General features: G+C 40.1%; 2 protein-coding genes across 2 annotated transcripts; one reads left to right on the top strand and one right to left on the bottom strand.

The window, feature by feature from the left end:
* Positions 1-2,383: 2,383 nt before the first annotated feature.
* On the top strand, positions 2,384-34,421 carry USP53 (ubiquitin specific peptidase 53; the record flags this gene model as incomplete). Its single annotated transcript, XM_084252549.1, is given in 17 exon segments — positions 2,384-2,524; positions 4,786-4,878; positions 7,973-8,107; positions 11,766-11,879; positions 11,960-12,042; positions 17,327-17,432; positions 18,041-18,187; positions 18,850-18,999; positions 20,108-20,270; positions 20,742-20,894; positions 22,503-22,649; positions 23,192-23,936; positions 25,253-25,329; positions 31,078-31,174; positions 33,440-34,300; positions 34,302-34,354; positions 34,357-34,421. Coding segments are annotated over 17 exon segments (3,330 nt in total).
* Positions 34,422-66,219: 31,798 nt separating this feature from the next.
* Positions 66,220-69,145, bottom strand: FABP2 (fatty acid binding protein 2; the record flags this gene model as incomplete). Its single annotated transcript, XM_084252078.1, has 4 exons — positions 66,220-66,270; positions 66,688-66,795; positions 67,767-67,939; positions 69,079-69,145. The coding sequence occupies 4 exons, from the start codon at positions 69,143-69,145 to the stop codon at positions 66,220-66,222; spliced, it is 399 nt and encodes a 132-aa protein (XP_084108204.1).
* Positions 69,146-72,089: the final 2,944 nt, after the last annotated feature.

Genomic DNA, 72,089 nt, shown 5'->3' on the forward strand with positions numbered 1-72,089 from the left:
ACTTCTATTTCATATTATAGTCACTGAACAAAGTATGATACTGATCTTTTGGAATTTATTGCAGTTTCCTTTGCAACCTAGTATACAGTTGATTTTTGAATTTGTTCTAGGCTCATTCTAAAATAACAAATACTGTTTGGTGTACTATTATTTCTCAATTTTCTTATCCTTTTTTATTTTTTAACGATTTATTTATTTATGCATACAAGAACTAGTACAGACCAGAGGTGCAGGGGGGTGAGAGGATTCACCAGAGACAGAGTAGGGAACAGAATAGGCAGATTGACTGAAATACACTGCTGAGGGGAGCAGTGGGGGAGACAGGAGAGGTCTGCTGCACCATGTGGGCCAGGATCAAACTCTTATAAAACTATAAAAACTTTATATATATGTATATATACATACATAACTTATATAATGCATAAATGCAATTAATATACATGCTTTTTTTTAGTACAGACTTTTCCCCACATTTTATTTTTGAGCTGTCTTTGTACCCTCATACACAGTTACACACACACACACACACACACGCCTCATGCATCTCACACATTTCTTACACCAATGATCATATGAAACATATCTGTTTTTCACACATGTATTACTTTACCAAAATGGGTTTATAAGTTTATCTAAGATCAAACAGCTAATAAGTGATGAAGTATTATGTGGGCCTGGAAACAAGTCTCCTGACTTTCTTTAGAGAGTGACGCTTTTCTTCTTTAGTCCTCTTTGCTTTGCTATAGTGGATATTTTATCAGTGGTATTGAGCTGAGCTGTGCCGTTCTGTCTCATCTTTTTATGCTGTGAAAACAAAACTCCTTGACTTCTACTCAGACTTCAGTGCCCAAATCTTAACCAAGGACTACAAGATCTCTCCCTTTCTTATCCTCCCCTTCTATTTACCCTCCTTTTGTTCTCCCTTCTGCTAAATGAAGCATCTTAATATTCTTCCAACATGGTGGGTTCCCCTGTTCACTAGGGAAGCCTTCTCCCAAGTGACTTGTTCATCCCTTCAAATCTTTGTGCAGAGGTAGCCTTCTCTATTAGAGTTATCTAATTTAAAAATCCATGTTGTTGCACATTATATAAACATCCCAGGCCTTTTCCTTTCATTGTTTTTTACTGTCACCACTCAGCACAACATTTCTACAATTTATTATTCATAATATTATTGTCTGCCAATCCTTTCTATGTTGTTGTTCCAGTGCCTGGCACAGCATATGGCTCAATAAATGTTAGTTGAATGAGTGAATATAGGAAGGAAATGTAATTGATTAAACAAAACTTTGCTACTAACACTTGATTGTTTTTAATTAAGTTTAACATTTAAAGTACTTTTAGTCAGGAGTGCTTGTTCATGAATCATGTGGAAATTTACTTTAAATCCCTATATGTGGTTACTTTAAATCCCTAGATGTGTTTAAGATTTTTTCATAAGTAGTTGTACATATCAGTTTGTGTAATATTGACATTCTCAGAAAGAAAATATACTTCTGGTTAAGATAACAATGCAGATTCTTTGTGACACTGAGTTTGTTTTAATAAACAAAGCAACTTAAAGTTGATAGCAAATTTAGTCTTTCTCAAAATACTACCTGAGATCTAATTTAATTCTTTTTTCTATAGAATGTTTGTCTTATGTAACCACCAGATGAACATTGAAATATTGAGGGGGAATAGTTGGTATTTTAAGAAATGATTATGAACCATAATTTCATTTTCATATTTTGCAATGTTATCAGTTATAATTTTTATGATTAATTTTATCTTATCTTTGTCTTCAAAGTAAGCTAGGAATTTACTTGATTTGCTTTTAAAATATTTTTTAAATCTTTTCTTTTCTTGTAGATTTGCTTTGGGTCACATTGATAAGAAATATGGATTTGCTGTCAATAACTTCACCTGAGAAAGAGATTCTTTTTTCTTACTAGAAAAAAACAGATGACTGGCGGAATCATGCTGATGGCAGCTCTGCATTTTTTGTGTCATTAATTTTTTAAACCTACAAGACAAATGACTTGTGCTTTAAAGAAAATGAGTTGTTCATCGACATTATTTTTACCAGTTTTTATACAATCTTTTTCCTCTTAAATTGCACAACTCTCCTATGAAATTTAACACATACAGAACTCTTTAAGTCTTATTCAAAATAGCTTTCTTTTTAAGTTTTCAAACCTTGAATATTTATGCACCTTATTTTTACTTGACAAAGTCCTCAAAATTTCACAGCATCAGGAAAGATATGGACTTGGACTCTTATGCTATTATAATAGACTACAGTGAATTTAAGTGGATGATTCAAGACATCATCTGTTTCATCATAAGAAATCTCACTTAAATATATAATTCTTAGCTTTCATGCAAACAAAGTCGCTTGAAAATGGCATGGGTAAAATTCTTACGGAAACCTAGTGGCAATCTTGGAAAAGTTTACCATGGGAGCATGGTATCCCTGGCCCCTACCATAGGCTTGTTCAATGAACCAGGACAAAACAGCTGCTTCCTTAATAGTGCTGTACAGGTAAGATCATAGTTATTTGTTGAATTTTAAAAAGTTCTTTTCAGGAAACCCTTTGTTTTATTCTTCTTTAATTCGAATATTAAGAATAAAATTATTCTTGGCTGGAGTGACTTTTTAATATCACTTTAATGGTAACAAAAGTAATTTGACTGCATTTTGGCTGTATGTGGAAATGGGTTTAACAGAATTGATATATTACCATGATATTAAAATATCTTTTGATGTATGATGTTTACTTAGTAAATTAAGAACTTGTTTCTAAAATTTATAAAAAATATTTTCTGAATCAGGTAACCTATGCCCCCACCCTGCCCTCGCTTTCTTTTCCTTAAAAAATAAAAAACAAAATAAATAAATCAGTAAAAAACAAGCAAAACATAGATTGCATAAAAAGAAATAAGCTGGGCCTCCCCTGGTGGCGCAGCGGTTGAGCGAAGCCTCTGCAGCACAGCCTCTGCAGCGCCTGTTCGATCCCTGGCCACTGGCGAGGGTCCCACATGGCGCGCAGACCTCTCCTGCCGCCCGCTGCTCCCCTCAGCAGTGTATTTTGTCAGTCTGCCTGCTCTGTTCCCTGCTCTGGCTCTGGTGAATTCTCTCACCCTCCCGCGCTTCTGACTGTACCCAGTGCTTGTATAAATAAATAAATAAATCTTAAACAACAACAACAACAACAAAAAAGAAATAAGCTGCTTGGACTGAAATGAGAATACACAGTTTTTAATCTCAGTATTCAAACTCCTTTCACTTCCCCACTGTGGATCTTAAATCTTCTCTGTGTAGTAATTTGAGCATCACTGTTGTAGTTGAGTCAAAACTTAATCTACTTGGCTTCAGTCCTTACTGAAATTCTTTTAATTGGTGTATATATTAATATGTGTGTGTTCAGTCTCAGACATTGCAGTTTTCACATCGAGAATTATGATTTGCGTCTTTTAAAAAATTGTTCACATCAATACTTAATATATCTAGTCTTGTCTCTAACCTGTTGAATGTCTGAAATTCAATTATAATAATTGTGTTAATGTACTTATCTGCTAATTTTATCATTCATGCACATTCTGGGTATTTCTGTTGATTTTTTGCCTCTCCATGTTTTGGAATATATTTTCATATTTCTCTCAATGCCTGATAATTTTTCATTGACTGTTAGATTATTTGAATATTAGCTTATTGGGTAATAGATATTTTTATATTCCTTAAAATATTCCTGATTTTGGTTAAATCAAATATCTAATTTTATTGGGAAACAAGTTTGAGCATTTTATTTTTGTAGTGCCAGAACTATATTTATAAAGCAAATTCTGCAATGACCTTTAGCTATTGGGTAAGTGAAATTAGAGGAAACTTGTTAAAATCATTTTCTTAACTAACCTTTGTTTTTAGTTGGGAGAAATGAGAGAGATATTAGTTATAGCATTTGGGGAAATGACTGAGATGTAGAGAAAGTTGAAGGTCTTATTTTTGTTTTTGTAATAGTCACTACAACAAGTATAGCTGCCATTCTTTGCATGCCAATTATGTAGGGCACTGCTCTAAACAGTTTATATGTTATTTTGTATTATTTCATTCTCACAAGAACTCTCTGAGCCAGGCATATGCCTCATTGTATAGACTTTATTTATTATCAATATTGTATAGACTTCAGGTTTTCCAGAATGATTCATTTCAACGATTACCTTCTTCTTTTTTTTTTTTTTGGTTTATCTTGTTTTTGTCTTACAGCAAATATGTTCAAAATATGTAACTACTATTTTTACCAAATTTTATCCCCACTGTCACACAGTATCCAGTGACTGGCAAGCTTCTGCTCACCCTTTTTTCTTGCCACGTTGTACTGACCCCTATTTGGTACACCCTGGCCTTTAGTGCCAATTATATTTCCTTCCCAAATTCCAGTTGGTTCCAAGTATTTATAATCACTTCCTCTTTTATGTCTGCCAAGTTCTCCATTCAGTAACCCATATTTCCTTTTCATATAAAATTTTTAACTGAGGAGTTAGTTTTTTTTCTCTCGCTATGCCCAACATACTTTTAACATGTAAATCAATAGAAATATCTCCAAACCATCTTTTGTCTATGCATGACATATATAGCAGTTTTTTTCTTGCTATTATTTTTAGCAGTGATGTATGTATAATTATGTACAACAGATTAGAAGTAATTTACTAGCTTCTGCAATTTAAAAAATATTTAAATTTGTCTTTTATCAGTGAGAAAAATGTTAACTGTGTTTTTTTTCATCACGTATCACTGTTTTTTAGGTCTTATGGCAATTGGATATATTCCGACGAAGCTTGCGGGTTCTGACTGGACATTTTTGTCAGGGAGATGCTTGCATATTTTGTGCATTGAAGGTAACCTTTCAGTTATTGTGAAAAATTACTGTCAATTTCCCCCCACCAAATTTAATTTATTTGACACATGTTGGGTTAGTTTAGTAATTGTATTTCAAGTTCATTGACAAGTGACTTATTTTTGAAGATGAATTCTTAAAGTGTAGCTTATTCTGATTTGTGGTTTTATTTTCCACTTATATATAAGGAAGAGTTAAAATTAATATTGCAAATAGTATAAAACTGTTAGGAATATTACATTGTTCATTAATTTGCTATAAATCTTTATTATTTTAACAAGTGTTTTTTGAGCTACTGTTGAATTCTGGGCACTAAGGACACAGCAGTGAGCAAAATTGATGAAAGTGCTTTTCCTCATGGAGCGTATAAGTAAGCTGAGTGTAGAGTATGTTGAAAAGAAGGGGCAGATTAGGGAAAGGAAATAGAGTGTTCAGTGGCCAAGAAAGCCTGACATAGAAAGTGACACATTTGAAAGAAGACCTAGAAAAGGAAATGGAGTGGACTAGAGCATTCCAGACAGCAACTGATGCCACTGAGGTGGCAGAGTGGGTGACATGTTCAGGGAAACAGGCAGGAGGAGCTTTGTGGTGCAAAGGGGAGAGAAGATGAGAGTAGACGATGAGCTCAGAACTAAGGCGTGATGGCTTTAAAATTACCTGTCTGGGGCCTCCCGGGTGGCACAGCCGTTGAGTGCTGGGTTGCGAAGCTGCCTGCAGCCTCTGCAGCGCTGGTTCAATCCCTGGCTGCCAGGCAAGGGTCCCACCTGGCGTGCAGACCTCTTCTGCCACCCGCTGCTCCCCTCAGCAGTGTATTTCCTCAGTCTACCTGTTCTGTTCCCCACTCTGGCTCTGGTGAATCCTCTCACCCTCCCACACTTCTGACTGTACCCAGTGCTTGTATAAATAAATAAATAAATCTTTAAAAAAATTTAAAATAAAATAAAATTATCTATCTGCGGATTCTGTTGTGCTCTTCCTATCAGAAGGTGGAGTATAATTCCTTAAATGTCTGCTGACCTTAATGATCATTTCCATTAAAGTTCTGTGTTACTTCCACTGGGCTATCTCTCAGGATGCTGCCATGCTGGGCGGAGGCCAAACCCATTTGTTACCAAAATCAGTAGCAGTGTTACCTTTTTCATTAAGTTTTGGGTGGTGAATTGCAGAACAAGAAATAACTGAAACAGGAGTATAGATTGTGTAGGGTGCCTTCTCTTGAGTGACTTGGGGAGGGATAGAATCTGTTTTAAGTAGATAAAATGTTTGAATATGTCCATGTCTTTTGCTGTTTGAGAATAAATGGAGGGAAACAAAGGCAGAAAGAAGGAGGTCCAGTACATATTAGCAACACATTTATGTCACTGAAACTTTTGCCCAACCAGTTAAGATGAATGTTAGTGTCACTTGAATATTTATAACACATATACACCTACATATAGAAAAATAAAAGTACATTTTCATGCTTTATTTTCTTCATGTTCCTGAAAAGGTTGTTTAAATAATTTTTCAAAAGAGACAATTTTATATTCTTGTGATTAGAAGAGAGTAGCCATACACAGCCAAATAGGGTTATTGTTATGGGATGAAGAATGAACTTAGATTAGATTATAATATTACATTTTGTTCCCTCCCAATAAATTTTGAATATTTTGTCTAATCGTAAATTAAATCTTCTAGCCCAAATCTTTCATAACTCTCACAATTATCTGCCTCTTCCTCCTGCTTGCTTCATCCCACCCAAAACATGCATTCACCCACATGCACACACATGCCCATGTACCCACTGGCGCACGCTGTTCTTCAGACTGGCCCCCTGCAGCTTCTCAGAGCTGACATCCATCTCAGAGTGCTTTCATCATTAATCCCTTTGTCTAGAATGTTTTCTTTCAGTTGTTCTTGTGTCTAACACCCTTATTTCCTTTATGCTTCTCCTCAATGTTATTTTTCCATCAGTGAGATCTTCCTTGACTACTCTAGGTGAAAGGTAAGCTCCCTCCCACCATCCTATCCCCACAATCCTTATCCCCATTACACTACTTTATTTTCCTGTCTTTTATATCTTTACTTCTTTCTATTGTATAATTACCACTTGCTGACACATTCTGTATTACTTGCCTTCTCCCCATTAGAACCAGAATATATGGTCCACAAAGACAGTCTTTGTTTTCTAGCATAGAACAGTACCTTGTTTGTGTATATACTAGCAATCCAAAAGTGTTACAGGACAACCCCAATGTGAAATGGGTTGGCCTGACTCTGGGTCCTTACCCGCACACTTAAAGGGGACTTATAGTAAGACTCAACCACAGGTACACACAAAAAGGGTAGTAAAGGGTTTATTTAACAAAAGGGGAAAATGAAGAAATGAATAACTCAGGGAGAAAGAGAGAGATAAATTGGTGACTACATCCTACCCGTTCCGCTGATCTAGAAACCCAATAGCACACTGAAAGCCAGAGAAAAACCAAGGGCCCCCAAGACCCACATGTCCGGTGATATACCCAACCTGGCTGCTTAACTCCACCCTCAGTTCTCAGCAATCCTCCCTTCGGTGGTGATGACATTATGGGATTGGTGTCTTGGATCTCTTCGGTCTGGGGTGGGCTCCATAAAACCTATTTGTGTAGTTTGCTCAGGACATCCTTTCCCCCCAACAATTGAAGACAGCTAATGAATGACTGTCTTTTTATCTAGTGGGTTTGTACTGATGTTTATGCAGTTGTATGTTTGTGGTTAATGTGCATTTAGATTTAAAGCCACTCATCTCAGAATACTTCCTTAAACAGCCTGCATCAGAATCGAGGGGGAGTAGTTTAATGGGTCGCACCTCAGACATTACTCAGTTGAAATCTCTGAGGATGGAGCCCGAGAATTTTACACTTATTTCTTATGCACCTCATCATCTTATTTTAGAGGTTGTTGCACCATTTTTACACATTACTCATACAAAAACTTTTTAACAGAATTTTAGAACAAAAGACTGTTTATGTTACTCTGAGTTTAATGTTTTCAGTTCCACTATGTTGTAATGAACTTATCTAACTGGTTTTATAGTTGTTGGTGTTGAACTTATCATTGTGTTTCTTGGTTCCCAGACAATATTTGCACAGTTTCAGCACAGTCGAGAAAAAGCACTTCCCTCGGATAACATAAGGCACGCTCTGGCAGAAAGCTTCAAAGATGAGCAGCGATTTCAACTTGGCCTGATGGATGATGCTGCCGAGTGCTTTGTAAGTATTTCTGGGTACTGAACTGGGCAGTGGATGCATGTCTCCCTCATCAATGCTGTTTAACTCCATCTGTGCTTTGTGTAACTTTTGGTTTTGATGATTTGTGCTGCTCTAATTTTTATTGACTGTTAGATCAGCTACTGGAGTATTTTAAAATCTATTTATTGAAGCAAAAAAGGCTTATTAAACATAAAATGTATCACTTAATGACAGTGTTCTGCCTTCACAGGGTTTATGTGTATAGCACACTCCCAGCAGTAACATTTTCCTTTCACGCAATGATTCTATTTGAAATAGAAGCAGCAACATGGATGGAGATGAAAGGGATCGTGCTTAGCGAAATAAGTCAGAAAGAAAAAGAAAAATACCGGACGGTCTCACTCATAGCAGGAATTTAGAAAACCTAAATAAGAGACCAGGAAAAAGACTAATTACTACAAAGTAAAAATCAAAATCAACAAGCAGCTATAAACCAGAGACACACTACGGGGGGGAGGGGTAAGGAGAGGAAGGACTAGACTCAAAGTAAGGGGGGTGCAATTATATGGGGAATATAACCAAAATGAAAATGCATACATTGTGCAAAAATGAAAAATGATGTAAGAATTATATAAAATAAAATATTAAAAAAAAGAAATAGAAGAGGGTCTTGGTGGGCAGCTATTGAGGGCAGTAGTTGTGACATACACCTCACTCCAAGTTGAGAGTAGAAGTGAGGTTGATGTTCTGAGGCTGTGTTACCCCCACATTGATAAGTTGAATGTTCTCGTGATCAGGATCCTACCTACACACTTACTAAAATATGTATGTTGGGCCTCCCTGGTGGCGCAGCGGTTGAGCACTGGGTTGCGAAGCTGCCCGCAGCCTCTGCAGCGCCGGTTTGATCCCCGGCTGCTCCCCGGCCACCGGAGGAGGGTCCCACATGGCGCGCAGACCTCTCCTGCCGCCCGCTGCTCCCCTCAGCAGTGGACTTTGGTCCTTCTGCCTGCTCTGCTCCCCGCTCTGGCTCTGGTGAATTCTCTCACCCTCCCGTGCTTCTGACTGTACCCAGTGCTTATATGAATAAATAAATAAATCTTAAAAAAAAAACAAAACTCCCAGACATTTAAAAAAAATAAATAAAGTATGTATGTTAATTGTTAAGTGTTTCAATAATATAGATGTCGCCTGTGTTTAAGCTGTGGAACCGTTTCTTCTCCTAGTTCTCTGCAGCATCAGCAAATTTTGTGAATTCTAGCATTGGGAATCCCTTCTAAGGTTTCCATTGTTATTTTATGTCTCTTTCAACACTTCTTCCTACTTCAGTCATCTAAGCATTGTTTGAGCCTCCTTACTGGTATCCTTTCGGCCTGTCTGCTTATAGTCTAGTTTTCAGTGCCACAAGATTAATTTTCTTGAGAAGAGTGCTTATCTTCAAATATGTCTGTGATTCAAGTCAAAACTCTCATCTGACATTGAAGGCCCTTTACAATTAAACTCCAGCTGACTCTTGGCTTCTCTTCTGAATTTTCCCTCCAGTGAGATGATTCCATACTGTTTCTTAAACACGTATTTTAAATTCCTGCTTTCACAACCTTAGATCAAGTTCCTGTGAAACAGTCAAACAGTCAAAATGGTCAAAACTTTCCTAATTGATCATTTGGTTAAGTGTCCCTCTAAGTCACACTGTTTAGATAATGCGTGACCAAACCACCCCAATCATTCTCTGAATTTCTATAGACTTAACTTTGTGTAAAATTCATTTGACATCTGTATGTGATCATTTTTTTAATGCACTTTTTTTACTCTTTCTATAGACTATGATGAAAGCGATCCATCACTAATGCAGTGCTTAGCAGACTTGCCGGGTTGATTAAAATGTGTCAAAATGAGCAGTCATGAAATATGCTATTCATATTTCTTACAATTAATAGTTTAAAGCATAAATAAAAATATTTTGTACAATATTGAACTTTATAGTTTTACTTTCACGTAAATGTACTAATGTGTAATATAATTCATAGAATACCTAGAAATTCAGGCTTAAACAATAGGATGATTTTATTTTATTTTATTTTTTTAGGTTTTTTGTTGTTTTTTTTTTTAATTTTTTTTAAAGTTTTATTTGTTTATTTATTTATACAAGCACTTGGTACAGTCAGAAGCACGGGAGGGTGAGAGAATTCACCAGAGCCAGAGCAGGGAGCAGAGCAAGCAGAAGGACCAAAGTACACTGCTGAGGGGAGCAGCGGGTGGCAGGACAGGTCTGCGTGCCATGTGGGACCCTCCTCCAGGGGCCCGGGAGCAGCCGGGGATCAAACAGGCGCTGCAGAGGCTGCGGGCAGCAACCCAGCGCTCAACCGCTGCGCCACCAGGGAGGACCAACAATAGGATGATTTTAAATGTCCTTGGTCAGAGGAGTGTTAACTAATTTAAAGAATCTATTGCTTAAGCTTTGGTAAAAATGAGGATTATTTTCCTAAGGTAATATATACATACTCCTTGTTTATCTGCATCATAAATAGAAACTTTCATATGGAATTTGTTGCAGATTCCTTCCGTTGGGGGGGGTTAACAAATTTTATGAGCCTTTATCATTGATACTTTGATCTAAGTTGTATAGACTGTGTAAATGATTCAAGTAGAATTTTAAAAACATTAACTGCTTTTTCTCATATGTAAATGTGTTTTCTAAGATTAAATTCCAGATGTCTGTCATCATAAGTTGATTTTAAAATTATTTTTAAAATCTTTGTTAAAGTAATATGTCACATTGCAGTGTTCCTTTTATGAAAAGAATTTTTAAAGCTAATACTACAAAAGATGAATAAATAATGTTTAACATGTTGATTAAAAGAAAAATTGAGTGATAAATGGGCCACAGAGCTGAACAGACAATTCACCAAAGAGCATGTCCAGAAGGCCAGTAGGCACATGGAAAAGTGTTCCATCATTGCTTGTAATAAGGGAGACACAGGTCAAAACCACAGTGAGACACCCCCTCGCACCCAGGAGTCTGGCACATGTCAAAAAGACCCCCAACAGCAAGTGCTGGAGAGGATGTGGCGAGAGAGGAATCCTATTAAACTTTTGGTGGGAATGTAAAATGGTACAGCCATCTATGACCCAGCAATCCTACTTTTGGCTTTCTTTACAAGGAAGTGAAACATCTACTCAAAAGAATTATGTGTGTTATATTGTTTATTGTGGCATTATTTTTCAATAGCTAGGACTTGGAAAATAAACTAAGGGCCTACTGATAAAGGAAGAATCAATAAGATGTGGTTTGCCCACACAATGGACTATATTATTCAGCCATATGGAAAGACAAAGCATTGCCATTTACAGCAAAACAGAAGGAGTCTGAGGGAATTATGTACAGTTAAAGCAAGTCAGAATGACAAAGACAAACACTGGACATTTGCACTGTAGATGATTCTTGTAAAAATTGGTGGATGTTGATAAAACAAAGCGAGGCTTCTGAAGAGGGAGGGGGAAAGGGTTATGTATAATGGATGGTTGTAGGGGCAACAAAGAAAAGCTGACAATGTATGTATGTCACTCCTAAATTTCACTTTGGAAAAATCTTTTAAAAATTGTTAAACTTGTGAAATCAAAAGAGAGTTTTATTTTGAAATGTTCTTTGCAAGATCCTCATCTTTTCAATTTTTCAAATTAGGAAAACATACTGGAGAGGATTCATTTTCACATAGTGCCAAGCAGAGACGCCGACATGTGTACCTCTAAGTCTTGTATCACTCACCAGAAGTTTGCTATGACTCTGTATGAGCAGGTGAGAGGGCTTACCTATCCTCTTAGCAGTTCTGTTTATGTTTTATGACTGATGAGCTGAACATGTGTTTCTACCTGTAGCGTGTGTGTCGCAGCTGTGGCGCATCATCAGACCCTCTACCCTTTACTGAGTTCGTGCGGTACATTTCTACGACAGCCCTCTGGTAAGGCCCCACTAAAGTATAATTACCAAAGATACTAATAGCGCATTGGCCATTTATTTTATAAACCATAACATACGTGGATTTCTAATTTCTCTCTGAAACTATTAAATATACTACCATCAGAGATACTAAGCAATGTCTGTCTCAGTTGGGTGTTTGATTTAGCCAAATATCTACACGGGCATACCCTGCTGTGCTTCACAGATAGTACATTCTTCACAAATCAGTGCTATTTTTTCCAATAGTATGTGTTCCCTTCCTGTCTCTGTGTCACATTTTGGTAATTCTTATAATATTTCAAATTATTATCTTATCTCTTGTGATTTGTGGTCAGTGGTCTTTGACGCTACTATTGTAATTGTTTTGGGGTGCCACTAACTATACCCACATAGGACAGTGAACTTAATAAATGTTGTGTGTGTTCTAAACTGCTTCCCTGACCAGCTGTTCCCCTATTTCTCTCCCTCTCACTATTCCCTGATACACAGCAGTTTTGAAATTAGACCAATTAATAACCACATAGTTTGCTCTAAGCATTCAAGCGATGGACAGAGTTGGGTTTCACTCATTTGAAGTCAGAAGTTAGAAATGATTAGACTTAATGAGGGAGGCATCTTGAACACCAAGACAGGCCAAGAGCTAGTCATTTTGTACCAGATAATTTAACCAAGTTGTGAATGCAAAGGAAAAGTTATTAAAGGAAATTGAACGTATTTAATTTAGTGAACACATGAATTAATGAACACATGAATTTAGTGAACACATGAATCAGAAAGTGAAACTGCCTTATTATTGATATGGAGCAAGTACATTTGTGGTCTGGATAGAAGAAAAGATGAGTCACAATATTCCTTTCAGCTGACACCTATACACAGCGAGACCCTAACTCAATTTTGTGGTGGTTGAGAGGGCTAAGGGAGCTAAAGAAAAGTATGAAGCTAGCAGAGGTTGGTTCATGAGGCTTAAGGAAAGAAGCCATCTACATAACATCATAATGCAAGGTCAAAATGCAAGGTGAAGCAGCAAGTGCTGCTGTGCAAGTTGTTGGAAGTTATCCAGAAGATGTACCTATGGTCATTGATGGAGATGGCTGCACAAATCAACAGATGTTCAGTGTGGATGAAGCAGCCTTTATATTAGAAGAAGACGCCATCTGGGACTTTCATAGAGAGAAGTCAGTGACTCACTTCAAAACTTAAAAGGATGCACCAACTCTGTTGATGGGGTGAATGAAGCTGGTGGCTTTAATTTGAAGCCAATGCTCATTTATCATTCCAAAAAATCCCTAGGGTCCTTGAGAATGATGCTAAATTTACTCTGCTTCTGCTCCATAAATGGAACAGCAAAGCCTGAGTAATGGCACCTCTGGTTACAATGTGGCTTACTGTTTGAAGCCCACTGTTGAGACCTGTTGCTTAGACAAAAAGATTACTTTGAAAATGTCATTGACTGTCTACTCAGTCACCCAAAAGTTCTGATGGAGATGTACTAAGAGTTGAGAGTTGATTGTTTGTTTTCATGCCTGTTAACACAGCATCCATTTTGCAGCCAGATCAAGGAACAGTTTTGATTTTTGAGTCTTACTATTTAAGAAATAAGTTTTGTATGGCTTAAGCTGCCATAGATAGCGATTGCTCTGATGGATTTGGGCAAAGTCAGTCCTTCTGGAGAGGATTCTGGACCTTCTGGAAAGAATTTCCTTTTTGACCTCTCCCTATAAATCATTAGGAACATTTGTGATTTATGGGAGGAGGCCAAAATATCAACATTAGCGGTAGTTTGGAAGAAATTGATTCTAACCATCATGGGTCACTTTGAGGGGTTCAAGAATTCACTGGAAAAAGCGACTACAAATGTGGTGAAAATAACAAGAAAACTAGGATTGCAAGTAGAGCCTGAAGATGTGATTGAGTTGCTACAATCTCATGATAACACTTAAACAGACGAGCTGCTTCATGTGGAGGAGCAAAAAGTGGTTTCTCGAGACTGCAGTCTATTCTGTCTATGTATGGAGGTGAAGATGCTGTGAACACTACTGAAATGACTGCACAGGATTTAGAGTGTTACATACGTTTAGTTGATAAAGCAGTGACATGGTTTGAGAGGATAGACTCCCAGTTTCAAAAGAAGTTCTCTGGGTAAAATGTTATCAAATAGCATCAAATGCTACAGATATATCTTTTGTGAACAGACCAGTCAATCCATCATTGCTGTCTTGCTTTAAAAAACTGCTGCAGCCAGCTGACCTTCAGTTACCCTTATCAGTTAGCAACCATCAGCATCAAGACAAGACCCTCTACCAGCAAAGAGATTGACCTACTGAAGGCTGAGATGATGGCTTGCATTTTTTTGCAGTAAACAATTTTTAACTAAGTGTGTACACTGTTTTTTTTTTTTTTAGGCATAGTACTGTACACTAAATTAGCTATGTTTAAATTATAGTTTAAACTTTTATAGGCACTAGGGAAGCAAGAAATTCATGTGACTTCCTTTATTGTGACATTCACTTATTTGTGAACGGAACCGACATATCTCTGACTTCTTCCTGTACCGCATAGTGAACCTTAATCCAAATTTGATCTATTTATATTTACAGCAAGTTTCTGCTCAAGAGAGCCTGAAAGCTGAGCTCAGTAGTATGGGAGACTGTATGTGGTTTCTTCCTTTTTGCTAAGGAGTCTCCTGTTACCACCACCATGTTCTTTCGTGGTGATGGAAGGTAGGGTGAGCAGAAAAGAAAGAAATAGGTGAAAATAATCTTTTGTTAGGTTTATTGCATTTAAGGTCTCAACCTGAAGTAGACCTGTTCATCTGAAATACAGGTTGGCTGCACTTTCTTGTTCCCTCCCTCCATTCCTGTCTCTGCCAGTTTAGATTCCAGGACTTTACATAAGAATTGTTGAAACACTAACAGACATTAGAAGGTAGAATTATTCGAGAAAAAAATGTTGAAAAGATCAGAAATATTTGCTGATATTTTTGTGCAAAAAATGAAACTTTTTTTTTTCATTTTAAAACGTAATACATTTCAGAATGTATTAGTGCAACAGATAGTTGATAAACACTGCTAATATTTTTAGCATTGTGCAAAGTGAATTCCAAAAGTTCACTAATTTCACTGTATGAGTAAACTTCCATTCTTTTTTCTCTTATTTAAAAATTTCTAATATTTAAAATATTAACTAAAGAACTATCTGTTTCTTAAATATTCCTAGGAATTACCCATAAAAATCATCAAAATCGGATGCTTTCTGAGTGAAGTAACTCTTCAACAGTTTTTACAATTCCTTGTCTGATCTCTGGTGTATCCAGATATTTTTAAATTAATTTTAGAAACTTGATTCTTCTGTCCTGGGAAAATCATGTATTTGTGATTTTTGCATCGGTTAGCTTAAAGATGAGTATCATGTTCACTTGTAATGTCTTATGTCTCTCTTATGTGAGTATTCATCCCCAGGTCCAGGACTGCTCTGCTGGTTGTACATCATTTTTTTTTTATTATTTTATTTGTTTCTTTGTTTGTTTGTTTATACATGCACTGGGTACAGTCAGAAGCGCGGGAGGGTGAGAGAATTCAACAGAGCCAGAGCGGGGAGCAGAGCAGGCAGAAGGACCGAAGCACACTGCTGAGGGGAGCAGCGGGCGGCAGGAGAGGTCCGCGCGCCATGTGGGACCCTCCTCCAGTGGCCAGGGAGCAGCCGGGGATCGAACCGGTGTCGCAGAGGCCCTGGGGAGCTTCGCAACCCAGCGCTCAACCACTGCGCCACCGGGGAGGCCCTGTACATCATTTTTTAAAGACTGTTCAGTAGCAGTTTGTTTGTATCTGTTTAGTATCTTTCTTATTTTTACAGACTTTGGAAACATTGGCTTCGTGAAGTATTCCCTAAACTTGAGTTAATTATAGATGTGTTCTTTTCACATTGTATGGGAAGTAGGATGGTGTTTGAACTGAGGATAAGACCACAAATTAAAAACAGTAGAAATTTAAGTTTACTTTGAAACTTTTGTATGAAATGATAGTGCTCTGAGGCAGTGTCCTAGTTAATGAAAATTCAATCCTTGTTAATGTCTCCCTGGCTCATACCAATATTGCAAGACCCCAGATTGTGAGTTCTAATGTTAATCTCTTTTTATAAGTAATAAGGCCTGAATAGCAATTGTTGATATTTAATGTGTTCTAGGCGTCACTTTTGTTATTTATTTATTTATTTTTTCATTTTAAAAGGACAGGCTTATTAGGAAAAGGAGAATAAGAGAGGCACCTGCATAGTCACAGGTGGGCAGGAGAGCTGCCAGATTATCACTTTTAATCTGAAGAAAAATATTCTTGTCAATGAAGAACTAAAATTTAATGAGGTTAATATGGTAAATAGGTGAATGGCTTCGTTTCAAATTTCGAATTTGTCTGGTTAACCACTACTCCGATGCTGTCCATTTTGTAAAACCATTCTGTGCAATTTGCATGAGTCTCTCAGATTATTGTCTTCTGTATACTTGTAAAATGCTTTAGAAGAATAGGTACCTTTGTTGTTATTGAATATTATATGTTTAGTGAACCCCTGAACTATAGAATGCATTCTGCTCTAGGAAAGTTATATTACTATTAAGTAGAACCATTGCATCTAGAATCAGGTAATTGAACTTATATATTACTTTTCTTTTTGGGTAGTGTTTAAATAGTTATTTAAAGGCATTTAAATACCATTATATGTAATATGTGACTCTTGGAGGTGGTTGAGTGAAAACTGATACCAATACCTTACCAGAGCTGTATGAGTGACGATCATAATAGAAACAAAAGCGTAAAGCTTTGTTTGAGATTTTTGCATTGATTAGCAAGGGACCCCTTGCTCTTAGCCAAAAATGATAATTCAGTTTCTGGGAACTTTAGGCAGTGAGAGAGCCATTCCTTCAATTTTTTGTTTGTATTTGTCCAAAGTTTAAACTCCTTTGTCAAGTCATAATGTAAAAGAAACAGTTGCCTTAGGACTATTTTCAGATGCTGCACTGTATGTGGTCTGTGTAGTTCTAAGAAAGAACAGTGGTGTTATTTCATGTTATTTTACTGTTTTTGATTTAATTTTTTTCATTATACACATGCCATGTTTTATAATTTGTCACTTGGTGCAAGTTTCCTTTGTGGTTAATTTTTCAGATAAAACCATGTTTTAAGACAAAAAAATGATCACCCCTACATGACAATCTAGTATTTTCACGCTTAAGGCATTAGGTCCTTCATAGGCTCATATTACAGATTTGGGACTGCTTGCTTTTTCTTTTACAGCAATGAAATTGAAAGAATGGTGGAAAGGCATGAACGTTTTAAACCTGAAATGTTTGCAGAATTGCTGCAAGCAGCAAATACAGCTGATGATTATAGGAAATGTCCTGTAAGTATAATTTGGAGAATATTCTCCAAATGCTCCTATGTTTGTAAATTTGAAAATAGACATTTAGAAAATATCATGTAAATATTAATTATATGTGCAATTAATTTTACGAATTTTTTTCAGTATTATTTTACGTAACGATTTGTAGGTTACTATATAGGTACAAAATTCACTTTGTGAGCTATTTAGCTCAACATTTCTTTAAAAGTTGTTAACTTTGTGAAGGATTTAAGGTAGCATATGATGATAATTTTTTTTTAAGTTGTAAAAATAAGATTTGACTAATGGGAAGATTTTTTTAAATGAACAATACATGTGGTATCATTCTTTTCTCATGTATGTTAATGACTTTAAGGGTTTTTTTAGGTTGACTTTTTATCTTAACAGATGTACCAAAATGCTAAAGAAAAGTACTTTGTTTAAAAATAAATATCCTTTTAAATCACTAATTAAGACCGTTTGTAACAAGTCTATGTTAGTATACTGAAGAAATAAAGTTCTGGTACAGGTTAAGCCTATCATTGCATAATATGAATTGCCTAAGGAACATTATTAGTGGTTTATCTGTTTTGATAATTTCAAAACTTGCTTTCTGTGTTTTTCTTTAGAGTAACTGTGGCCAGTTTATAAAAATCCGCCGTGTTTTAATGAATTGCCCAGAGATTGTTACAATTGGTTTAGTCTGGGATTCTGAACAATCTGACTTGACCGAAGATGTTGTTCGGAATCTAGCAACACATCTTTACCTTCCTGGGGTATCTGTACTGTTTGCATTCTCTTCCCTTTTATTTTTAAATTCCTCTGAAACATGTTTGTGTATTATTATGTTTTTCAAAATTAAATTTTTTTTCTAAATAATATTTATATGAAACTTTGATAAACTTAATCAAGTCAGGCTAGTGCTTGTCTTTCTTGCATAGACTTTGAGTGACTTCTGTTGAAAGTTACAAATTATACTCTCTCATGTCTCTTCAGTGCTCTACTCTGGAGATGTGACAATATGATGGTGATAACACTAATTTCTTAAAGTGCTTATTACCGTCTTAATATAGTTAGAACTGGTTTTTGTTACAATTAAACTTTTTAAAATATATTTTTAATAATACATATAATGCATGTAAGAATTACCAGGAAATGTGTGATTTAGCTCTCATTTTGAGTTCATGTATATGAATTATCAATTCTGTATAATTGGAAATAATGTGTCCTGAGTTAAATTATAAGAACTTATTTAATTGAACTTAATATTTCTTATGTACTAATTAAAAGTAATAATTGTGTGCAATGTTAGTGGTGCCTTTGATACAAATATATTGGATTAGATTATAGAATGCATAAGAAATATTTTTCAGAGTGAAAAATTATTCCTCGTTTTTTTGAAGTATGGTATTTAATGTGTGTTCTTTTTTTAAAACAGCTTTTTTATAGGGTTACAGATGAAAATGCCAAAAATAGTGAACTTCACCTTGTTGGTATAATCTGTTATGCCAGTCGACATTATTGTGCCTTTGCTTTTCATACTAAGAGTTCCAAATGGGTATTTTTTGATGATGCAAATGTAAAAGAAGTAAGTAACATTTTTACTGAGTAATATAACCATTAAAATTTTTACTTTTTAGGAATAAATGATATAATATATACATAACAATGTAATGATAGAATGATGTAATTATATAAAATAATATATAATTATTGTGAAGCAATGATAAATGGGCTTAATAATTTTAGGTTCATTTATAAATAATATATTGAATATTTAATAATCATTAAGTTTGTGCTTTTATTATTGAAATCTGGTTTATTTTGAAGCCAGCTTTTAACTAGTCATTTCCAGAATAATAGAAAAGTGATTAAAAAACATTAGTATAAAATATGCAGTTGTCATTGATCCATAGGTTTGCCCTTTGTCTGATATACAGTTGCTACATGTATTTCTTTGTGGAGAAAAAAACTTTTTATTTATTTATTTTTAACAGTGACTTTCCAAATTTCCTGTTTGGCATTCAAAATTAAGTATCTATTTTATATTTGGGTAAATAAAAATAAAATGGGTTAGTTATAGTACTCAATAAGGAATATCTATCAGAATCACATTTGAGTCTTTTTAGAGAACATATATGCCTAAATTCTTGACTTCTTTATTCAGTGGTATAGGAGCCAATGCCTGAATTTTTAAAAAATTCTGGAGGAGATTGAGACTTTACCACAGTTGAAAGCTGTTGGTATACTCTAGTTTTTGCATGATTCATTCTAATTTTTGTGCCTTATGTGTAATGGGGTCTGAGTTCATTTTTCATATGACTGTCCTGTTGTTCCAGTACCATTTGTTATTTTTCTGTTTTATATGGACTTTTATATTTTTACATCCCCATTAAATTGCCTTAAAATCTTTGTCAAGTCAATTAACCACATATGTGAAAAGTTTTTTAAAATTTCATAACCTAAATCTTGGTATAGAGAGTGTGTAATTTTGTCCGTCAGTATTTTAAATGATAATATTGAAAATGATTTTTGTTTAATTTGACTAGTTACAAAATAAATCAAAAGAACTGTTGAACTGCTAGCATCTGAGTGACTTTAAAATGTTTTAATACCAAATTCCTTCAATCTCTGCCTTTTCGTGTAACATACTGATTATAAGGCTTTGCTTTGTGTTCATTGTGGATTTTTTAAAGGTTGGAACTAAATGGAAAGACGTGGTCTCCAAATGCATCCGATGCCACTTCCAGCCACTGCTGCTGTTCTACGCGAACCCAGATGGCTCAGCAGTCTCTACTGAGGACGCACTCAGTCAGGTCATGCCCTGGGCCCATTATAAATCTGCTGCAGAAAATACAGGTAATTTCTTTCTTAGGTTGTTTTCAGTGTTTTTCTATTATAATAGTCACACTCGGAACACTCATATACTTAGTATAAAATGAATGTTGAAGTCAATTTCAAAATTGAATTTCAGCAAAGTGGGTTTAGGAAAATTCTTCCTGTTTGACTTAATCTTTAGAAAGAAACCTTTCCTCACCAGTGGCCTCAGGAGCACCTGCAGGAGCCACCCACACAAGCACAGGAAGGGTTATTTGGCTGCTAGCTCTGCCTGGCAGTAAAATATCAAGATTTAAGTGAGTTGATTCCCTGGAAAAGGCCAACAGAGCCAGGCCATTTTACCATGCATGTAGAAACCCTGAAAAGATGTAAGTCCACTATGTTTTTAAGTAATTTTGTTTACAGTAATAAAAATGCTTGGGCAGATAATTCAGACATCTCTTCGAGTAGGAAGGCGGAAGGGGATGAAACATTTTTGTTTGTCTTTTTAAGGATGTGAAAAACCCTCAATTTGTAAATCAGATAATCCAAAAGAAAATGGAGTTGGTGATCAGGCAAAACAGAAAGAAAATCAGAAATTTCAAGCAGATAATAATTCATCATTTAATCAGAGCCACATTCAGTCAAATGGTAATAGGGGACCAGGTATGTGTTTAAATTGTCATTTTTATGTTGTCCCTGATTAGTAAGAATTCTCCTTTTCTTCTCTTACTGAGTCTGTCGTTCCTCATAAGGGCTGTACTCCAGGAGGGTACAAAACTCATATGGGCTGTACTCCAGGAGGGTACAAAACTCCATTTCCTTGGCAATGGAGATAAAATAACAAGTAAATAACAGAATTTTGTCTTCATGACTTATGCTTTTCTGTGAGATGGGTGGGGTTATCTGAACAATCTCACTGCAGCAGTATTTGAGATTCTCCACCCTCTCAGCTGTGGTAATAAGGCCTGAGGCGATCTGGATGGTTCCCAAAGGTGATAATGGGCCTGCCTTTCAAGGAGTTAATGATTAAATCGGAGAGAAAAAACCTGAATTAATAATTTGGATCACATCCCAAAATGAAATTTAACATTAGTGAATGCAACAGAAGTTCAAAGTTACTAGAGCTATAGTTTATTCTTAACCTATTTTCACCCAACTGTCTTACTACTGTCACCTTGTGATTTTAATTTTCACAAACTAGGGTACTATGATTTGGGTCCAAATCCAGGCATCACAGTAGGATGTTTGTTTATGGTTTAGAAATAGATGAAACTAATTTTGTGGATGCTCAGGTTGGTTTTTCAAATACCCTTTAAATATATGAATGAAATAATGTATGATCAGAAGAGTAACACATTCAATGAAAGTGGAAAGATTCAGAATTCACACCTCACCAACAAAGAACTACAATAAAAGCTTTTAAAAATTCATAACAAAGCTGTACCTGTTGTCTTATCAATTGTTGATACTCTTAGATTAAAGGTGTTTTCTGTTTTTCAAAAGCTCTTTACTTTTAAGGCCAGAAACTGTATGTTAAGAACATAATCACTGGTTGGGGTTAAGTCTCAGCGCTATCAAGCTATTGTCAGCCACTGCAGCCTGAGTTCCATCCCTGGCCAGGGAGCTGACCCACATGGCTCAGCAGACCTCTCCTGTCTCACCCTCTACTCCCCTCAGCAGTGTATTTCAAGTCAATCTGCCTGTTCTGCTCCCCACTCTGTCTCTGGTGAATCCTCTTACCCCCACACCTCTGGCCTACACCCCAGTTCTTGTGTTCATAAATAAATAAATAATTTTTTTTTTAAAAGAGCATAAACACTGGAGCCAGACAGCTTTAAGTCCTTAATTCTGGTCTTCCATTTACAAGCTGTGTGAACTGGGGCACACTTTAAACTACTCTATGTCTTAGTTTTCTGGTCTGAGATGATAGTAATTGTAGCCACCTTGGAGTACTAAATGAGCTAAGACTCTTAAACTAGTGCCTGTCACATAGGGACCCTTTACCTCTTGCTGTTTTCATGTCTTTTTCCTCCTTTACACTTGCTTTTGGTGCTAGCCAAGAAGTCTTAAAAGATAACATGCCTCTGCAGTGTCAGAATAAATAACAAAGAGTTAAAGTTAAGCATACAAATGGGTTCATTTTGTACTTTCATCTTTATTTTGTTTTTAATACATAACATTTTAAACAACTCTTACATAAATTCAGTTTGTAATTTTAATGAGCAGTTTGAAAAATGATTAATATTATTATAAAATTGGCTTCTTTTATAGTTAAATTACGTCACAGTGATCAAAGGGAAAAAATGAAAGACATTTCCAGAGAATGTGCTCTAAAAGCCATTGAACAGAAAAACTTACTTTCTTCACAAAGGAAAGACCTGGAGAAGGGACAGAGAAAGGATCTGGGCCGACATAGAGGTAAACTACGAGTTGATAGCGATAGCGTTCATTTGAAAGGAGCTTAAAATAGATTTCATGATTGTAATATAATTAGATTTTATATGTTTACAAATTGTGTTATCTATATTGACCTTTGTTTTAATATAATTTCTCTAATATACCTACACTAAATCTATGTATGTAAAAATTTCCTAGTTGCTCTTGAAAGACTGGACCAGCTTGTACTCCCACCAATAGGAATTGGGTGTCTGTTTCTTCAGACAACCAATTTAGCTGAGATTATTTAAAAAACTTTTGAATTTTACCAATATAAGAGGTGGAAAATATTTTTATGATTTTCATTAATTGTGAGTGACATAGAATGATTTAAAGAACTGTTTTAAGATCTGCTTTAGAGATAATTTTTAAAGTCAACATAGAAAGCACTTTTGGTCTCAAAAATGAGATAGAATTTAAATACTCACAGTTACTATTTATTTATCTATTACTATTTATTTAACTTGTGACTAAAAGGTGACTTTGAAGAGTACTTCATTTGTATCTTTATCTCTTTTTTAAAGATTTAGTTGATGAAGATCTTTCACATTTCAAGTCTGGATCACCCCCTGTACCAAACGGCTTTAGACACTATGGAAATACACAGCTGTATCACAGTCAAGGAAGAGGACCATATAAACATGACCGAGTTGCCCAGCAGAATCTAGCTTCTACCCAAATATTAAGTTCAAGTAAATCCCAGTGTCTTGCTCCAGGAGAGAAAACAACTAGCAAAATGAAAAGCGACAGTGGCACTGGCTATGACACAGACAGCAGCCAGGATTCTAGAGACAAAGGAAGCAGCTCTACCGGCGGCAATAAAAGCCGGAATCGCAGTTGGAAACCCATGAGAGAAACATTAAATGTTGACAGTATTTTTAATGAAAGTGATAAAAAGCAGCAGAGCCCAAGACATAAATCAACCACTGGCACTGGTAACAAATCTAAATGTAGTAAAGATCAGAATTTTAACAATTGGCCAAAAGAAAATCCAAAGCAAAAGAGTTTAATGACCATCTATGAAGATGAAATGAAGCAGGAGATAGGGAGCAGGAATTCTCTTGAATCTAGTGGAAAAGGAGAGGAGAAAAATAAAAGCCTCAAAGAAACTAAAGTTCATGGTGATAACTGGCAGCTGCAAAGGGCTGAGTCCGGCTATGAAAGCAGTGATCATATCAGTAATGGGTCTGCTAATTTGGACTCGCCTGTTATTGACGGGAATAGCGCGGTAATGGATGTCAGTGGCGTTAAAGAAGCAGTGCCCTTCAGGTAACGCCAAATTACATGAATTATTTCCCCCCATTTTCCTCTTCTCTAATTAATTGAAGTAATTTCGAATTTGGAGTCAATTAAATATAATGGAAATAGCATAAGCTCCGACTCAGCTACCTGAGTCCTATAGGTGATTTGATAATTCAGGTTTCTGTTTTTAATAATGTTAAAAATAGCAATTACCTATTCTTAGGAAATTAGGAAATACAGAAATAGATCATAATTGGTGCCACTGAAAACCATGAATATATATGCAACAGGTTTTTTTTTTTTTTTTTTTAAAGCTTTATTTATTTATTTATACAAGCACTGGGTATAGTCAGAAGCATGGGAGGGTGGGAGAATTCACCAGAGCCAGAGCAGGGAGCAGAGCAGGCAGAAGGACCAAAGTACACTGCTGAGGGGAGCAGCGGACTGCAGGAGAGGTCTGCGCGCCATGTGGGACCCTCCTCCGGTGGCGGGGGAGCAGCTGGGGATCGAACCAGCGCTGCAGAGGCTGCGGGCAGCTTTGCAACCCAGAGCTCAACCGCTGCGCCACCGGGGAGGCCCTATGCAACAGGTTTTAAAGCACAGATTTAAATTGATTTCCTCTTAGTCATTAAGTTAATGTAATTCTGTAATTCTTCAATTTATTTGATGTTAATTTTCCCACCTCTAACATCTGTAACTCAGAACTGGGTTTCTTATCTGGTATCACAACCCAGTTGCATGGAAGAGATATTTTTCCCTTTAGTGAATATAAAACAATTTAACAAGTAAATTTTTCGTCTTTTGATTCTTAATTAGCTCATTCTGAGTACATTTATAATTTTACTTAGGCCAGTGTAGCCACTATTTCTGACTAATGTTTCAGTCCATCTAAAACATTTTAATTTTGTATTAGCTGGTATTTTACCACATTTGCTATTAAAAAGATATATTTGTAAAAGGTACTTTTTATTTTTTATTGAAATAATCATTGTAATAAGGACTTAGGGAAACTTTTTATTTGGCAGGTGATTTTGTAACTTTTTGGAAAGGGGCAGACTAGGGTAGTAGAAAGATCAGGATTTTGTAACCAGATAGACTTGGATTTTAATTCTTAGACAAATTAAATTACCTTTCTTAGCTTTAATCTCCTATTGTAAAATGAGGATAAAACCTACTCTAAGTGTCATGTAAGATGAAAATTGAATAATATAAATTAATACTGTAGAATAGCACATGGGAAATAATACTTGTTTAACAAATATTCCTTTCTTTTTCTTAGACTGAATTACAGTAGTCATCCATGATAGCTGATGTGTTTGTGTGCATTTTATTCTATTTTCTAGTGACCAGGTTAATACAAACAATCTAAATGTAGAACATGGAAACTGTACCTCCCACCAGAGCAAAAACCACTTGGAAGGTAAAGATTTAAATATATTGTAATGGTAGCAGTAAAGATTAAGTTGTGGTAATATGAATAAGATGCTAAGAATTGATAATTGTATGAGCAATGAGGCTAGAAGTTGGGAAATGCCATGCTTGGGGGCTTTGTAAAGGAATTGATACTTCAAGGAATGTGAAAGCAGACAGTATATCAGTCAGGATAGGCTGGGTTCTAGGCCTTGTATTGATTGATACCACTTCAAACAGTGGACGTTAGCATGGAGTCTCTTTCTAGTAATCACTCAGTGCCCTGGGCTACTGAGGCTCCAGCTCCATAAAACCTTCTCTGATTGTTGCAGTGTTGGGGAGTTAGGAGATTGAAGGAGAAAAATGTGCAGTCACATGTTAGCTCTTAACACTCGAACCCAGAAGTGATAATGCACTTCCATTCACATAGGTGTAAAAAGTCCTAACGTCTACCACAGGCATGAAGGACAAATAGAAAAACTGATGAACAATTGGAAAAGTTCAGTTTGGAAACAATAATATGTACTATTATTATAGGTGATTTCTTGGCAACACCTGACAGCAGCAGAACTAAAGAAATTTAGATGTTTGAATTATATAGACGTCAGGGTTGCTATTGGTAGAATATAACTGGAGGCTTTAGGAGAGAGGAATCAAGGAAAATTATGAGCAAGGAGATTATTGAAGTTACAATCAAAGACAGTGCTTTCAAATCTTAGAATTCAGAGGATTAAAAAGGATATGATTTTTATAATAAATATTAATATCAAAAATATCATTATGCATATCAAAAATTTAAAGTTTCTTTTTAGCCTTTATTCTTAAGGCATTGGTGCAGGTTTTTTTTTCAGGTTGCAGACCCTGAAAATGATTAAATGTTAAATGATTTTGTTTTCATCAAATACTATAATATCAGAAGGAAACACTTATATTAAGGAAATAACTTTCCTTTCTCATATGAATGTCTCGCTAGTTTAAAAATCTGATAAAAGTCTGGTAACCAAGTATTACAGGAAACTGTAAAGGGCTGGCCAGAAATCAACAGCAGGAGTTGGTGAAATTGAACAATAACCTTAAATTCAATCCGCCTTACAAAATGATACTTGCTTCCTGGTGGTAAGAAAAACACAAGGTCATAGAGATTTTGATGGTTAAGAGTACACTGCGATAGAGAACTTTGTAAAGCATTTCCTCATTTAATCAGAAATAGTATGTATGGAGGCCCTGACATTTTTTTTATTGTGGTAAAAGACACATAACCAAATGTGCCTTTCTAGACATTTTTAAGTGAATACTCAGTGACGCTAAGCGCATTCACACTGTTGTTCAACCACCACCACCACCATCCGTCTCCAGCACTCTGTCATCTCCCTCAACTTGCATTTTTAATTCAGTGTCACTAGACATGTCCCCCACCCCTCAGCCCCTGGGATCCTCCTGTCCACTTTCTGTTTACATGAATTTGGCGAGGTATCAATATCTGTCTTTTTTTGTGACTCTTCTTTCACTTAGCATAGTGTTTCCAGAGTTCATGCATGTTGCAGCAGGACTCATACATTCATTCCCTTTTAAGGTTGAACAACATTATACTTGTCATATATCACGTCTTGATCATCCATTTGTCTCTTGATAGACATCAAGGAACCACCATATTGTTTTTCACAGCAGCTGTGTTATTTATTTGCATTCCCACCAGCAGCATTCAAGGGTTCCAACTTACCCATAGCCTAACAATACTAACACTTGCTGTTTACTTTTATGGTCATTGCCATCCTAATGGGTATGAAGTGTGGTGTTGTGTTGTGGGTTTGTGTAACCCACTTTTATCTAACAACACAGATGGTGTTATATTAAAATTATTTCATATTTAATAAACCTCAAAACTTACCATCGTTCTTTAAGCCAGTCTTTGCCTGGAGAACCTTTGTTCATATTCTTGCTGTATGGTTCCTGTGTAAGTAGCCCCTCCCTTAGTCTGCGACTGAGCATGTGGGTAGGCCTTGTATCCTGAAGCTAAAAACTTGCCCTGCGTGGTAGAATTTAATTCTTTGTGACTGGGTATGATTTTCTTGTTTTCTTTTTTCCTGCTTATAAAATGGGGTTACACTTAGATTATTGACAGAAAAATCACTTTCTATTAGGCTAAAAAACTTTAGAAAGTTAAGGAGCCTTCACATTCTTTTTTAAGTCAACTTAATTCAGTCAATTTAATTTAAGTCACACAAAATGTATTAATGTATTCTGTAAGTTTATTTGATGGTAGAGAACTTAAATGCTATTGTAATTATTTCACTAATTTTTTTCTTCATTGCTAGAAATAATTATATAGACTGACTGACTTCTATGTCGTATTGGGTTCTGCTGCAAAAATCCTTACCTATACTGCCTAAAGCTGTTTGGTTACTTTGTGGAAATTCTGCATTTCCATTTGGATTGTTTTGGCCATTGTTTTAAAGTGGATCACTAATGAGGAGGCATTCAGATGCCTTAAATTACATTTAAGACAGAAGAACTGAAATGTTCAAAAGCATATGGTCAAGAGAAAGTATCACATATTTAAAGAACTGGTATAAGCAGGCCTGGAATACATTGTGGACATTGTGAGATGATGGATAGCGGGATAGGTAGAAGCCAAGTCATGATGAAACTTTCATGTTATATTTAGATCTAACAGTAAGTGGAAATGCACCAAAGGAGAAGGAGAGTAGCACATTCCAGTTTGCATTTTAGAGAAGATTCTTTGGTCACAATGTAGAGTGTGAGTATATAACAGTGGGAGAAAAGTTAGTTAAATGACTAATAGTGTAAGAGAAAAAAGATAAGGGCATAAACCAAGTAGTACCAATGTCAGGAAAGAAGATGTAAGAGATTTTAAGACTCTGTGGATAGTAAAGGCAATTTTTTGTGAAAGCTGTACAGAATGGGGCATAGGGAAGAAACTGTGTATGACTCTATTTGGGACATAATGTAAGTAGATACACCATTTACCAAGTCAAGGAATACAGAAGCAACAAGTTTGGGGTGGATCAGAGAGGATTCCAAATGAATGATTGGATTTGTTTATCATCTAAGTAAATAGGTTTATGAGATTATTAGTGATGTAAGTCTAGAACTTAGGAAAGAGTCTGTAATGGGTAATCATCAGTATATATGGGAATTGAATGCCATAGACATAAGTTTCACTTGGGATAAATAGACATTTCAGGGCAAAAATAGACAAAGCAAGGAACATGGGACTCACTGTATAAGATGAGAGCTGAGGATAATGTCAAGTAGCAATATCATAAAAGAATGAGGAATAGACTGAAAGGTATGAGAAAATACTGAAGAAGGGTTTATCACAGGAAGCTCAGAAAATGAGGGACTTCAAGAAGAAAATTACACAGTTTAGACCAGCAGTTTTTATTGTTTTATTGTTATGTAAGCTTGTTTTAAACCTGAGTCATCTTTTCAGATGAACTATATATTTTGATTTCTTGGATATTGGATCTTGGATTTTCTTAGATACATACAGTATCAAAATGAGCATTATTAGTTAAAGCTTCTTGCCCTGACTTTGAGGTATTTTAGGTGCCAAGTGTTAAAGCAGACTCTTTTAGATTTGCAAAGAATCTGGAACCAAAATTCCCAGTAAAGACACATAGATGTCTATGTCAGCAGAAGAGAAAAATAACACATCTATTTTTAAACTAGTTGGAATTCTGAAGTCAGACCACTTGGTGGCCTGCCATCGTGATCTTCAAGTTTCCTTACTTACTTAAAAGCCTCTGCTGCCTCCTGCTGCCCATTGTGTGGATGCTTTAATGAAAGCAGAAATTCTTTAGAATTGTTTGTTTTCCTTGTGTTTGTGAATATTTAACTTGAAATTATGGTTAAGTAAAATAAACATTTTGAATATAACAATGATGGAAAATTATAATGTAACTTCAACATACACATTTTTCAGGATTTAAAGATTGAAAAACTATCAAGTATTTTTGAACTTTTTTTGTTTTTAATCATAAAGTAGCTGTTGAAGGGAGGCTGAGTTTTTTGAGCCTCAGGCAATGAGGGTTTTTTTTTTTTTAAAGATTTATTTATTTATTTATACAAGCACTGGGTACAGTCAGAAGCACGGGAGGGTGAGAGAATTCACCAGAGCCAAAGTGGAGAGCAGAACAGGTAGAAGGACTGAAGAACGCTGCTGAGGGGAGCAGCGGGCAGCAGAGAGGTCTGCACGCCATGTGGGACCCTCACCCAGCAGCCGGGGACCGAACTGGCGCTGCAGAGGCTGCGGCAGCTTCGCAGCCCAGCGCTCAACCGCTGCGCCAGCAGGGGAGGTCCAGGCAATGAGTTTTGAGTCTCAAGTTTACAAGGATCTAAGACTTTTTGGAATCAATTATACTACCTTTTGTTTTTAAAATTTCATTAACTTGATAAATTTGAAGTAGGTTGGGGGTGGGATAAGAATTTGTTTCAGTTTATATTTATCTAGTCCTGGATCAGTGAGTTGGGAACATGGTAGACAGGATTTAAAAGAAGATAAGCAGTATATTTTTAGGCAATTGTTTAATCATTCTTCAGACTTTTCACTGAATGTCTTTTATGTATTAGCCACTAGGGATGTGCTAACAAAAATGAAGCATAACCTATAATCGGGACATATTTCATTGTTAAGCCGATGAATGCCAGACCTGGAGTTTTCCAAATTCTATCATGTTAAGTTTTTATTGGGAGATTTCATTTACTACATGGCATAGAGGATATTGAATTGTTGAGTGTGTCATACAACTGTTTTCTTGGAAATTACTTTTGCTATTTCACCCAAAGACCATAGTTGTAATCAAATATGTATTGTTTCCCATGGGATAATATTTAATCTTGATCTATTATAGATGACATTTGAATTTGAGTGACAGAGAGCAACAGATATGAACAGAAAGTCTTTATTTTTATTGGGATGTGGCAAAACTGATGGTAATGAGAACATGTTTTCGAAAATTCTTACCTTCATGTAAAAGCTTCAATTTATAAATCCTGCCAGTTGTTTTCCTTAAGGAAGACACAGGTTCACTTCTTTCATTTTTAGAAAAATTTCTGCCAGGTAACTAAGTCTGAATGCACAGAGTTTGTCATCTTTTCAAGTAAAAATGGTATTCAGTCATAAAGGTTAAGTTAAAAATAATTACTGTTTACCTTTTACAGCTTGAGTAAGTAGTCAATAAATGATAGATACTTAGTGGTGGTAAAACATTTCGTATATATCATCATAATACCCTCCTGCCCATTTAATTTCATCTGATATCCTTAATATTCCTGTGAGGTGGGGAGAATAGATACCATTATCTCATTGCATAAATGAGGAAACTGATTTGTAAAGGGTAAAGAGGCTCAGGAAGCTCACTTCATAATAAATAGTTCATCTAAACTTCTACCTAAACCTCTCTCTTCAAAGGCAGCATTTTCCCATCACTTTCCCAGTAAGAAGTTTGTCTTATATGCCAGGGGAAACATGTAGGCTGTCACAACCCCGTGAGAATAGCTCTATTCTGGCCTTGCTGACATTGTCAGGTTTTAGTAAATTGAGGAATCAGCCAATGATTTTGTATAAAGGGTCCAGAATTCAAGGTCTTGAATTCAAGGTCTTGAAGAATTCATGGTTCCTTGTTGGTTGGAAGAGAATTACCTGTGTATACAAAACCTTATGTAAATTTTGGACAAGTAAAATAGTAAATTCTAGAAGATCATTAAAGTAAATTTTTTTCCCTTCTCTCCTCAGGCCTGAGGAAGGAACTCAAGAACTCGGAAGTAGGCTACAAATTACACGAGTCACAGCCACAGTCACATCTACAAGTAAAAAATGCTTTGACTAAAAGGTAATTGTAGATATTTAGAAATATAAAATCTTTATCAGAAGGGCGTAAATACACATTACTACTCTGAAAGCACTGAACCTGCAGTGTTGTTATGCTTGTGTTATTGGGGATCATTAAAATGATGGAGGCCTAAGGGTGGTCAGTTTTAATCCTGCTTACAGCATTCTTGTAAGGCAGACGGTATTTTACAAAAGAGAAAATTTGGTACTGAAATTAAGTCATTTGCCCAAAGCAATGGAGCTGAAGCTTGAGTATAGCTCTTACGTATCTAAAAAAACCTCAACTATTTTCATTGTTCTGCTCTATTTGAATTCCATGCAGTTCACATGAGAGAAATAATCATTCAAGAAAAATTAATATGCAGTGCGATGCGATAACTTTTATTCCCACCCTAAAGGTTAATTATGACCTAAATAAGGTTCATCTTTTGTTTTATGATTTTTTAAATTTCTAATCATTTTTATTTATTTATTTATTTATTTATTTATTTATTTATTTATTTATTTATTATTTTTATATTCCCCATACAATTAAAACCCCCTGATTTTGACCCCAATCCCTCCTTTCCCCACCCCCCAAATGTGTCTCTGGTTCATAGTTGTTTGTTGATTTTGATTTTTTTTTCTTTCTTATAGTTATTCTTTTTCCTGGTCCCTTATTTAGGTTTTCTAGATTCCTGTAATGAGTGAAACCATCCGGTATTTTTCTTTTTCTTTTTGGCTTATTTCGCTGAGCATGATCCCTTCCAGCGCCATCCATGTTGCTGCAAATTGCATGTGTTTATCTTTTTTGAATGCTGAGTAATATTCCATGGTGTATATGGACCACATCTTCTTGATCCAGTCATCTATTTTTGGGCATTTGGGTTGTTTCCAAAGCTTAGCTGTTGTAAATTGTGCTGCTATAAACATAGGGGTGCTGGAGCTCTTTGGAATTAATGTTTCTGTGTCCTTTGGGCAAATACCTAGGAGTGGAATTGCTGGATCATATGGAAGCTCTATGTTTAGTAGGTTGAGGAATCTCCACACAGCTCTGCATAGTGGTTGGACCAGTTTGCACTCCCACCAGCAGTGCAGGAGAGTTCCTTTTTCTCCACACCCTCGCCAACATTTGTTGTTGCTGTTTTTTTTAATAGGTGCCATTCTCACTGGTGTGAGATGGTATCTCATTGTAGTTTTGATTTGCATTTCCCTGATTGCAAGTGACGTTGAACATTTTTTCATATGTCTGGTGGCCATTTGTATTTCCTCTTTGGAGAAGTTTCTTTTTAGCTCTTCTGCCCATTTTTTGACTGGGTTATTTTCTTTCTTTTTTTTTTTAAAAGATTTATTTATTTATTTATTTATTTATTTATTTATTTATGCATGCAAGCACGCATGCAAGCACGCATGCATGCAAGCAAGCACGCATTCATGCAAGCAAGCACTGGGTACAGTCAGAAGCGCAGGAGGGTGAGAGAATTCACCAGAGCCAGAGTGGGGAGCAGAGCATGCAGAAGGAATGAAGTACACTGCTGAGGGGAGCAGCGGGCTGCAGGAGAGGTCTGTGCGCCATGCGGGACCCTCCTCCAGTGGCCGGGGATCAGCTGGGGATCGAACTGGCGTCGCAGAAGCTGCGGGCAGCTTCGCAACCCAGCGCTCAATCGCTGCGCCACTGGGGAGGCCCCATTGACTGGATTATTTTCTTTGTTTTTGTTGAGTCTCATCAGCTCTTTGTAGATTTTTGTGATCAGTCCTTTATCGTTAGTGTTGGGTGCAAAAATTTTCTCCCATTCGGTGGGGTTTCTCTTTGTTTGGTTATTGTCTCTTTTGCTGTGCAGAAGCTCTTTAATTTGATGTAGTCCCAGCTGTTTATCTTTGCCTTCACTATCACTGCTTTGGGTGATGCATCTGTAAAGATGTCTTTGAGGTGCATGTCATGTAGTTTTTCACCTATATTTCCTTCTATATATTTTATGGTTTCAGGTCTAAATAAGGGTCATCTTAAACAAATTGTTTAATTAGTACATTATCCTTATAGCATTTTATCTCAAAATTAAAGTACCTCTGTGTTTGGTAAACTTTGCTTTGTGTTTTGAGGCATTGAATTGTTTGCTTGTAATACTTTCCTGAAGTTCATGCTACATTTTATCACAAATAAATATAACTTCAGTGTAATAGCAAGTGATGCGTTGGGAAGGTAAATTACAGGACAAATGTTGGTTTTCCTCCAGATTTGCATATTTGCATGTGGTATTTTATTTTGGGTTTTGTTTTCACATTTCAGGTCACATATAGGTGAAACCAATGAAAAATCATTCCCTTCATCCAGTTCACAAGTACTCAAGGACCATACAGCAAGAAGGCAGAACCACCAAGCAGATGAATGGAAACTTGAAAAATCAAGTCAATCCAAATTTTCTGAAAGGCTTAACGCAGAAAATTCTGAGAGAAAAGGTTTACCTTTTCACATTAATGATACTTCTGAAAAGCGAGTGAACAGTCCTGAAATAGTCTTGCAATCTTCATTATGGTCTTCACACGTGAGAACCAATGAGTTAAAGCAAGAAACTGCTCCTCTCATCCAGCAGCAAAATATGATGGAACCATGTTATTCTGTGAACTCTGTACCCAGAGAGCATTTAATTCAGTCAACCTGTAAGGCTGATGCTTGTCAGATGCCAAAGCTTGTTTGCCAGAATCCACCACCTCCTTTGCCACCAAAGAAATATACCATAACCAGTGTGCCACAATCAGAAAAAAAGGACCCTTTGCCTGATGCCAAGCTTACAGAGATGTTGAAAGCTAATTCTTCAAGTCTTCCAAAGCACAGTTTAAGTACAGCTTCAGAACCAGGTTTAGAAGTAAATAATTATGTCAATGATGAGAAACTTAAGGAAACATTTCACGTAAAAGAGCATGTTGGCAAAATACCATACTACACATCCAGCTCTTCAGCTAATGATTTTCAAGCTAACTTGGGTACAGCTGTTGATGTCCTTTGCCAATCAAAAACAGACTCGAGTTCTCCTGTTCCAAATGAGACAATTGCATTAACTACCTATTTTTCAGTTGACAGCTGCATGACTGATACTTACAGATTGAAATACCATCAGAGGCCCAAGCTCTGTTTTCCAGAGAGCAATGGCTTGTCCTGATCATTCACTAGCTGAGAATGAAAAAGGAGTAGGGCCTGTGGTATATATACTCTTGGTTCTAACTGCCCTTCTGAGCAAAGTCACAAACCTAGTATACACTGTAATAGGTGAGTGTGAAACCAGCAAGCTCGACCTTCTTGGAGGCCATTAAAATATTGTAAGAACCCACTGACCAAACCTAGTGACGTATAAAATTAAAATCATGGCAATTTTAAAGTCATCACTTCACCTTTCTATATACATATATGTACATGTATTTTCATGTGTTCAACTTACTGGATATTTTAGGAATTTCCTTTGATTAGTGTGGACATGCTTGAAAAATAGAAAATCTGGGGGTATGCAAAAAGTCACGTACACTCTGCTGTAGTTGAATAAAAAGCCCGTTATTGTTTGGCTAGTAGACCCATGAAATATTGAAAGTAACGAGTACTCAGATATGTGGATTGGCAGATCATGCTAGTTGAAGAATATCAGGCGACATGTAGTTTGGGTAGTCAAGGCAGTATTTGCTCGACGAAGAAGCACTTTCTAATGGGTAACCAAGAGGGCTTCACCCGTTTTTTTCTTGACTTCTGTGATAGTCTACTACATATGCTTCCTTCAAGTGTCTTATAAAAATATTGACCTATGAAATTGTTAACATTCTGGAACAAGAAAGCCTTAATGATTAAGCAGCTGAAGACAGGAGAAAATTAATCTGCTCCTAGATCTTTAATCTTCAGAATGCCTACTTAAGATAAATTAGGCCTTTGACTGTTATTTGTAAATTCAAATTATTGTTATTTGAAACATTACTTCAGCCATGTAAGCTAAAAATGAGTGGAGGACTTTAGTATATTTATTTATCTTGTTACATTTTTTTCTAATTTTATATGAAATGCGAAAGATTTTCATTTTGCTTGGTTTGCGTTGGGCTGCTAATAACCAGCGTTAGGAATTTACCTGGGGCTCTGTTATTGGGAATGTCACTGTGATTATCTAAATTGCCCCTGCTATAATCTTACCTACTTAAGAGTCTTGTTATGAACCCATTTTACTGATTTTCAGGTTCTCAAATTTCTGCCTTTAGTATAATGATATCTATTAATTTGAGCATCTCCCTTTTGCTAAGCAAATAGTAACTTTAACCCACGTTTAAGTTAAACCCAAGTTTAACATTCGTGGAGAGGTCTTTATTTAAATAAGAAAGGAATTTTCCATTATGATGATTACAAGTGAAAATGAGTTACTTTAATTGCCTTATTAGGTTTCATTTTATTTTTTTATTAAGGTGGTAAACTAATTGTGGTTTTATTAGTTCTATGTTGTTGACTCCAGAGAATTGAGATTATAGATTTTCCTTTATAGTTATTAGTGGATAGATGTTTTAACTTAATCATGCTATAAATTAGTAAATTTATTATCTTGACAAAATCCATAAGTTCAAATGTTTCAAAATGTGATTCAACACTTCTAAATTGAAAATAATTGATTCTAAGTCTAATAACCTCACTTTAGTTACCAAATCTTGGTCAAATTTCATTTTCCACTTACTGAATTTTTATCTTTGCTAACTTTCACAATAGGTGGTTAGATTGTTTTAGCATAGAAATACTTGAATATCAATTTTAAGAAAGCCTATTTTTAACATTTTTAGTATAGAGGGTTTGTATATATTGTAAAGCTTATAAATTGTATTTGAAGTGTAAATTATTTAATTACTGCTTTTGTAACATTGTTAATTAGAAAAATGGTGTACTATGTTTTTAATAACTTGACAAATTTTTTTTTTTTAATTTTTTGGCCAAGATGTCCAGATGAAAATGTATTGAGGCATTTAAACTAATTTGTGGTATTTTACAGCAATATGGCAGATTTGTATTTTCAGCTCACAACTGAGTTGAAAACATCAAGAAGATATGTACAATTTGGGCTTTTTAAAGTACTGTGCATTTGAAATCTTCTGAATCATGTACTACTCTAAAAATTAGAAAGTGACCATTAGTTTCTATGTTGATGTTAACACTCCAAATACAGATTGAATATATTTACTAATCATTCACATATAAAATTTTTGTTTCTAGGGTGCCTATTTATTTTTACAGATGCTTTCATTACAAACTTATGACTTTTAAAATAATGCAGTCAACAATGTTCAAAGTAAGTTCAGAATGCTCTATTTTTCATGTGAAATCAGTTTATTCTGATTCAAAAAAATTTTTAAGATAAACTGATGTTTAAGTTATCATGGTTGGATCTTTCTTTGTATTCATGAACTATGGATTAAGTATTTTATGAGAACTGTAAGCAAATTGAAAGTTAGGGCATTTATGTGTACTATTTATAGTCTATCATAAAACTAATCTCTCCATTTCCCCTATACTAGAAAATTTGAGATTATTCATTAGGTTGGTACTTGGCTGATTTTAGGCTCAGAAAGATAGTGTGGCTAAGCAGTCTTTGTGACCTAATGCTAAGCTATTTGAGAACTGTTAATCCTCTTACAACCTCAGTAGCAAGTAGTTTGTTACACCAAAAGTAAATCAGACCAAGTAAAGCTATACAATTAACATTTATTTGACAAAATTATTAGCAGCAACACAAACACAGTTCATATAATCTGTTAAGTACACTTGTTGAAATCTCAGTTCTGTGCTTCTCTAAGAAGCTTCAATCTTTGCATTAAAGGTTGTCTTTCTGGTAGATGCAACAATATCCTAAAGGCATAACTGTTAACCTTAGAATTGACAGTAGGTAATCAAAACCCTCCAAAAATCAACTAATAGGATTTCATTGTAACCTTACACACTATTATAAAAGGTAAATGATGTAGAGTTTATCGGATCTATGCCCCGTTTCTAAGGGAAAAGAAATAGCTCCAAAATATTTAGGCAATGCACATGTCAAATGTCACCTATTTCAAAGATAAGAACCCATTTCTAATATCAGCATATAAAGGAATGTTACAAAATAGGGCTAGTTTCTCAAAGGCTTATAGTAGCTACTTTAGGGATGTGATCTTTCTCATTAAATATTAGCTAATCACTCCTAGAATGTAAATATCATTAACATATAACAAATCTATGTTTTGTAAGTTTCAGGGGAGGTAAACATTTTTTTTCTTGTTCACTGCTGTACCATGGCAGAGAGTTAAGTGTTCAAAATATATGTCGAATGAGTAAATATGTCGACTTTGGAAAAATAAGTTACAGATATTATTTTAGAGAGTTCAAGAATTTAAAAGTTATGAATAAAGGAAAAGCTCTCAAGTTATGAGAACATGCACACTAGATTTCCAATATCGGATATTACATACTTTCTAAGACTGTATCAATTTCAGAATAACACGGCCCCCCTTACATCTAAAACTTAAACTGGTACTTAACAGACAATACATTTAAGGCCTGCATTTTCTGCCTAGCTTTTAACTTCCATGAAAATCCTTGCTTTGGAGTAGTTTACCTCGAAGTATTTTGCCTTATTATTTCAACATATTAGCTGCATTATGTTAAATCCTGCCAACCTTAAAAATGTTAAAGGAAACACATTAAGATGCTAGTTTTAGCAATGATGGGTGAAATCATTAGCCATTTAAAATAGTCCCAAAATGAATAACAGAATATATGAAATGAAAGTCCCTTAGAGGTCTGATATTCTTCTGTTGTACGATCCTGTTCTGTCTTGTTTGTTGAAGTTTGTAGTCATTTTCTGAATCCATTCCAAAAGCCAACTTGTTACTTTGGATATCAGGCAAATCATCTGTAAAAAAAACAAGTAATCTGTCAGTAGTGTTTCCTTTTCTACCCATTTTAAATCTTCATGCCAACTTCTGAAAATCTTGATGGTTTTAGTCATTTGCCTAAATGATTTACATGTTGTTTGTAAATCTACTTCTTCTAAGGCTCCTGTTTTCAACCAATAGCTAAAAATGAAGTCATCAGAAAAAGAATCACAATACGAGATAAGTTTCTATCAAAGAAAGGAGGGAGGTGGGAAGAGTGAAAACAGTTCACAAATGGCTTGCAGAATTTTACAGAAATAGTCCTCATTTCTATTATGCCCTCTACCTCACCACAACCTAATTTGACACTATCCAAGAAATCTGAGACAAGGGGGCCTGAGATACAAAGAGTTTTTGCCAAGATCTGCAAAAATGTGGGTGTGGGTAAATTTAGTAACTGTCTTATGACAGAATGCAAACTTACAAGCATGAGGATTGAGAGAAGTTAACTCAAACTGAGAAATTCCAAATCCAGGTTAATGTCTAAATGAAGAGCACAGTTTTTCATGCAGAGGCCCCTCCCTAAGTTACTTCTTTTGGCACTGTCCCTCGTTAGCCTCTCAGTTCTGTTTCTCTTCTTATCCTGTCCCCCACCCTCTTAAGTTCCCCTGCAATAAATGTCTTTATAGTCAGCACTGAAAATAGAGAATACAGGTCTTGCCAGTGCAATCTACAGAATTCTGTGACTTAACAGTGTGGTATGTGTGGGTGTGTATAAAACAATACAAAAAAAAAAAAGGCGCTAGGTTTATAGGAGTAATAAGTGGATAAAAGAGACCTTTATTGAAATGGGTACAGTGAGAAATAAGTACATATAAGTAACGAATTGTTCAGAGTTCAGTTTTAGAACTAAGTTTGATATTACATGACCTGCTCATGGTCAAACTTACACAGCAACAATAGCTGTCGCTGAGCACTGACGACTGCCAGACACTCTGTAAATAGATCTATTTTGGATGAATTAAATACGCATTTAATCGTCAGCAAACCCCGATGACCTGGTAACTAAAAAAGTGATAAAATAAAGCTCCAAGAAGCTAAATAAGTTCTCGAGTCTTCGTGAGTCTCGAGCAGGAACTCAAACCCAGCTGATTTCGTTCCAAATTATGAAAAAACCCTTTTTTAAAATTTATTCAAAAAAAAGTCCTTTGTTGGCAAACCTCTTTTAAGATTCCCTCATCCCAATCCATCCTTCCCTCCTCCCGACTCGGTCACTCCCCGGCAGTCTGAACCTGCACAGGTCGTCTGCTCCATGGAATTCAGTCTCCTCGCCTCCCCCACCTCCCACCAGCCCAAACAAAAACCCCAAACGGAGGAGCAGATGGTCTCTAAGTTTCCTCCGGCTGCCACCGTGTATTCAAATACTCACCAGGGCAAAAGGTACACGAAGAAAAACAATACGAGGTCGAAGAGGATGAAGAGCCAGATATCTAACCAGTAGGAGTGCTTCGGCAACTGCGGGCCCCCGGCCCGAGGGCGCTCTGCGTGGTTCGGCCGCTGCATCCCGGCCTCATCCACGCCTCGCCGCTGCCGGACCCCGTCCGGGCCGCCTTCAGCCGCCGCGAGCCCCTCCATGTCCAGCCCGCGGCCGCACCGCCTCTCCCGCGCTCAATGGGCAGCGCCGGCACTTCCGCGTTCAGGCCGCCGGAAGCGCGGGCGGGTCCCACGGCCTACTCAGTCCGCCGGTCCGCCCCGGAAGCGCTCCGCTCTCGCCGCCTCAGGCTCCGTTCCGCGCCGCGGCCCCCGGCCTGCGTGACCGCCGGCTCGTCGCGCGCGTCCGCGCCAGGTGGAGCGAGCGCCCCGCCCACCGCCCACCTGCCGCGCGGGCTTCGAAGCAGGTTGTTCAGGTTTCGCTGAGAGATGCAGCGGCCGGAACGGAAGTCGCCGGCACGCCCCATGAGTAACAGGTGACACGAGCCCCGACCGGGCAGCGCCTGTGTGAGGGCCCCTGGCTTGCCCCTGTCATCATGAGCAGCCTTGGGCTGAGGTTTTAGGGGGGCCCCTCTGGGGACCCCACTCACTGACTCCTTGCAACAGCTGTAGGAGGTGGACGACATAGTCATGAGCGTGGACTCTGAGGGGGATAGAGAGCAAAACGTGAGAATTTTTTTAATAGGATTTTCTTTTTTATATTTTTTAAATTAATATTTTATTTTTATTATTATTATTATTTTTTTTTTTTTTTGTGGGACCCTCGCCGGTGGCCGGGATCGAACTGGCCTTGCAGAGGCTGCGGGCAGCCTCGCAACCCAGCGCTCAACCGCTGCGCCACCAGGGAAGGCCCAAATTAATATTTTATTTTGATACCGGAATTGTCAGGCCTAGTCTCCCAGCCAGGAACGGATCCCAGGCTGCAGGGGCAGCGCTGAGCCCCAGCCACTAGACCCCCAGGGGTTGGTGTCTCACGAAGCTGCAGCAGGAAATTCGCAGACACTCAGGCAAGCAAGCGAGAAGAGGCAGATTTGTTTATAGAAAGAAAAAGTTTATTGAGGAGAAAAAGAGCAGAAATAAAGTGGGACTCCCAGGCCAGGGAACCAGGCCTGGGAGGGGCAAGGAAGCCAAAGTGGAGTCGTGTCTCAGGGAATATAGACCTTCTTTCCCTCATTATTCTAAAGCTCCACCAGTCTCTTTGTGATTGGTTCGTTCTCGTCTGTCTCACTTAATTTGCTACTGAGTGGGGGATCTTCACATTCTTTATCTAAGAACTTTCTCTTTCCCCATTTGTTGCATCTTTATCTTTATGGCCCAGTCCTCTGGATGGACATCCCTGCATTGAAGTTAAACAGCTGCCCTTCTAAGTTGTCCATAAATTAAACCACTCTCCATTTCCCCAATCTCCGCCTCCCTTTACCACCTGAAGGAAACCAGGACCAGCTTTAACAATGTTGTCCTTGGTTCTGGGATGTTTGTTTTTCCTAGTGGAATGGATTACTTTCCCTTGCTTGTCCTTATCGCTGAAGCCTCCCTAAATTCTTCAGAGGTCCCCTCCTGCACTGTCCCTAAAACTGCCTAATTTCTAGCTTGCCCTGTGTCTCAATTTTATATAATTCTTACATCTTTTTTCATTTTTGCAGTGTATGCATTATCACTCCCATGAGGTTCGGGCCAAAACGTGAGGATTTGGCCCAAATCTCGTGGGAGTGAATTTAAGAATAAGCCAAAGGGTTGGGCGTGGGAGCCAGCAAGAGTAGAATGCGGGCAGAAAGGGGATGCTTGATTGTTGGGAGGACTGACCCACTTGGGGTATCCAGCTCTGCTTAACTGGGCTGCACATAGTAACAGGAGCCTGTGCACATGTTCCTTATTTCTGGTGATGAGGCTCTGTAGGGTAAGGAAAAATGTCAGGCTTTTCTGCCCTCCTGCCATCAGAATAGATGATGGATCCTTGTGGTCCTGAATGCAGGCCTGATGGCGGGCACCTGGAGTAGGGTGTGGGCATAGGTAGATGGGATTCACCTAGGCTGAGACTGGGCTTTTAGGGGCGGCGTCACGGGGACACCAGCAGAAGCCCAGAGAAACAGAGAAGCCAAGAACAAACGGAAGCCGAGAGGAGAAAAAAAGAAGCAGAACGCCAGAGAGGGCCCAGATAGCGTGAGGATTTGCTGGGGGCTAGGCAGCCTGCCAGCCTCCCCGACCCCCAGCCCCCCTGCCTGCCATATGCCTGGTAAATCTAAATAAAAGACCCGCAAAAGCCACCGAGGACTGACTCCTTTACCCGGTCTGCTGGATCAGAAAACCTGCACTGTGGCCTGTTCTGCCCCTACTGGCTCTTTTCCTGCAGGGGGAAAAGCTCTTACAGGACATTGTTTTTTGTCTTGCTTTTAGGAAGAAAAAGAAAGGTAAGAGGTGCTTTTCTTGTTCTCAAGGACCTTTACTTCAAAATACTGTGTCAGGGTGGATTATCGTGGGGTCATAAGCTCTTTTTCTATTTTTTATATATTTTTCACATTTGTCATTTTCGTACAATGTATGTGTAAGGGACAGGAATGGACACGGGGCAGGTTTTCTATGATTCCAGCAAATGGGATAAAGGAGGAGAGAGTCCTGCGGCCCTCAGTGGCTATTCAGGCTTTTATTGGGATTTTCCAGGCACATGGCAGGCAGGGGTGCTGGGGGGTCGGCAGGCCTCCCAGCCCCCATCAAGTCTTCACTCTTTTTGGGCTCTTCCCCATTCTCTCTGCTTCTCTTCCACTCTTGTGATTCTGCTTTTCTGCTTCTGCTGGCGTCCTCATGATGCCGCCGTTAAAAGCCCAGTCTTAGCAACAGGTGAATCCCATCTACCTGTGCCCACACCCTACTCCAGGTGCCCGCCATCAGGCATGCATTCAGGACCGCAGGGTTCTGTCATCTATCTTGATGGTGGGAGGGCAGAAAAGCCTGATACTTTTACCTCACCCTACAGTATGCATCTTCATCTTGGTTATAGTCCCTATACAATTCCCACCCCCCTTGTTTTGACCCCAATCCCTCTTCCCCTCCCAGCATGTCTCTGGTTTATAGTTGCTTATTGATTTTGATTTTTACTTTATTATAATTAGTCTTTTTCCTGGTCCCTTATTTAAGTTTTCTAGATTCCTGCTGTGAGTGAGACCATCTGGTATTTTTCTTTTTCTTTCTTGCTTATTTCGCTGAGCATGATCCCTTCCAGCTCCATCCATGTTGCTGCAAATTGCATGTGTTTATCTTTTTTGATCGCTGAGTAATAGTCCATGGTGTATATGTACCACATCTTCTTTTTTTTTTAAATATTTATTTATTTATTTATACAAGCACTGGGTACAGTCAGAAGCACGGGAGGGTGAGAGAATTCACCAGAGCCAGAGTGGGGAGCAGAGCAGGCAGAAGGACCGAAGTACACTGCTGAGGGGAGCAGCGGGCGGCAGGAGAGGTCTGCGCGCCATGTGGGACCCTCCTCCGGTGGCCGGGGAGCAGCCGGGGACCGAACTGGCGCTGCAGAGGCTGCGGGCAGCTTCGCAACCCAGCGCTCAACCGCTGCGCCACCGGGGAGGCCTCTATACCACATCTTCTTGATCCAGTCATCTATTTTCGGGCATTTGGGTTGTTTCCAAAGCTTAGCTATTGTAAACAGTGCTGCTGTACACATAGGGGTGCAGGGGCCCTTTTGAATTAATGTTTCTGTGTCCTTTGGGTAAATACCTAGAAGTGGAATTGCTGGATCATAAGCTTTTAACTCCCTCTTTTCTCCTGTCTTGAAACTTCCCCAGAAATTTCACTTAAGAGCTGAGCTGGTGTCTGGGGAGAACTGAGTTAGCAGCTGGGTGGGAAGGAATCTGCCAAGAGAGAACTAGAGTAAGTGGAAAACAACTAATCTAAGCACATTTCACCTGTAGGATAAATGAGACGGTCAGGCTTTTACTCCGTGGCCTCTCTGGCCCTTGCCTGCGGCCTCGAGTGTGGGAGACGCAGGGGCGCGGGGCACACGCTCCTGATGGTGGCACCTGGAGCGCGGAGTGGGCATGTGCCAGTGGGCGCGTCTGGGCCTGGAGGCTGCGGCTATAAGGGCGGCGTCACCATGGAGGGCGGAAGGGCCGGGGAAAGGACTTGCTATGGCTGGGGGAGGAAGAGCCCTCGAGACACCAGAGAGAGCCTAAAGAAAGTAAAGATTTCCGGGCCTCCCTGGCCCCCCTCTTTCCTCGTGCCTTGCTTCCACTACATTTGGCGAGATTCGGCAGGATTCAGCGCACTTGGGTATGGAGCTCTCCAAAGACCTTGGGAGGGTTTAGGGGGTGGCAGGCCACGGGCATGGAGAGCTGCTCTCTGGGCACCCCCTCCTCCCCGCCCCAGAAGTGGCCTGGGTGGATGAGTCCCTATGGTGCGGGTGGCGAGGACTCTGCACACAGTGGGGAGGCCTTTGGGCAGACATGATGCCTGCTTGCAGACAGGCCTGGGGGATGAGTGTGCCCTCACAGCTCTGCAAATGAAGGCAAGGAGGCGCCGTGGCAACACACCCCACATCTTGTTAAGTCAGTTTCGCATCCCCGAGACCTGTTCCCTTTGAAACGCTGAACCTAGTTTCTGTTGGAGAGCGTTTATCTTGTCTTTCAAAAGGTGCCGATTAGCTCCTGTCTGTCCCAAGTCAACTACTTGGAAGTAGCATTATTCAACCAGGACGGCCCCTCGCTTCTCCTGGTTGGGTTTTCCAGAGCCAGGAGGGTTTGGAGTACAACAGAGGCTACACCGGGAACTTGTCAGAGAAGTGCTTGCTTCCTGTGTTTTCACGGTGATGTGGAACTCCTGTTCTGTTACTCTGGAAAGGTTCAGCCTTTTGCAATTAAGTCCGAAAGTCTGTGGAAAGGAATCTTAACTCAGAAAAGAATTTACCATCGTTAAACAGTGGGGTTTGTGTCATATCCCGTCTAGTATGCTCTGTGTGGTTCTGGTATGTTCTATGTGCCACTACCTAATGAACAAAGGAGCCCAGATTTGTAACTTGGCTGGTATGTAAGGCGGAGTGCCTGGTGATTGGCAGCAGGAATTCAAGTCGCACACCTTTATCTTATCACCACATAAGATTAAAATCAAGGAGTTTTTCATTGGGACAAGATTAGAATGGGGCTTGTCACCCACCAGGTGGGAGTTTGGTGTGTGTCGTCTTTCGTGCACCCCTGTCAGTCTGACGCCCACACTTTGGCCTTGGCAGCTGTAAGGCTTAGGTTTGTTGGCTTCACAGGTGTTTTGTATCAGTCCCAGCCTATTGCTAGTGCTCATGCGTGCAAATGCCCTGGGGCACGCACCTGGGCCCAGGTAAGTTTCTCATGGATCTTTCCCTGCTTTAGCCAATGTTAGACTGGACTAGCCCTCAGGGTTTTCATGGTTGCAAGATACCCATCTAGGAGCAATAACCATCAGAACACTTTGGAAAAAGTAAAGAGTTTTATTACTTAGGAGACCAGGAAATTACACAGTATATCTGGGCTGCAGTGTGCGGGGTTGGGGTGGCGGCTGCGTTTGTGGGAGACGCAGAGAGAAAGAGAGCTAGCATGAAAGCATGCTCGGGGGGGGGGGGTTCAGCTTTTTTCAGGCTGAGGGTGGGGGTGACTAGGGTTTCAAGCACTTACTCCTTACTGGCAACTTCAAGTCACAAGAGCCGGCATTTAAAGCCAGCAAAGAAAGACCCCTAGAAAATGAGAGAAACATGTTATTTCCAATTGACCAGTTACCTACTGTAAGGGCCGGACTGGACACAGTGCAGGTTTTCTGATCCCATGCAGACCGGGTAAAGGAGGAGTCAGAGTCCTCAGTGGTTTTTTGCAGGTCTTTTATTGGGGTTCACCAGGCATATGGCAGGCTGGGGGGCTGGGAGGCTGGCAGGCCTATCTGGGCAAGTCTTTACTCTATCTGGGCTCTCTGGCATTCGTTCTGCTGCTTCTCGGCTTCTCTTTCAGCTTCTGCTTCAGCTTCAGCTTCTGCTGCTGCTGCTGCTACTGCTGGCGTCCCCGTGACGCCACCCTTAAAAGCACAGTCTTAACTCAGCTGAATCCCATCTACCTATGCCCACACCCTATTCCAGGTGCCCACCATCAGGCATGCATTCAGGACAAGGATCCATCATCTATCCTGATGGCGGAAGGGCAGAAAAGCCTGATATTTTCTTTACCCTACAGTCCACCCCCTCAGGGTTTTCTGCCATACAGTCTATACATATATATACAATTTTCTAAGCAAACAATGCAGCCATGGCCCACAAAAACAAATACATCAAATATAACAAAATACAACAGAATACAAATAAGTCCAGGCAGGGCACCAACCTAGTGCAAAAGACAATTATTGGTACCAGCATATGAGCCACCAAATCTGCTGCCGAAGGCACTGCTCATACGAGGGAGGGGGAATCACTCACAGCATCTACTATAACACACCAGGAGCTGTCAGACTTCCTGGCCTTCTCTGGCTGTAGTCTCGGCTACAAGCCACACACAGCATCCACCCCCAGGATGCACTAGCTCTGGGACTGGCGATTCTATTCTGTTGGGGGTAATCGCCAACCCTCAGGGTTTCTGTCTGCAGTTGCTCCAACACTTGGCCTTCATAGCCACCCATGCGACTCGCAGACCCCTGCACTCAAGCCAACCAGCTGCACAAGCACATGGGTCGGGGATCCAAACGCTACATGCAGCTTGGGCTCCACCCCAAGCCACATTCCCTACCCGTCCCTCAAGGATGGGTTCCTCAGCTCCTCACCCTCACTCAAGAATGAGCAGGGCATCACCCACAGGTGATTTTACGAGACTCACAGTTCTTCAGCATACTCAGGCTGCTTAACAGCCTCTCAGGGCTTCTCAACTTAGCATCAGCACCAGCTTTTGCCTTTTCAGTTGGCTTTTCTCCTCTGCCTAGCTGCTGGGCATACACAGACTGCTTTTGGCCATCAAGGCCCACTGGCCGCCCCCAGATTCCCATCTCCTGGGTTTACAAACGAAACTGTTCTACCCGCAGGGTCCCAAAAACATATCAACCTACAAGTTCCTCCGTCTTCTGGTGGGATTGTCAGTCCAACTCCATTAGTCCAAGTCCATCAGGCATCTCCCTGCATCAGCACTGGCAAGCTCCAAGTCATGGTCCTCTTTTTGCCGATGATTCTACTGCCTCAGGGGTCATTGGCTGGTCCTCTCGGGCATCATCTCTTCCAGCTGAGGTCTCGACCCGCAGGTCTCGGATGGTGTCCACCTTCTCTGCCGCCATGGCGCCTCCAGCGTCGTCACAGTCAAACACATTCTGTTACTCCTTAGTCCCTCCAGGTCTTTGGAGGGTTCTAATACCCGTCTGCATGTATCATCCTGCCGACTACGCCAATTGTAAGGGCCAGACTGGACACAGTGCAGGTTTTCTGATCCCATGCAGACCGGGTAAAGTAGGAGTCAGAGTCCTCAGTGGTTTTTTGCAGGTCTTTTATTGGGGTTCACCAGGCATATGGCAGGCAGGGGTGCTGGCTGGGGGGCTGGGAGGCTGGCAGACCTATCTGGGCAAGTCTTTATCTGGGCTCTCTGGCGTTCATTCTGCTGCTTCTCGGCTTCTCTTTCGGCTTCTGCTTCGGCTTCTGCTGCTGCTGCTGCTGCTGCTACTGCTGGCGTCCCCATGATGCCGCCCTTAAAAGCACAGTCTTAACTCTGCTGAATCCCATCTACCTATGCCCACACCCTATTCCAGGTGCCCGCCATCAGGCATGCATTCAGGACAAGGATCCATCATCTATCCTGATGGCTGAAGGGCAGAAAAGCCTGATATTTTCTTTACCCTACACCTACATTAGCCAGAGTCTGAAATAAAGCCTCAGAGTGTGTGGGTGGTGTGTGTGTGTGTGTGTGTGTGTGTGTGTGTGTGTCTGTCTGGCTTTTTGGTTACCCATGTGTAACCTTTGGTATTTGGCAACTAATTAAGTGAGCAAGAGTTACGCTATGCCAGGCTGCACAAGGGTGGCTTTGGGAGCCAGCCGTGGTATCTGCTGATCAGACAAGTATGACCGAAGAGTCAGTGCCAAGGTTTATCACTTCACAAGAGGCTTGAGAACGCTCCCTGTTGACTCAAACCTTGTGTTGCCTCAGTATGTCAGCTGGGAAAGGCCCAGCATCATGCCTGTTTACAAGACTAAGGGGAAAATTGCCTCTGTAGGGCCTAACCTGAGCAAAGGGTGGCTCTTGAGTTTCCCTAGAGGTTTGTGTCCAGTTGACTCACCCAGACGAGAGGTAGACCCGCGTTGCCTTCTTGGGCATGTTTTCAGGCCCTGCTGTGTCCTGTCATCCACTTGTTTATGGCAGATGCTGCACCAGGCGCCCATGTATGTATGTATGTGTATGGGAGGTATTGCATCTGTGCTGGACCTGTTGAGTAAGAAATGGTAAGAGGGAAACAGTTTTAAAGAACTGATCGTGGAATGTCAAAGGTAAAATTGGAGACAGTCTTCGGTCAGCATCTTGACAGATGGCTGGGAAAAGGGCAGACTTGATTCAGAGAAGTATTTTTCTTTTTCCTGCTGGAGCTGGTGGAAGCGACCTAACTGGGTGTTTGGCATCACTGTCCAGAAAACCAAACTGAACCACCACAGTGTCTTTTCACAAAAGCATTTATTTTCTAGGTGACCACAAAGGGGGTCAGCGGGACTAACACCCTAAAAGCTGGTTCCTGAATGGCAGGAGTGCTGTGATTTTATGGGGCGGAAGCAGAATGTGAAGTGAGGGGCTTCACATTCCCAGGTCCAAGCCAGTCCAGATGTCCTGAGTCACGGTGTTTCTTTCTTGGCAGATGTTTGTCCTTGACGTGATTATCAGCTTCATCGGAGCACAGAGAATTCTCATTAGAGATGTAACACACCAGTGTTCAAGTTCCCCGAAATACAGTTGACGAGAAATGCATTAGAGGTGAGTTAAACTTTAGCCACAATGAGAGGAGAGAGAACAAAGGGTGGCTAGGGTTCAATTCTCTTTCGTCTTAACTTTTTTAGTCTAGGGGAGTTTTTGTAAGTTTGGCTGGGATTCCACTTAAGTGGGTAGTGGGATTTTGGGAAAACCTATGGACTTCATGATTTCGCTCTGTTTCTGTGGCTGGGAATTTCCTGGGGAAATTTTATTTTAAGGTCACCGTAGTAATGGCTTCCAGTTGTCTGGGAGTGCGGATCTGAATCTGATGTGGCAATCTGGAGGTTTTTCTTTTTTTGGCGACGATGCTTGGCTGTACATTGTACCTTCTCAGGAATATGCTAATGCGCTTTTCTAAAAACCCTGCTGTGCATGTGATCCACTGGTCAGAAGGGCTGGCTTGGTAGTCCGCAGAGACCTTGTGCTTTTTATCTGTGCTGATATCCCTCAAGGATACTAGTTTAGCGCCTGTCTGTAACTTAGGCATAGCCTCCAGCTGAGCACCATGGCCGCATGTTCTCGCAGTTCAGGGAGTGCAGGTTTCGAGATCCCAGTACGCTCAGCACCCCCAAAAAATATTTCAAAAGGGGACAGTTCTGTTTTCCACTTGGAATATTCCAGACTTTTATAAAGACGAGAGATGCTGCTTATCACCCTTTAAATTCAGTTTCTTGATACCCTTTGCCAAAAGTTCTTGATGTCTAGGTTTTTATATTATGTTTGCCCTAAAGATTATGAAAGTCAGTACATGATTTGAAATTTTCATTTCAAGTTTTGCCAGCACATGGCTTCTTTTTACTATGAAATGAATTCCGTGGTCTGACTCAATCCATTGAGGAATGCCAAAATAAGGCATCATCTCCGTTGCTGGTTTCTCCCCTGCTCTTGTGGAATTGGTGTGTCTGGCCTGACAGCATTCAGACCATGCACTAGGCGTCCAGGCAATAGTCAGACAGTGGGAATAGCCTAAAGCTGGAAGCACGTCTATGAAGTTTGTCTGCAGTGCCTTAAGGGGCCTTTGGGGCTTGGAGGATTTCCTAAGGTGTGTTGGTCTCCTCTAGAAATTTGGTGACACGTATAAGCGGTGCAGTGGAAAATAATTGGGTCAGAACTCTTGTGGCTGTGAGTGCAGTCACACTCTCGTGGTCCTGTGACTACCCCGCATCTGCACATGTGTCCCCTCTGATGGGAGATAAGCGGAAGCACAAAGGGGGAGAGTAAGGGGACCAGAGGAGATCTCTTTGATCAATGCATATTAGGGCTGGTTATTGTTGGGCGTGCTTTGGTATCATTTGCTTTTTTCAGACTGTGGGGCTTTTGCTTGGCTGGTTAATGCTAGTCGTGGATAAAGACAGGTGTAGTAAGTAGGTGTAAAAAGGATGGGGTTCCATTTGGGGCTGTGTCTTTAGCAGTCTTGAGAGCCGTGTCCTTCCCTGGAGATAGTGTTGGTCTCCTCAGTGTGGGCTGCATAGTGACCTTCGCAGTTTCAACAGGGGGTGGGTAGCCTGTGTAGGGTGACAACAAGATGCCTGTAGGCAGGAGGAGTACCAGAGAGTTTAAGATTCCACAAGATTTCCAGACTTTGGCAGAACAGCATGGTGGACTCCTCAAGTACATCTTTAGTCTGTAAGTACAGTTGTACATTCAGCAGCTTAGGCTGACTCTGTAGGGGGCAAAGAGTGTATTCAAGTATATAAAGTGGATAAACTGGGGCATAGGCTATAATTATGTTTCCACCACATTTGCTCTGTAGGAGCCCTCACATAATAGAAGTGAGCCTGGCTTGTCTAAAGAGGGATTTAAAAGATCCTCCTTGGCTTTGAGACCATGTCTATGGTTACAAAGCAGTTCCGTGGAGTGATGCTCTCCATCTCCCAGGAGGGTAGTAGAGTCCTTGGGTTTAGGGTTAGACTGATGTAAGGTGATAGACTAGATGGTTTGCTAAGTTTATTCGTAGGTGATTGACACTGTGGAGAGGTGTCAGTGTCTTAAAGACCTGTCAGAGAGCAAGGTGGGCAGCGTAATGGTGACTGGGGAGCCTACTGGTTAGGTGAGTAGGGAGGCGCTGTGAGTGCATGCCTGCTGTCACAGATGCCAGTGGACATGAGCCCCCACCACCTCCCCAGGATTTTATGGCAATGTAACATGGAAGAGTTTCTCAGAATTAGGTAGGCCTAGAGTGATGGGTATAGTCAATGCTAGTATTTTTTTTTTAAAGATTTATTTATTTATGCATACAAGAGCTGGGCACAGGCCAGGGGGCGAGGGGGGGGTGGGCAGCAGTGGTGGTAGTGAGGGGATTCACCAGAGACAGAGTGGGGAGCAGAACAGGCAGACGGACTGAAAGCACTGCTGAGGGGAGCAGCGGGCGGGTCAGGAGAGGTCTGCCGCGCCATGTGGGTTGCTCCCTAGCCGGCTGGGAATCGAATTTGTGCTGCAGAGGCTGCGGATTGCTTCATAGTGCGGTGCTTAACCCCTTGTGCCACCGGGGAGGCCTTAGTCAATGCTAATATTATGTATTCATGAGGTTAATGCTCCTGAGGGCCAGAAGGTTGTGCTAAGGAAGTACCTGGGAGGAGGCGGGGGGAGGGTCAGCAAAGGTGAGACTGTTGGTGGAATAGCCATATGTCCCTAGAAATGTGTGTTCCTGGGTATCCCCCCTTCACTTTCCTCCCCCCAACTTTGGGGTGAGGAATACGAAATGCACTCAAATTGTTTTGGGATAAGTGTGTTCTGATAGGTAACAGTTGTTTGCGCCCACTGGGCTTTCAGGTCCGGAGATGTTGTGACATCATTCAGCTAGTGCCTTTAGGGCGCGATCAACATACTGCACAAGGACACGGCTTGGTTAAAGACTGTAGAATTTAAGTTGGCTTTAGTATTTGGACAATACTGAGACAAGCAGTATCACTGAAGTTTGCAAGTCCACGTAATTGTCTCCTTCTAAATGTAAGTGCAAAGAGGAATTGCAGGTCAAGGTGCAGTGGGCTCTAAAAGAAGCTGAGCAGAGGTCAGTTACTATCAAACGGTTGCTCTTGTGTTAGCAGCGATTAAGATAAGAATGGTGGCCAGCTGAGGGGCATGGGTGGTGAGGCACTACAAAGCAGATATGACTCCAAGGTCTTGTGCAAATCAATAGATTTGATTCCGCTCTGAATTAAATTTCCTGGCTTGCTTTCCTGGTGAGATTGGGGTGAGGAATTAATGATGAGAATAGCCTGCTGTACAGGCGTGGAGGGAAGAGCACAAGGGTGCTGTGATGGTGGGAGATTTCTGGGGACTACCCCGGAGGCAAGAAATCAAATATTGTACAAAAATGAACAACAATGTAAGGTAATTAAAGGCAATCAATTAGGGGCCTCCCCTGATGGCACAGCTGTTGAGCGCTGGGCTGCAAGGCTGCCCGCAGCCTCTGCAACGACAGTTTGATCCCCAGCTGCTGGCAAGGGTCCCGCATGGCACAACAGACCTCTTCTGCCACCCACTGCTCCCCTCAGCAGTGTACTTCGTCAGTCTGCCTGCTCTGCTCTCCGCTCTGGCTCTGGTGAATTCTCTCACCTTTCCACGCTTCTGACTGTACTCAGTGCTTTGATAAATAAATAAATAAATCTTAAAAAAAAAAAAGTCAATCAATTTAAAAAAAATACCCTGCTGGAAGGCAGGTAAGTTCAGTTCCTAGCTCTGGTGGGCTCCTAATGGAGAGTGTATTCCTTGCCCAGGCAATGTGCACAGCTCTGCAGTACTACCCAACTCTGTTTGCATGTGAGGCCAGCAGCTCCCTGGCTATCACGCTTGCTTCCTCTTCAGTGGCTTTTAGGTTGCAATGCCTTCCCATGGGAGTTAGCAGGAAGTTTCCTGGTCTGAGGGCAGGAAAATGGGCAACACCTTTCTCACTGCACTGTATGGTGGCATTGAACTTACATAACTAATTTTTACCTAAACGTTGCTGCTGAGGAGTCTGAAACTAGGAAGGCACGATAGGTATTTGGAGGACATAAGGATATTGGGCATTTGGAGATAGGGGCAGGCAATTAGGTGGTCCAGAGATTGGGATGAGTTGAACACAACCCAGGTGACAGGAAGAGGTAGACCACACGTGCATGGGTGTGGAGTGGCACCTCTGGCAGGTAAGAAGTCCTGTTTACCACCCCCCACTGTCAGTCCGCTGGTGGGAGCTAGGGCTCAGGGGAGGACCATTGATGGGATAGTGTCCCACACAAGGGTAAAAATGAACCCTGGAAGGTGCTGGGGTCAAGGGAGACAGTTTTTGAAGCTTTCCTTTCTTCATAGCCATTGAAATAGAAAACAAAGTCCTCGTAATAGCAGCCCCCAGATTCTCTACACCTGACGCAGGTCACAATAGTGTTTCCCCCAGCTACTCTAAATCTAGAAAGGGGAGAAGATCAGAGATTTTGACCATTTAAACTTTGAACCCAGCAGGCAAGATTCTGGGGGGTGTGACATGTTGAGAATTCTTATCTCTGCCACCTTGCGTCAGAGGACTCAGTACCTATCAGCTGCAGAGGCTGTGGCCTGAGTAGGGCCCGCACATCTGGCCCTTGTCACTGCAGTCGCTATGCCTGTAGGGGAGGAAACTTCTACCAGCTTTGTGTCTCCCGCTGAGCCTCAGAATGAAACTGGCATAAGACAGGTTAACAGGAGAGGAGCATACATGTTTTATTTTTTTTACAGTGTATTTGGTTACCTTGACAAGAGTGAAGATATGATGTGAGCAAGGCAAAAAGCCTTGATACCTCTTAGACAAAGAATAAATAAGACAAAGGGGTTTGGGCTAGTCGCAGTGAATTGTGGAAAGATGACTTGGAAGATAAGGTTTACTTTAATGCATTTCTGCAGATTTCTAGGTCTTATTTCCTACCTCTGGTGATTGGAATGTTTCTCTCCTCCTGGAACAGGAAGGGCACCTTTCATGTAGGATTTCTAGCTCTGCTTTTCAGCAGAAAATGGAAGGTCAGAGTGCCCTTCTTATACCTACTGTTTTTCAGGTGCTTTAATTCAGAATTACTATGCAAAGGCAGCGTGTTTTGGGGTAAACATACTATGAATCCCTTCACCATACTACTTGGATTTTTCCCTGGTGGCTGGTAAACACTTTCTTAGCACATTATGAATCTTGGATTGTTCAGGAAAATATATGAAGATATATTTATGATATGAAGATATGACTTCATATCATATCATATATGACTTCAAGATATAAAAATATATGATAGGAAGATATGACTGTGTAATTGAGTTTTTAATAAATTGCCATTAAATCTTTAAAAAAGCTGTTTACATTTGATCCAATTTATTGAATTAGAAAACCAGATATAAAATGAATTGTTTAAGATTGCTGCAAAAACGTTCAACCTTGCTTCAGTTTGTTTCTAACTCTGTGGCCTGGCAATACAGACAAAATAGTGTACTGTGTTAAAGAAAAATACTGCTGTCCTTTGCTTTGTAGATTTTGGGAGTGAGGAGATGATTACTTGAGAATTAACTAAACTCTGATGTGTCCCAGATTATCTGTTGGTGGTAGGTTGATGTTAAGTGACGCTGAGGCTTTATGAAAATTAAGGGAGGCAAGTAAATTGTTGGCCCTACCAGAAATGGAAGTGTTCTTCTCACTGGCAGGATTGAGTCAATTATTTCTAATTATTGAAACAGGTTTGATGAAAGTTTTACAAATTATTGGTGTAGAAATAGCATGATTTAAGGGGCCTCCCCTGGTGGCGCAGTGGTTGAGCGCTGGGTTGCGAGGCTGCCCGCAGCCTCTGCAGCGCCAGTTCGATCCCTGGCCACCAGCGAGAGTCCCACAAAAAGAAAAGAAAAGAAAAGAAAAGAAAAGAAAAGAAAAGAAAAGAAATAGCATGATTTACATTGAGAAAGCTCTGAAATGGTTTTACACTTGGCCTTGGCAGAGAGTCACATGCTGATCTTTGAGAGGACATTTGGTACTATAGAGGGGTCATTTTTTACCAACTCAACTGAAAACCTGTAACCTTTTCAGACTTCACGCCTATAAAAAATGCCATTGGTTTCTGATAATGCATATGATAAACAAGTGAATATTGTATATGTGGTGGAATTTGTTATGTTCCTAAATTAAAATCAGCTTAATTTCAAGGAAAATGCTTTACTGAATTCCAGGTTCCTTGTTAGTAATGCAAGAAGAGCTCAGCAATTTTGCTGCCCTCTTAAACTTTTCTCTCCTCCATACTCGAGTGAAAAATACCCACCCACAACTCCAGGTCCGTTTATAATGCTGCTCATGATCCAGCACATTCATAATATTGTTGGTACAGTTTATCTGGTTGGGGCATGGGATGTAGGAGACCCTTCCATAGGCTAAAGACAGGTAACTCTCCAGAGGGAGGTGATTAATTTGGCTTTAACCTAAGGTGATAATGTGGATTCTTGTAGGCATTTATCAAGCTACTGCATCCATATATGAAAGCATCCTCATGATCATCCTAGGAATCAAACTAATTTAACAGAGTTGCCTCTTCAATAGTAAGAAAATTTTGTTAGCTTATTTTTCAACCCAAACCATACATGTTTGTTTTCCCTCGTCTCTAGCTCATCTTTGGGCCATCTTCTCCTCTCCAGCCAGAGAGTGTCCAGCTATAGCCCCGTTGATTATCATAGCAAATGATTTCCTCATCTTCTAGGGCATTTTATCTACTTGTTTGTCTTTGATCATTACTGCTTTCTTTGACAGGTCATTACTGTATATTGCCTCCTTTATCTTCATCTTGGACTTCAGCAGTCCCCACCCCTGTACCCCACTGTTAATCTGCCCTGCCCTACTCAGTCAGCCTAGTGCCAGCAGACACTCTCAGCTCCAGTCAGATTGCTGCGTCCACCTTCCTCACAGAAATTCTTCTCTCGGCCTGCGGGCTTGGTGGTGTTGTGCTCCTTGCTGCAATGCCTCCAGTCCTAAACCGGCTGTTTTCCGATTCAAAGGCCAACATAATAGTTTCCTCACTCCAGTTCACCTTGGTCTCTGCATTCGGTATTTCTAGTAGACCAATTATCTTCTCCAGATCAGGGAATTAAAGTTTTTTCCATAGTTATTGGCCCTCCATCCCCATCCATTATCCTCTACATTCACTCACAGCCACCTATTGAAGGGGTTTCATTTTAAAAGCTCCCTACCTTCAACTTAGCAAACACGGAGGTTTTCTTGACATCATGTCTGGCACATAGGCTTGCTTTCTAGCACAATTTTTGAAATTGTCTTACCTATTAGAATTTTAAGTATTCTTTACAAAAGAGACTCCATCATTTTCTCAGTCTTCACACCCCTTGAAACAGTATCTTGTCTGTGGAAGAAGTTAAATATTTATTCAGTTAAATTTTGCTGTATCCTGCAACCACTAATAGATTCCTGGTCGAAGGAGAGTGATAGAATTATCTCTTTTGTAACAATAAATTGGTGACACCACCCAGATCTATCAGTACCAATCTGCCTTTCTCAGTGGAGACACTTGCTGAGGTTTTTTCAAATTCTGACTACAACTATGTATTACTTCATCCTCTTTTATAGATTTCTTTAATATCAGTAAGTACTCTTTGAATGCCTACTGTCTGTTAGGTGCTATCTGAGGAAATACAGATGCAGCAGTCATCCGACTGGCAATAGTGACTGAGGGCGCCTAGCAGAACAAGGGGCTATTTACGGTAGCCCTGAGCGTCTATGTCGTGGTTTGGAAGGAGAGGCAAGATCAGCAGCGAACAAACTTCTCTCCCCCCTTCTACAGGTACAGACTAACATAAGAACTTAATTTTGTTTATATTTTAGACTTTCAGAAAAATTTCATTTCCATATAAAAATATATATATTTTTTAAACTTTAAAAACAACTTCCAATAGAGTACAGCTTAATTGGAAGGTATAGATGACAACACAACTTTGACATCTTATTATGCTAATTAACTGAGCAATCCCTCTTTTTGTTTTAGTGAAAACTGTCAGAAGGATGGTGACTCTTTGGAGAGTGAAAGTTTAGCTAAAACAGGAGACGTTCATAAAATTTTATCATTGGTATTAACAGGGAATGAATTAGAATGACAGTGTTAATTCAAGGTGATCACTGCTCCTCATAAAACACTAACTGAAATTAGACTTAAAAGTGTGAGAAATGGGCCTCCCCTGGTGGCGCAGTGGTTGAGCACTGGGCTGCGAAGCTGCCCTCAGCCTCTGCAGCGCCGGGTTCGATCTCCACCTGCCAGCAAGGGTCCCACATGGTGCGACAGGCTTCTCCTGCCATGCCCGCTGCTCCCCTCAGCAGTGTATTTCATCGTTCTGCCTGTTCTGCTCCCTGCTCTGGCTCTGATGAATTCTCTCACCCTCCTGTGCTTCTAACTGTACCCAGTGTTTGTATAAATAAATAAATAAATCTTAAAAAACAAATAAATCAATAAATAAAGCACGTACAAGAGAGTCCTCTCCTTTAAAAAAAAAAAAGTGTGAGAAATGCCAACATGGTAATTGCAGTTACCCAAGGAGATGGAATTCCAGGTCATTGCTTGCTTTGTGCTCTTACCTGTTTCCTGGATTCTTAATGATGATACATTAATTAGAAGTTGCAAAGAAAGGTTTTGTGAAAAGGAGTTAGGCAATACACAAGAAACAGTCTGTCAAAATTACAAACTATTTTGAACATGCCACAAGTGCTAGGCACATAGTTATCATAATAGCACTTCCAGACCACCTTCATGGTGCTCTGTGTTTCCTCGGGGGTTATTCTGGGGCCAACCTGAAACAGATGAGGCTTGAAGATCCTGCTGGGGACTCTCAGTTTTGTTTTGTTTTGTTTTTTAAGATTTATTCATTTATGCGCACAAGAACTAGGGTACAGGCCAGAGGTGCAGGGAGTGAGAGGATTCACCAGAGACAGTGGGGAACAGAACAGGCAGACTGACTGAAATACACTGCTGAGGGGAGCAGTTGGCGAGACAGGAGAGGTCTGCTGCACCATGTGGATAGCTCCCTGTCAGGGGATCGAACTCGTCCTGCAGTGGCTATGGACAGTTTCACCGTGCTGTGCTTAACCCCTTGCGCCACCAGGGAGGCCCTGGGACACTCAATTTTTAATGTTCAGACCTATAAATATGCCCTGTTAGAACACTGGCTTTTTTGTGTGTGTGACTGTCCATTTACTCCAAGTAAAACAGAAAAGAACAGCCATTGGTCAATACACTGTAAAGGAAAGAAGTAGTTGTGCTAGAATATTTCCTATGGTACACAAAATTTAAATTACATTTTATGGTTTAGTCGCTCTATTCTGTGCCACATTTTATGTATGTATTTCACCAACATAGAGTGCTGTAGTAGAAGTGAACTGTGTATCAAGGTACATGAATTATCCAAATGTTAATATGTTGTGCATGTTTGATTAGTAAACGTGACATGGTCTTGATAAAAACGCCTCATATTGAAAAATTAAAGGAATACTTCTATTGACAAAAATATGCTTTATTCACAAATAATGTTACCAGGTTAGGTGAATGACTAAAGTAGATGTTTTATGGTAGAAAACAGATTTACTTTTATCTCTTCTCCAGTCACTTTGGGAGACCTGTGTTCAAAATGGTGGAGTAGGCAGCTTCAAATCCCTGTTCCGCCAAAAAACATTGAAAAAAATAAGCATGCAATTGAAAAATAAGAAACTCTTTGAAAAAAGTTGGTCAGAGCTCTGGGAAACATTCAAAAATTCACAGCAGAAAAGCAAATTGAGTCAAAATATGTGAAGAAGATATGGACAAAATTGAAGGACAAAGAGTTCTAGTTGAGAACTTAGCACCTCACTTTCATTAATGGTTAAAACACTTAGAAGTCATAAAAAAAAGGACTTGAACACTAACTTAAACATGAGACCCAGCAGACATATATAGAATACTCCACTCAGCGGCAGAATACGTTCTGTCAGTTGATAACCCAGGCTGACTAAAATAGATTGTGTATTGACTTTAAAGATTTATTTTATTTATGCATGCAAGAGCTGGGGTGTAGGCAGCGCGCAGGACAGGTGAGGTCTGCTGTGCCATGTAGGTTAGCTCACTGGCTGGGTATCGAATTTGTGCTGTAGTGGCTGCTAATAGCTTCATAGTGCTGAGACTTAACCCCTTGTGCTACCAGGGAGACCCCAAGGTTGTGTATTGACTTTAGAAACAAGTAAGAGTAAGGTTCATCAAGTTGTCGGCATTGCTACGTCACAAAATAATCCTTCACAAATTCCAGCTCATAAATGACACTATGCTTGTTTCATAATGCTCATTCAGTCGTGTTTCCCTGCTCTTCTTAAGCTGGCAACTTTGAGCCTTCATAGAATGTGCTGCATGGACTATTTATCTTGCACATCATAGAACCTCAATGAATATAACTTCAGGCCGTTTTAAGACTTGTCAGGGATCCAAGAACTTAAACCCAGGGCTCTCACACTACCCAGTATCACGTAAAATATACTCATAATGACTTATTTCCTTCCGTCTTACAGGTCACAGCTCAAATTTCACCTACTCAGGTGACTACCCTAGTCACCTAGGGTAGTTTAAAATGTACCCATGGAAATGCAAATCAAAACTACCATGAGATACCATCTTACACCAGTGAGAATGGCACATATTAAAAAAGCTAGCAACAACAAATGTTGGCGAGGGTGTGGAGAAAAAGGAACTCTTCTGCACTGTTGGTGGGAGTGCAAACTGGTCCAACCACTGTGGAAAGCTGTATGGAGATTTCTGGACCTACTAAACATAGAGCTTCCATATGATCCAGCAATTCCACTCCTAGGTATTTACCCAAAGGACACAGAAACATCAATTCCAAAGAACACCTGCACCCCTATGTTTATAGCAGCACTGTTTACAATAGCTAAGCTTTGGAAACAACCCAAATGCCCAAAAATAGATGACTGGATCAAGAAGATGTGGTCCATATACACCATGGAATATTACTCAGCATTCAAAAAAGATAAACACATGCAATTTGCAGCAACATGGATGGCGCTGGAAGGGATCATGCTCAGCGAAATAAGCCAAAAAGAAAAAGAAAAATACCGGATGGTCTCACTCATAGCAGGAATCTAGAAAACTTAAATAAGGAACCAGGAAAATGAATAACTATAAGAAAGTGAAAATCAAAATCAACAAAAAACTATGAACCAGAGACACTTTTAGGGGGGCGGGGGTGGGAGGGGAGGGATTGGGGTCAGAATGGGGGGGCTGCAATTGTATGGGGAATATAACAATAAAATTTATAAAAAAAAAATAAAATGTACCCATGATCTTACCCCTTGGCACTCCTGAACTTTCTCCCTGGCTTTATTTTCTCCATAGTATCTATACTGTCTGATGTACTATGTATTTTGTTTTCCCTTTTCCAGTCAGTTCTCCAGTAATGTCTGTCCCAACCTATAGCCTGAAGGTGGGTCCTGTTGGACACAGACTCCATCCTGCACATTTACACACACTGAACAGAATTATAGCACTACCCCCAGTTGACTATCTGATTTTAAAAATGATGATGCGATTCTAGGTTTTCTGATTCAGATCCATGAGGACACTGAGAATTTGATGAAGGTCTTAAGACCTGAATATTTCTCCGGTGATGTTCACCATTATTTGATGCCTGGTACACAGCACTTGTTAAGAATTGTTTTTGTTGAAAAAAATGAAAGCTGCTTTAGGTAATTATTCAGGGGGCTATAAAAGGCATCTTTGTATTAATTTGTTTAGTTTGAAAGTTGGAACTGAAGAAGCATGTAATAGTGATCATTTCACATTGCTGAGTAGGTTCAGTCCTTTCTGGAACATCCGGTAGGTACTGATAGGCAGAGACCCTGCAGGGCGGTGTTCGGGAGAGTTCATGCCTTTGACCAGTAGATGGCACTGTTACGCTGCGGTTCAGACAAAGTCACAGGCGCGGGAAAGCATTTGTTTGACAAGTTTATTCACCACTTTCCTCCCCTCCTGATTGCCACAAACACCCAGCTCTTGCATGCAACCCCCAGACAACCTTCTCATCCACCCAGTCTCTCCTCGGAGGTGCCCAGGGTTGTCTTGTAGCCAGTGTGTGTAGCTGCTCACAGGAAAATATCTTTTCTATTTATTCATAGTTAGTTCGTTGGAACAGGACTGGCTGTATAATTTTCGGGGCCCAGCATAAAATGATAATACAGGGCTCCTTGTTCAAGACTTATTGAGAGTTTTAAGACAGTAACTGCACAGCATTACACCAAGTTAAAGACCTCTCAGCCGGCACAGATCGCACACCCATGAAGCCACGGATGCTCAGGAACTTGAAACATCCCGCCCTCTCCCCAGCCATACTCTGTCCTGCACCTCCCTGTGACATACGCAGAAGGAAGTATCACAGCCAGTTACTCAGAATCTTAGCATTGGAAGGATTTTAAAAATCATCTAGTTTGGTTGCCTGATTTTAAAGATGATTGGACCAAATTTCCAAGAGATGAAGTGATTCGCCCAAAGTCCCCAGCTGGCTGTGCCACAAACTAGATTCGAACCACAAGTTCTCATGTAGCAGGCAAGTCGTGCCCTTCCACACACACTAAATAGGATATTTTGAGAAAAGTTTTATATTCAAAATTCTTTTCTCTACAAGAAAGGGCACAGATTATATTGCTCACATTTATTCAGTTCCAGCCATGGGCTTGGTGCCATGCTACGTGTTTTAGATACAATACCTCAATTAATAGCAATGTCAGAATACCACAACTGTTCATTTGTCAAGTTGAAATCAAGAAAACCTGGGGGCAGGGGTTGACCTGATTGGGGGTCCTCACCTGTGTACTTACTAATGCCAGACAGGACTCTGAAACATAGTCTGGAGGAACAGAAACAGGGTTTATTAATAGAGACTGAGTAAAGAGGGAGCTGAAGGAGATTGAGAAGCTGTCCCATGGTCGGTGTGGTCTGTCTGGACTGCAGAATTCAAATCAAAAGTCTCAAATGGAAGGTGGCGAGTGTCTGCTGGGCAGAAGCTGGCAGGGCAGGTGGGAGCTGAGCTGTAGGTAGAGAAGGATGGCTGGCCCTCCAAGGACCGTCTAGAGCACACGCGGAGGAGGAAGGGAGGGCCTTTCCACCAGAAAATGGAGCCCAGGCACGAGACACCTGAGAAAAGCTAGCATTCAGAAGCCAGGCCAGGCATGGACACATGGTGAAGAGAGGGGTCTCTGAATGTGGTACCAGATTCCAGCCTCACATCATCCACCGGAGTCAGACTGTCTGCTGCTCTGCCTTTTAAAACCACCTCAGCCACGCTGCTGCTCCCCCCTGACGACAGCCCCATTCAGGAGGAGGGTCAGCAGCCCGGAGTGTCCCAGCTTGGCATGCCATCCACCCACTGCCGTGGAGGTTGTTGGTCTCAGCCACTGGACCTGGATGGCAGGGTGGGGCAGCTGGTGGAGGGAGGAGGCAGGTGTGCCCACTGTGCAGGTTGGCACAATGCGAGGCAGGGGCCGCTGGCCTTGCATTTGAGGCCAGCATCCTTGGCCTCGCGGCATCCTGCCCTGCGAGTGCACACTGCTGCTCTGCCAGTGGAGTCTGCCGCGCTGGAGGCAGGCTGGGCCGCCTGGGGGCCCACATAACCCAAGGGACTGGCAGCTCCAGAGCAGGATGGTCATGGCGAGGGGCAGCGGCTGCCGCGGCCCATTCTCTTCTCACCACATCATCCTTGAGCTCCGGGAAGTCTTGATTGGGTCGGCTCTGCGTTATCGTGGGTCCTCTGACCGGCTTCCCAGGTTTCTCAGTTTACCAGGCTTGCCGCTGCCTTAGGACGTTTGTCCAGGGCGTTTCCTTCACTTTGAACGTGCTTGCCCCAGATACTCCCATGAAAGCAGGAATGCATCCGTGTCGGCTGGGTCTCCGGGGATTGATCACAGCGGGTCTTGCAGGCCTCATAAGCACTTTTCTCTCAACAAGTGGGAGACCCGGCAGAGTTTTGGGCAGAGGAGTGACATGATGTGACTTAGATTATTAAGGGACTCTTCTGGCTGCTATATTGGAAAACATGCTAAGGAGGTGAGCAGGGAGGGTAGGAGGTGGGAGGCTTTTAGGGATTGGTGTGGTAACCTCGGGGAAAGATGGTAGTGACCCACAGCGAGGGGATAGCAATGGCCCGATGGGGAGTAATGGACACACATACAGATATGTCTGTGTTAAAGTTTAGCCTTTTCTTGTGCAACACTGGAAATACATACAAAATGTGTAGGGAGAAATGTGTCATGATTGCGACTCTGTCATCTGTCTTCTGTGGCAGGCACTTTGCAAGAGTTAGGACTTTGTGGCCAGGCATGTTTCATCTGTGCTGCTCCCCAAGTCCACAGTCCCCATTTCACATGGAATACCTCAGCTTGTGCTACTCCCCCTGCTCTGACCGCCCTTCCGTTCTGTGTGTTCCTCTGTTAGCCTGACTGCTCTGGCTTCTGCTTGCTTGTGGGTTCACATACTTAAGGCTTTTGCCTTACTACTGCCCCCTTTGTCCTCTTTAAACCTTTTTCCTTCTTAACACCTAACACTACTTTTAAAGTTCAAGTTTCCTAAGGTTCTGGGTGCAGTCGGCTGCATTGTCCCTCTTGCACTGAGCCCATGCACTGGCAGCTGCCAGGTCAGGCACCCTGGCTTGGTCAGTCAAGTTGGCATCAGAGTCAGAGTCACTTTTCCCAAAAGGGATTAAAGCAGTGACAGAGACTTAGCAGATGATGGGCTGCTCTCCAATACTAATAAATAGTGGCAGTTGAATTCTGGAGAGGGTATACATTGTGAAAGAAGTGGGTCTGCCCTGAGACTGGAAATAGCTACGTGCCAAGCCACTTAATGGCGTTATTCAGCCGTCTGACCTGGTGCGTTTGAGTTGCTATTCTGGGGTGCCACTGAGACACTAAAGGGAACACTTTTTTTCTGCAGCTATTTTTGTTTACAACAGACTGAGTAATAACATAGATCATAATGTACTGGCCTGAAAGTAAAGACCTACATTTCATTCCTGTGTTCATCGTGGCCTCTGTACAGCATTAGACAAGCTAATAAATTTCTCTGTACATTAGTTTCTCTACTTCAGATGAGATACTGGCTCTTTTCTTAATTCAACTCTGTAGACCAGTAAGTAGAGTAAATGTACTTTGAACCTTTCATTTTAAAACATGAGAAAATCTAAATAATCACAATTTCCTGTCAGAGGTTGAAACCCTGTAACTCTGGGGGAATGGTCAGGGCTCATGGGCCCTCACCTCTGTGCTCGCGGCTCTAGGGCATGACTCAGACAGAGTGCAGCAACAGCAGGGTTTATTTACAAAGGGGTGGGAGAGAGAAGGAAATTAGGAGAAAGGCAAGTTTCTAAGGCCACAAATAGCTGTCTGTCCTACCCCACATAGTGTCCACAGTTTCCAGTAGTCCAGACCAAAAGCTACTTGTGCAAAATGTCCTTTTGAGGAGGGCTGGGAGCTGATGGCACAACATTAAGTGATGGACTGGACTCGAACTCACGGTCTCAGCGAGAGGCAATCACAGGTGGCACTGTGAAGTTCTCCGAAGCAGCCAGTGGCCCTATCTCAAGGCAGTACCGGGAGGTGGTGCTGGATGTGCGGGAGGCAGGGGCAGTGGCCAGGGGGCGTGGCCGGAGGGTCAGAAGCGGTGGACAGCTCTTAGAGGTAGTGCCCTTCGGCAGCAGTGTACAGCTGTTGTGGAGGTCACGGCATGGGCCAGCGGCACCTATCGGCAGGTGATGCAGGAGCAGTGTCAGGTAGTCACGTGGTCAGGTGGGTCCATTTTCGGAAGCAATGGGGGGAGGCTGGACTCAAAGGTTGTCTTGAGGAGTCAGTCTCAGGCGAGTGTATCGACGAATCTCAGAAGCCTGAGTCTCTGAATCCGTCTGTGTCCCTCTCAGGGAGCACGGGTTTTAAAGGTGACTGACCCATTTTCAAAATTGGTGCCATTTCCAAAACTCAGTTGGGGCCAGTGAAAGCTCAAATCTGATTACCATGATTTTAGAACCGTGTGGGTTTTGAAGTGTGCTCCTCACAGGTGTGTCAAGTCTGCGTTGCACTGGGTTGACCATCAGATGCCTGGCATGGTGGTGGGTGCCCTCTGCACCGCGGAACCAGGAGCTGTGGGGTTCTGTAGCAGTTTTTGATGAAGTTATAAAATGCATGGTGTTCGGGTGTTTTTTGCAGAAGATGACATATTTTATAATCTGTTCACTTTGCAGTCTTTGATCATGACCTTTTGTCCGTTTTATTAAGGTTTGCTTGACATGTTTTTCTTAATCTATAAAATAAGTTCTCTACTGTGTTTCCATGTCCATCCTCAAATTTTATCTTTGTATTTTCTTTTCTTCTTAATGGAAGTAACATTCGTTTCTAACATTATACAAATTTCTGCTCTCCAACGAAAGTTTCCTTTCATTGTTTGTTGATTGGTTTCCTTCTATACACATGAGTAAAATCCTATAGGGTTAGTCTTTCTCGATCTAACTTATTTCACTAAGTATAGTATCGTTTGGTTCCATCCATGGTGGAGTGAATGGTAAGATTTCATCCTTTTTAACTAAGTGGTATTTGTGTGTGTGTGTGTCTCCGTCTCCACATCCTCTATCCATTCATCTGTCCATGAGCACTTAGGTTTTATACTCAAGTGATTTTTCTCTCCACATTATCATGTACCTACCATATGTACTAACTGTTATTATGAGTGCCTGGTATTTGCTAAGAACCAGGTAAAGATGCTATTATCCTCACCAGTATGGGAAAGAATTACTCAAACTGTGGAGTTAATTGCTTAAAAATTGACATCCCTCTCCACCCCCTAATACTTACCTGAAATACTTCAAATAGAACAGGTGAGGATGTGAGCGAAAGGGCGCTTTGGGCCCTGGCAGATGGGCAGTGTATGCACTTACGAATACAAAGGGGAGGGCAGTGAAGGTGACACTTTCAGTGTGTGACTGCCCGGTGCTCCAAGACTGCTTAGTGGCCCTGGAACATCAGAATCGCTTGGGAGTTTTGTAAAATCTCTGGTTCTGTTTCCAGAGATTCTGGTCTAATGAGTTAACAGTGGAGAAGGCAAGAACTTTTTAAGTCTCGGCTGAACCTCATTCTTAGCCAGGCCTGGGGAATCATTAACAGTGCAGAAAAATGAGCATCATTCTTTGACTTAGTGCATCAGTTATTTGCTATTGCATTAGCCTATATGCCAGACTGGGAAGATCCACCAGTCTGCACCCAAGAAGATTAACAGGAAGCCTGTTAACATTAGAATGTGATTAGCTCTGTATTGTGAGTTTATGGAACTACTTATTTTGTGTTTGCTTTTCTTGTTTCTGAGTTTTCTGGTTGAGCAACATTTTGAAGAGTCCCATGTAGTCTGTGTTTGTGGTTGACCAAATACGGAGGTGGAAGAAACAATGCAGTGCATCAATGCACATGTCATATAGTGTTTTTTTTTTTTTCTTTTTTCTTGAAGGAGAGGTCACTTAGAGAGCAGTTTGGGAACAAAATTTATTCATGTTTGAAGTCACAAATTCTTTTAGAGCACCAATGAATTTACATTAACATTAACATTTACATTAACATTAACATTAACATTAACATTAACATTTACTTCTTTGGTTTCGGCAAGACTGGAAATACAAGCCATTGGCCAATGTTTATAAAAAGACTAATATAACTTTATAGAGGAAAACAGTTCTGGTACAATATAGGTTTCCCATCCAATTTGCATTGTGGTCTGTGTTCCAAGAATCCAGCTTATTCCCTTTTGAAAATCCTCTTGGCTTCTACTCCTTCGTATACATAAGTCTAAAAGGTGTGAACAAACATAAGAATTTGTCATTAAAATTTTAGGCTAAACTAAGAATCGCATTAGCCTTATAGCTTTGAAATGAGTTGGTAGTATACTTGTGGTTGATATATTTTATGTAGATATATAAGTAGAAAAAACACATTTTGGTTTGTACATTTCCAGTTATTTACATTTCCAGTCAAAAATCCATGCATTTGATTGATAGCTACATATATATATATATATATATATATATATATACACACACAGATACACATATCCTTTCCAATAGGCATGGGACATTATATTTTAAAACAGTAAGATTTGAGAGAAGTTATAGCCTAGTTACTGTAGCTGTAACTCAGCAACCACAAAAATTACTGTGAGGTAATTATCTTTGTCTGCCAAGTAACTATCATCTTTTCACAACTCACCTGGACCATTTCATCATTTACAACTTCTCGGACAGCATTCAGCTCATTTCCATTGTCCACCCGCTTGAATTTTCCAATGAGTTTTTCTCCCTCCATGGTCCAAGTCCCCTATGTAAAAACAAAACAGAATTTTAAGGGTTTTGCACATGTTAGGCATCATTCTGGGCTCTGTAGCTCTACTTTTCCAGTCTTGACAATGAAATGATATTGTCTTTGTTGTACAGATGAGCAAACTGACATACAAAGCCACCCACGGTCACAGAGCCAGGCTTGAATGTAGGCACTGAGCTTTCGAATATGTGCTGGTCACCGTTACATTCATCTCACTCAGTAGTTCGCAAATGGTGAAATTTGGATGAACAAGGCTTATCTTTTCTAATTTTTCATGTTAAAAAGGTGTCCTAATTTTAGTCATGGTTCTAATAGGATTCATGGTGAGGCTAATAACTGTCCTTGTTTTAATTAGGTATTTGTTCTAGTAATTAATATTTGACAGTTTAGTTGTCATTGCAAACATATATAATTTAACTAGAAGTCCAAAAAGCATTTTCAAAAATCAATAGAAAAATTGGACTCCCTAAAATTTTCTATCAAACATTGGCAGGGGAGAAATAAACATTAAACAGTACATTTCCAGTGACCTGTGCTATAGCATTATACCATTCTGTGTAACCACTCACTTTTTTCACTAGTGTATTCATTTACCTTAGTGTTTTAATACATTTATTAAATGCCCATTATTTTAAAGCTACATCATTCCAAAAGCTTTTGTTATTGTCAGGTAAGTAAAGTTGAAAGCACTGAACTTGAGATTTCTTTATGAAATCTAAGTTTATGCTAAGTCAGTCTAAGGATGTTTTTCTAGTTCAAATTCTTTACAGATGTGTGTAAAAATAAAAACATTGAAAATCTTTAAACATTCTGCCAACTTGGGTACTGTATACTGTGGATAAACTACTGACTGTTTCATTGAATAAAAGAGACCATCGTTAATTAAACCATGCAGTGACCAAAGCAAAGATGATCGTAGTATAGAATAGAAAGATCAAGAATGTATTGTTTATAAAAAATGTCCTTACACAGAGTTCAGTTCCATCTGCTAGGCTGTAATTAAAAGTGACACCAAGTTCAAAAACAACTTCGATGTTTCGAAAAGTGCTCGATTCTTTGACGGTGAATTGATTTCCATTCTGTGAGATTGTCAGTTTCAGATTGTCATGACTTGCAAGCTTCCTTTTCACCATATTAATACCTGTGAAGGGAAATAGGTTGGAGAAAGTCAAAATGCTATAGAATTTTTTTCAAGTTCTGTTTGTTTGTTTGTACTCTTGTGGCTTTGCCTGTGCACGGGAACATTCGGCTTGCTTCTGTAGAGAAACTTTAAGCTTGGTCAAGTCCAGGGTACTGACAAAGTATTTTTCCAAAACTTGGGAAAAACTAAATCATTCATAAAAATGTAGAATCTTAGATCTGAGCACTTTTATAATAAAATTACCTAAGTTTATGTTTCATTGTTGAGTAAATCCTAAAAAATGTTGAATGAAAGATTCAAGTACAGTCATATTTATAAGTAAATGCAACTTTAATTCCACATATACTGTATCCTTCTGTAAAAACAGCTGCTTGCTTTGTTTAATAGCTTTTAAAGTTTGAACTTCATCATTCTTTCTGTGACATTTCTGTCACAAAAATGGGAACATAAGCACATGTTACAGTAAAATACCTTGTTCTGAGACAATACAAATTTAAACTTTGAATTCCAGAACTGTAGGCTATAATTGTAGATGTTTGTTTTGAGAGAATGACATAAATTTGTGTGAGTACTTTTTCAGCCTATGAGCTGTTAGAATATTGCTTTAGCTATAAGCATCAGTTAAATACAAACTACATAGAATCATGAGATTATTCCCAAAGTTTCATAAGTCAGAGGAAATGATTTTAAATCCAATTTATTTAGAACTGCGATTTTTTGATAGAACACCTTTCCATCACTTTAATATATAGCCTTTGTTTTTCCATACCTAGAATTCATATTTTAAAATCTGGAAGGGAGAGGGACTCATCCCACTGTCATTTTTGACTCTAACAAAAAAAAAAAAAAAGTGAAATTCCAATGATACAATCAGACACTAAGGAGTAAATGAAGCATATCTTGATTTTCTCATATTTCAGAGGACAGCATACAATAGTCTTTCCTTCTACTCGGGAGGTAATGTATTCTTCCTAATGTAAGAACTTGGAACATGGTTTTCTCTACTCTAAGCCATCCCACGGTGTGAACCCTCCTGTTCTCAACATGAACCATTCCCCAAACCGAGATTCACAAAGCATTTGAGAAAAAAATACCTGCAAGAAAGCAAAGAATAAGCCACTGAAGAATTGCGTTCTTACCCATTTTCTCCATGAACTTGTCATAGTTCTCATTGCGGTTCACCTTCCAGCTGCCGATTAACGCCATGGTCTTAAGTGGAGAGAGCCAGCGGACAGTCAGAGGCTCAGGCCTGACTTCGGGAATTTATTCTGTTTCTTATCTCAGAAACAACTTTATCTTATGATGTGGATGTTTAAAGTTCAAGAGATCACCCAACTACATTTATACCAAAGCAGTACAGTTTCTCTGTAAACCTTAGCTTTTCACCAGAAATTCAGCTGCATGAAAACAGCAGCACATCTAGTCTGTCTTACACTTTATTTGGGGGGCACATTTATCTCAAGAACGGGAGTGCATCTTGTGTATGGGTAGTTTTTCTGTGTCCGTGTTCAAAGTGCATACCACGTGTATTGGAGGTAACAATTTAGGATGTGTATCATGTAACCTTTCGGAAGGGAGACTATCAGTGACCGATCCCTGTTTTACAATAGCAATTACCTTGTAAAGTCAGACTTTGTGACCAAATGCCTCTGAAAAGGTAAAGTTAATATGACAGAGATGGAAAATATCTTAAGTCTCTTTCTTGTATGTCCTTTGCATTGTGTCTGGGTTGCCAGGAGCTTGGACAGCTACCCTGGCGCAGTGCGCCACGCTCACTAGGTGTGCACTCGGTTTGTGTTTCATTTGTGGAACAGTGATGGGACACTGAGAAAAATATCAACAGGTAGAAATGTGCCTGGGGACATAAAACTCTCAAAAGAGAAAGATAAGCTTTCGGAATCTTCCACGTGCAGAGGAAACAAAAGCCAGGTGTCTGTGATGCCATCGGTCAAAAGCATTGCTTTGCTTTACTCTCATTCCCTCTCATCGCCAAACTAGGTGGCAGGAGCTGAAACTCGGTCTGTGTGTAGGGGAGTATGAATGGAGGAGCCCCAGAAAGGTGAATGAAGCCAGAAAGTCACCCTCTCCACCCCCCACCCCAGAGCAGATCTGGGCTGGTAGAGGAAACATTTATTTTTTAATTTTTAATTTTTTTTCATATTTTTTTACATCATTGTTCAAATATAAACAGTGTTTGCTTCCCCCACCTCAGATGTAGCCCCATAGAATTTCCTTCCCCAATGCACCATGTACCATCACCACAGTCCCCTGTGCGCCTCCCTCCCTCCCTCTGTCCCCACATTTTAACTTCCTGTGAAATGTGCCATTTTTGATTATTAACTAGCTTGAACATACTGCTAAAAAGGAAACTACTGTGAGTGAACGTGACTGGAAAACTGTGGTACATGTGCAAGGTATTACTCAAGGTTGGGGAAGGACGTAGCGAACACGTTTGAGTAGGACATTGGGGAATAGAATCAAGGGTTATATTTTTATTGTATCCATCGGGCACACTCTTTCAGTTGCCTACTTTATATTTTCTCACTTAAGCACATTAAAAAGCAAACTGCCTTCTACTAGCTCCATTACTTCTTTCAAAATAATGATATAAAAAACATCAGAACATACAAAAACAGGGTGGAGAGCAGTCTCAGCATTTTAGGTGAATAATTGATCCTTCCATTTCAGCTCTTGTTTCATGAAAAAAATGATTATATTACATTTGATTTTCCCCTCCTCTGCCAAAGATAATGAAGACCTTATCACTTGGGAACCATCCTTAGTTATTGTACTTTCCACTTCGAGAAGTTTATGGTTCCTCTTAAGCTACGGGCTAAATAAGTAGTCTGTCAGGTAATCCACTGCATATGTTGAGCTGTGAATTTAAAAGGCTGCAGGTGATGGAACTAATGTTTTTCGATTAGAGAAATAGGGGTGTATGTCTCTGAATAGAAGTGTTCTGTGGGCTTTAGAAACAGAAGGACTTTGGTCTCAGCACTGCCCCTCTCTGCAGGCAGTGACCAGGACCTGGACAGATTGCTCAGTCTCGTTGAACCTCATTTTCTTCATTTTTAACATGAGTATATTAAGACTGCCCAATACACGGGCATCAAGTACTCAGAATACCTTAGTTTGTCTCTCTTCCCCTGAGATAGAAACTCGAATAGCAGTCATGAACTGTTCGAAGTATTCTAGGTCTTAAAACACTTGGATATTTGGTACAGAAAAGCCATGTCTTTCAGATATTTGTTAGAAAGCCATCTAACAGTTGCTTGGCTATTCTGTAACTGGCCCCAGTGGTCAGCTTGGGGCTGGGTATGAGGTGGATTCGCCTGGTAGGGACAGCAAGACACTATAGCCCCTTCTGGGAGTGCATCTTTCTACTCTGTTCGTGTAGCAATTGAAGCCAAAGTCCCTGACTCAGGCAGGAAGAAAGTTGAATGGCTTCTTACTGCTCTTCACCCAACTGTGCTTCCTATGCTGACCTCGCTCTGCTTCACGGTCCCCTTAAACTTCCCAGGAGGAGCAGAATAGTGTCAGATAAAAGTGACATGACTCAAGCAAACCTGCTAACAGAATGGACGTGTTCACCGTTCACCCTTCCCTGTGTCAGTGGCAGTACCTAATTTAAGGTCAGTTTGAAGTCGCTAGTCCTCTCTATAGTGGCTTCCTTGAACATTTTTAATGAGCACAGCAAGTTTTTAATACTTTTTCTGTCTTCGCTTCCCTAACTCTGTACCTCCTCAATTCTTTACCTAGACCCCATCAAGAAAGGTTATCAAGAACCTCGGCGTTAGTTTCTCCACCCACCTCTCTTACTGATGACACGGTTGCCTTACCAGCTGAGGGCAGAGCCAGCACTTGACTTTCTACTCTCTGATCACACCGGGGGACTTAGTGTCCAGCAGCTTGGGAAAGTGGGGAGCTTGTGTGTGCATGTGCAAGGTGTTGTGGAGGTAGCAGGGCATTAAGAACATGAGGTGTCAGGTGTACATCATTATAAGTCAACGTCCATATACATGACGTTCACCTATCGAGGTCCAGTTTTTTTACCGTAACGTGGATCCGTTTTATCTAACTTACCCACTCTGCCTCCCCCTTCCCTTCACATAACTGCTGTTTTGGTCTTGAAGTCTGAAAGACTTTTTAG

This window comes from Talpa europaea (assembly GCF_964194135.1).
Source record: "Talpa europaea genome assembly, chromosome: 13".
Lineage (NCBI taxonomy): Eukaryota > Metazoa > Chordata > Mammalia > Eulipotyphla > Talpidae > Talpa > Talpa europaea.